Below are 72,089 nucleotides of genomic sequence, written 5' to 3'. Positions count from 1 at the left end.
ATGACGAGGGGTGGGGTGGGGGGAGCGAGCTGGTGGGGTGGGGGTGGGGAAGGGGTGGGGAGGGTGGTGGGGTGGGGAAGGGTTGGGGCTGGGGGAGGAGTGGCGGTGGGGAAGGGGTGTGGAGGGTTGTGGGGGTGGGGGAGGGGTGGGGCTGGGGGAGGTGTGGGGGTGGGGTGGGGGAGGAGTGTGGTTCTGATGGAGCCAGAGGAATGATGAAGTGATGCGCGATTGATTCACACGGGAGGCTAGGACGTACCCGGGAATAAAGGCTTTTATTCACAACAAGATTGGAGCACACTACTTAACAATACTATCCCAGACTAAGGGCTAATAGGAAGTAGCAGTGACCTTTATAATCCTGTAAGAAGGCGGAGCCGAACGGAGTGTACCACATAAACAATAATAACAGGTGGAACACCCAAACCCTAACCCCAACAGTAACAAGAGTAACATATGAACAAGGACCCATAGTGGTAACCATCTATGGTTCACCACATGAAGTATATTTTTATTGCGATGGTAGCAGTCTCATTGATAAAGCCTGCGATGTGATTGCTGACAGTTTATCTGCCTCACCGGACAGAATGACATTCACTAACATCTCAGTTACCTCCACCTGTCCATCCAGCCCTAATGTTCTACACGTTAAACTCTGCGCCATAGAACCATAGAACCATAGAAAATTACAGCTCAGAAACAGGCCTTTTGGCCCTTCTTGTCTGTGCCGAACCATTTTTTGCCTAGTCCCACTGACCTGCACTTGGACCATATCCCTCCACACCCCTCTCATCCATGAACCCGTCCAAGTTTTTCTTAAATGTTAAAAGTGACCCCGCATTTACCACTTTATCCGGCAGCTCATTCCACACTCCCACCACTCTCTGCATGAAGAAGCCTCCCCTAATATTCCCTTTAAACTTTTCTCCTTTCACCCTTAACCCATGCCCTCTGGTTTTTTTCTCCCCTAGCCTCAGCGGGAAAAGCCTGCTTGCATTCACTCTATCTATACCCATCAAAATCTTATATACCTCTATCAAATCTCCCCTCAATCTTCTACGCTCCAGGGAATAAAGTCCCAACCTATTCAATCTCTCTCTGTAACTCAGTTTCTCAAGTCCCGGCAACATCCTTGTGAACCTTCTCTGCACTCTTTCAATCTTATTTACATCCTTCCTGTAACTAGGTGACCAAAACTGTACACAATACTCCAAATTCGGCCTCACCAATGCCTTATATAACCTTACCATAACACTCCAACTTTTATACTCGATACTCCGATTTATAAAGGCCAATGTGCCAACATCTATGGACAAATCGACAACATTCACAAATGAATTGTCTTTGTAGCGAGAAGCTTTGGGACAGTGAGAATATCAGCAAGTTCCTCTCTGCACCCACTGAGACACTGGCAGTATAACTCTCCTGCTGCCTCTTTCCACAGATACACTCAGCATCCCCCACATTCCGGAGAGCAGGATCCAGGCCGATGTGTCTGAGATTCCCACTATCCCTGCTTTACTGATCGATTCAATTTGACTTGGCCTTGGCTCTGACCCTGAGCTGTTGTAATTCACCGTGTGGTTAAGTTCCCGTCACCACGATATGAGTCACTGACAACATGTCCCCAGTACAGAGTTCTCCCTGTGGATCCTCTGTATTTACTCAGCCCCGTTCATTGCCTCAATGACTCAAACTAGTAAATAGAACTTATAAAACATAACACCACAAGCTGAGCCAGAATCCATAAAGCTTTCTCTCTCCAAACAAGCACTGGCTTTGTTATATTCTTTTACAGGATGTTTGTATCACTGGTTAGACCACCATTTATTGCCCATCCCTAATTGTCCCTTGAGAAGGTGGTGTTGAGCTGCCTTCTTGAACCACTGCAGTCCCTGTAGGTACACCCACAGTGCTGTTAGGAAGGGAGTTCAAGGATTTCGACCCGGCGACAGTGACGGAACGGTGATATGTTTCCAAGTCACGATGGTGGTGTTCCCATGTATCTGCTGCCCTTGTCCTTCTAGATGGAAGTGGTCATGGGTTTGGAAGGTGCTGTCGAAGGATCTTTGGTGAGTTGCTGCAGTGCACCTTGTAGATAGTACACACTGCTGCTAGTGAGCGACGGTGGTGGAGGGAGTGAATGTTTGTGGATGGGGTGCCAATCAAGCGGGGCTGCTTTGTCCTGGATGGTGTTGAGCTTCTTGAGTGTTGTTGGAGCTGCACCCATCCAGGCAAGCGGGGAGCGTTCCATCACACTCCTGACTTGTGCCTTGCAGATTGTGGACAGGCTGTGGGGAGTCAGGAGGTGAGTTACTCACCGCAGGATTCCCAGCCTCTGACCTGCTCTTGTAGCCACTGTGTTTAATGGCTAATCCAGTTCAGTTTCTGATCAATGGTAACCCCCAGGATGTTGATAGTGGGGGATTCAGCGATGGTAACGCCATTGAACGTCAAGGGGCGATGATTAGATCCTCTCCTGTTGGAGATGGTCATTGTGTGGCGTGAATGTTATTTGCCACTTGTCAGCCCAAACCTGGATATTGTTCAGATCTTGCTGCATTTGAACATGGACTGCTTCAGTATCTGAGGAGTTGCAAATAGTGCAGAACATTGTGTAATCATCAGCGAACATCCCCTCTTCTGACCTTATGATGGAGGGAAGGTTATTGATGAAGTAGCTGAAGATGGTTGATTCCTAGAATCCAAGAATCCTTACTGTTCAGAAGGAGGCCATTCGGCCCATCAAGTCTGTACCGACCACAATCCCACCCAGACCCAATTCCTGTAACTCCACATATTTACCCCGATAATCCCCTCACACTAGGGGCAATTTAGCATAGCCAATCAACCTAACCCACACATCTTTGGACTGTGGGAGGAATCCGGAGCACCCGGAGGAAACCCACGCGGACACGGGGAGAACGTGCAAACTCCACACAGACAGTGACCCAAGCCGGGAATCGAACCCGGGTCCCTGGCGCTGTGAGGCAGCAGTGCTAACCACTGTGTCGCCGTGCCGCTCTAAGAGTCTTGGACACTACCCTGAGAGACTCCTGAAGAGATATTCTGGAGCTGAAGTGGTCGATTTTGAAATCAGATTTTAAATGTCTTTGAAGTGGTGAGTTACTCAGAATTGAATCCATCAGCGTCTCTTTGGTAATGCAGAATCTATTGGCACAATGGGATTATAAATGTTGACCTCCTGTCTCGGCTAATGGAGGCTACTTAAGGAAATATGCAATGTGCCATTGAGTGCTTTGCATTAAACTATTTTGTAATCACTGACTCATCATTTAGAAAGGCTTGAATTAATGGTCAGCATGGAGCTGTGAGGAGGACAGCACAGAACGGAATTCTTTGAGGAGAGATCAGGGAGGATTGTGCGATGGATTTTAGCAGGAATTTTGATGAGCTCTCATTTGGCAGATCGATGGGAAATGAAAAGCTGATGGAAGCAGAGACAGGAGGCAGCGTTCCTTTGGAACAGAGGGCGGCTGAGGGAAGATTTCAGCGATGAAGGACAGAGATAGAGTGGGTAGGGAGGACCTATTCCTATTGGCAAATAAATCAGTCCCCAGACAGGGCAAAGCTTTAAAGTTATTGATAGAAGGATTAACATGGAGTTGAGGAATAATTATTTCACCACGAGGATGCTGGGGGTCTCGATATCGCTGCCTGAAAGGATGTTGCAAACAAAAACCCTCATCGCATTGGCAAGCTATTTGAATATGCACTTGAAACTCTGCAAGAGACAGAGCTAGAGATCGGGAGTTGGACACTCAGATTATTCTGCCTTTCTCTTTTATGGGTCGTACAGACACAGTGGACTGAATTCCCTCTGAACCTTTCTGCTTCTAAGCATCTATCTCGGTCTTGGATTCACAACACGAGGATCACACAGCCCTGAAAATGAAAAGAAACAGATAGATGTGCAGATATAAATTATTTCATAGAATCCCTACAGTGCAGAAGGAGGCCATTCAGCCTGCCGCAAAAACAATCCCACCCAGGCCCTATCCCCATAACCCCATGTATTTACCCAGCTAATCCTCCTGACACTAAGGGACAATTTGGCATGGCCAATCCACCTAACCCACACATCTTTGGATTGTGGGAGGAAACTGGAGCACCCGGAGCAAACCCATGCAGACATGGGGAAAACGTGCAAACTCCACACAGACAGTGACCCAAGGCCAGAATTGAACCCGGGTCCCTGACGCTGTGAGGCAGCAGTGCTAACCACTGTGTCACCGTGCCACCCTAACCTTTCATAACCACATGATTACCCAAAGTCGTCGTCCTCATTCTGAAGCATAGTCACTGTTGTAATGTAGGAACATAGAATATAAATTGAGATTACACAAGCTAGACTTGTATTTCCTAGACTATTGCAGGCTTGCAGGCTAATGGGGGGATTGAAATGAGGTACTTTGCATTTAGCCGAGGAATCGTTAGCTTGCATATGGAGAAACACTTTGTCGCGATGCCAGAGGCTAGGACAGGGGAACTGAATTTAAAATCAGAATGAAGCCATTCAGGTGAGAGATGAGGATACACTTCTCCATACTAAACCATGGTGGAAAAACAGAACACTTTCATACAAAGCACAGCACAGCCCAATTAACTGAGAATATTAAACCTCAGATATACGTGCGTCAACTGCTCGATTCAAAGACAATTTCCTCTCAGGATTGAGAGTTCCTGCCAGGAGTTTTTATGGTGACTGAAGATGACGATTCCCAACCTTTGGAAATACAGGACAGGGTGCACCACAAAGTAGTGGGATCCGGGGGGCGGTGGGATCTCCGCGTCTTCTCTGCATCATCAATATGCTTTGACTCAGAACGTGACGCAAAGTGATGGAGAAATTGTCCCCGTGCTGAATGATTGGCAGCAATCTCCTCCTGGTCACTGACATCAATTCCACTGTGCAGGGGGACTTCCCACAATGCCTCAGTGTGTGTTTGAAACTATTCCCTTTGTCCTTTCCTGCAACAGTGGCCATTTGAGAGTTGAGAAAACGGAAGCTGGCCTGGGAGACACTTTCCAGATAGTTGATTTTACAGGTGTTGACCTGAATTCCTGCAAAACTATCTTAAAGAAGGACATTAGTGTCTGCTCAACCTATCGCATGATGTGGAGATGCCGGCGTTGGACTGGGGTGAACACAGTAAGAAGTCTCACAACACCAGGTTAAAGTCCAACAGGTTTATTTGGTAGCAAATGCCGTAAGCTTTCGGAGCACTGCTCCTTCGTCAGATGGAGTGGAAATCTGCTCTCAAACAGTGCAAACATACAGAATCAAGTTGCAGAATACTGATTCAATCCCACTTAACCTATCGCATCCAGAGGGTGTGGTGGAGACATTGCAACTGGAATTTCTCTCGTGTTCTTATGTGTTGCTAATACGTGTAGTAGAAGGATGTGGTATATTAAGGGTTAACCTGGGATTGAGTACAGCAGCCCCCCTGTTTTTCGTTATTCATTCCTGGGACATGGGCGTTGCTGGCTGGCCAGCATTTGGGAAGGTGGTGGTGAGCTGCTTTCTTGAATCGCTGCAGTCCATTTTCTGTGGGTTGACCCACAATGCCGTTAGGGAAGGAATTCCAGGATTTTGACCCAGCGACTGCGACGGAATGGCGATATATTTCCAAGTCAGGATGGTGAGTGGCTTGGAGGGGAACCTCCAGGTGGTGGTGTTCCCAGGTTTCTGCTGCCCTTGTCCTTCTAGATGGTCGTGGGTTTGAAAGGTGCTGTCTGAGGATCTTTGGTGAATTGCTGCAGTGCATCTTGTAGATAGTACACACTGCTGCTACTGAGCGTCGGTGGTGGAGGGATTGAGTGTTTGTGGATGGGGTGCCAATCGAGTGTGGCTGCTTTGTCCTGGATGGTGTGGAGTTTCTTGAGTGTTGTTGGAGCTGCACCCATCCAGGCAAGTGGGGAGTATTCCATCACACTCCTGACTTGTGCCTTGTAGATGGTGGATAGGCTCTGGGGAGTCAGAAGGTGAGTTACTTGTCGCAGTATTCCCAGCCTCTGACCTGCTCTTGTAGCCACTGTGTTTGTGTGTTGGGTCTAGTTGAGTTTCTGGTCAATGGTAGCTCCAAGGATGTTGTCAGTGGGGGATTCAGTGATGGTAACACCATTGAATGTCAAGGGACGATGGTTAGAGTGTCTCTTATTGGTGATGGTCATTGCCTGGCATTTGTGTGGTGTGAATGTTACTTGCCACTTGTCAGCCCGAGCCTGGATATTGTCCAGGTCTTGCTGCATTTGAACATGGACTGCTTCAGTATCTGAGGAGTCGCGAAAGGTGCTGAACATTGTGCAATCATCAGCGAACATCCCCACCTCTGACCTTATGATGGGAGGAAGGTCATTGGTGAAGCAGCTGAAGATGGTTGGGCCGAGGACACTCCCCTGAGGGACTCCTGCAGTGATGTCCTGGAGCTGAGATGATTGATCTTCAACCACCGCAACCATCTTCCTTTGACCAGGTATGACTCCAACCAGTGATGTAAAAGGCACCTGACCCAGATCTTAACTCAGCAGTGTAGAGCTTGGACCAACATGTAGGGACTTGTTATTGAGTTCTCTCCATATCTGTGCCCTCCACTGTGAGTATGTACATAGTTCAGTAAAATTGATAAAGACTTGGTAACTTCTCCTGCGTCATTGTATCTAAGCAACACAGACCACGGGAAGCAACAACCCAACAAACAAGACAGAGTCCGGGTCTCGCTGCAGCACAGGAATGTGGTGATAATAACTGAGATGTAGGAGTGAACATGGCCATTCGGCCCATCAAATCTGCTCTGCCATTCAATGAGATCATGACTGATCTGATGTGATAATCCTCAACTCCACTTTCCAGCCTTATCCCCATAACCCTCAATTCCTTGACTGATTAAAAACCTCTCTATCTCAGCCTTGAATATACTTAACCCAGCCTTAACCCAGCCTCTACAGCCCTCTGTGGGAAGGAATTCCACAGATTCACTCCCTTCTGAGAGAAGAAATTCCTCCTCATCTCTGTCTTAAGTGGGTGACCCCCTCACTCTGAGACTCTGCCCTCTGGTCCCAGACTCTCCCACAAGGGGAAACAACCTCTCAGCATCTACTCTGTCAACCCCCTGAGAATCCGATATGTCTCAATAAGATGGCCTCACATTCTTCTAAACTCCAGTGAGTACAGACTCAACCTCTCCTCAGAAGAAAATCCCTTCATACCCGGGATTAACCCAGTGAACTTCTCTGGACTGACTCCAATGCCAGTTTATCTTTCTTTAGAAAAGTTGACTGGAGGTTTTGTTGCCTTGAGGGAGGATTTGTTGTGTTTGGAGAAGTTGGGGCTGGATTGGCTGATCCACTGATTCACTCCCTTGTCAATCGAGGTCTGGAAGAAGGTGTAACTGGGGTGATCAGTAAGTTTGTAGACGACACGAAAATGGCTGGACTTGCAGATAGTGAGGAACATTGTCAGAGGCGACAGAAGGATATAGATAGGCTGGAAATTTGGGCAAAGAAATGGCAGATGGAGTTCAATCCAGATAAATGCGAAGTGATGCATTTTGGTAGAACGAACGTAGGGGGGAGCTATACGATAAATGGCAGAACCATAAAGGGTGTAGATACGCAGAGGGACCTGGGTGTGCAAGTCCACAGATCCTTGAAGGTGACGTCACAGGTGGAGAAGGTAGTAAATAAGGCATATGGCATGCTTGCCTTTATAGGACGGGGCATAGAGTAGAAAAGTTGGGGTCTGATGTTGCAGTTGTATAGAACGTTGGTTCGGCCGCATTTGGAATTCTGCGCCCAGTTCTGGTCGCCACACTACCAGAAGGATGTGGAGGCTTTAGAGAGAGTACAGAGGAGGTTTACCAGGATCTTGCCTGGTATGGAAGGGCTTAGTTATGAGGAGAGATTGGGTAAACTGGGGTTGTTCTCACTGGAAAGACGGAGGATGAGGGGTGACCTAATAGAGATGTATAAAATTATGAAAGGCATAAATAGGGTGAACGGTCGGAAGCTTTTCCCCGGGTCGGTGGTGACGTTCACGAGGGGTCATAGGTTCAAGGTGAGGGGGGGGAGGTTTAACACGGATATCAGAAGGACGTATTTTACACAGAGGGTGGTGGGGGCCTGGAATGTGCTGCCGGGCAAGGTGGTGGAGGCGGACACACTGGGAACGTTTAAGACTTATCTAGATAGCCATATGAACGGAGTGGGAATGGAGGGATACAAAAGAATGGTCTAGTTTGGTCCAGGGAGCGCGCAGGCTTGGAGGGCCGAAGGGCCTGTTCCTGTGCTGTATTGTTCTTTGTTCTTCTTTCGGAGAGGCGGTTGTCTTGTTACAGGAAGTGCTTAATGTGTTCCAGAGTCTGTCCTTGAACATATATTAGTGTTGGAATAGCTGACCAGGATGAGTTACTGTGGGCAACATCGTCCCAAAGGAAATGGCGTCTGGTTCTGGTGGGAAAACTGACGTGTTTCTCTCCAGATTTTATCACACTGTCCAAAAACCAGCTGGGTGAGTTTCACACCGTCATGTGGAGGGACGGGGCCTCAACACGCTGGTAATGTCCGGCTGCGCAGAGAGCAGGGTGCCATGTTAAACGGTGCCCCGATCAGAACACGAGTGATCCACCTCCCCACCCCCACTCTGATCAAAGTCAGACAGTCGGCACCTTGATCCCCACACCCCCAATCAGCACTTCTCCCCCCATCGCACTCGGCATTCAACACTCTCACCTCCCCCCCGCCCCCCACACTGATCGGGGTCGGCACCTCTCCTCCCCCACACCCCCAACTCCCCACCCACACAGTCAGTGCCAGCAAACCGCCCCTACCCCCGCAAACATTGGACACCATGCCCCCAACCCCCTACCCACAGAGTTAGTGACAGCAATCCTCCCCTCCCCCCCCGACATCAGAAGCCACCCACCCAACCCCCCCACCCACCCACACAACACCCCCCACTCACCCACACAGTCAATGCCAGGCTGGAAGGGCCGAATGGCCTATGTCTGCTCCTGGTTCATGTGTTTGCCTGTACTCTGTTGGAGGGTTAGGACTGAGAGACGGCTACACCACTGGACACATGAGATAGTAAAGTGATGCTGCATCTGGTGTCTTCTGCCACAGATCCATTGGAATTCTGAGAAACGAGAAGAAATTCTCTCCCGGTTTCCGAACATTTATCTCTTCAAGATTAACACTAATCAGAGCAGAGTAGACATCTGAGACTTTCTTTGTGTAAGATATCGATAACTGTGGAAAGGCCTTTCAAGAGGACTAATGGCAGTGAGAGGATGTGCGTGATTTCAGTGTGGTGTTAAGTGGGGATGAGAGCAATGTGAGTAACCTCAGCATCGAGTCTTTACACTCATGGAGAGAGCAAGGCACAGATAGAAAGAGATTTTAACAGGGTAATGGGAGCCACTTAGTGTTATCAATTCAGACAGTCCTGCCATTAGCCAAAATGAAGGAGATTGTCATCGACTTCAGGAAGCGTAAAGAACAAAGAACAGTACAGCACAGGAAACAGGCCCTTCGGCCCTCCAAGCCTGTGCTGCTCCTTGGTCCAACTAGACCAATCGTTTGTATCCCTCCATTCCCAGGCTGCTCATGTGACTATCCAGGTAAGTCTTAAACGATGTCAGCGTGCCTGCCTCCACCACCCTACTTGGCAGCGCATTCCAGGCCCCCACCACTCTCTGTGTAAAAAACATCCCTCTAATATCTGAGTTATACTTCGCCCCTCTCACCTTGAGCCCGTGACCCCTCGTGAACGTTACTTCTGATCTGGGAAAAACCTTCCCACCGTTCACCCTATCTATCCCCCTTCATAATCTTGTACACCTCTATTAGATCTCCCCTCATTCTCCGTCTTTCCAGGGAGAACAACCCCAGTTTACCCAATCTCTCCTCATAGCTAAGACCCTCCATACCAGGCAACATCCTGGTAAACCTTCTCTGCACTCTCTCTAAAGCCTCCACGTCCTTCTGGTAGTGCGGCGACCAGAACTGGACGCAGTACTCCAAATGTGGCCTAACCAGCGTTCTATACAGCTGCATCATCAGACTCCAGCTTTTATACTCTATACCCCGTCCTATAAAGGCAAGCATACCATATGCCTTCTTCACCACCTTCTCCACCTGTGTTGCCACCTTCAAGGATTTGTGGACTTGCACACCTAGGTCCCTCTGTGTTTCTATACTCCTGATGACTCTGCCATTTATTGTATAACTCCTCCCTACATTATTTCTTCCAAAATGCATCACCTCGCATTTATCCGGATTAAACTCCATCTGCCACCTCTCCGCCCAATTTTCCAGCCTATCTATATCCTGCTGTATTGCCCAACAATGCTCATCGCTATCCGCAAGTCCAGCCATCTTCGTGTCATCTGCAAACTTGCTGATTACACCAGTTGCACCTTCTTCCAAATCATTTTTATATATCACAAATAGCAGAGGTCCCAGTACAGAGCCCTGCGGAACACCACTGGTCACAGACCTCCAGCCGGAAAAAGACCCTTCGACCACTACCCTCTGTCTCCTATGGCCAAGCCAGTTCTCCACCCATCGAGCCACTTCTCCTTGTATCCCATGAGCCTTAACCTTCTTAACCAACCTGCCATGTGGGACTTTGTCAAATGCTTTACTGAAATCCATATAGACGACATCCACGGCCCTTCCTTCATCAACCGTTTTTGTCACTTCCTCAAAAATCTCCACCAAATTTGTAAGGCACGACCTCCCTCTTACAAAACCATGCTGTCTGTCACTAATGAGATTGTTCCGTTCTAAATGCACATACATCCTGTCTCTAAGAATCATCTCCAACAACTTCCCTACTACGGACGTCAAGCTCACGGGCCTATAATTTCCTGGGTTATCCCTGCTACCCTTCTTAAACAACGGGACCACATTCGCTATCCTCCAATCCTCAGGGACCTCACCCGTGTCCAAAGAAGCGACAAAGATTTCCGTCAGAGGCCCAGCAATTTCATCTCTCGTCTCCCTGAGCAGTCGAGGATAGATGCAATCAGGCCCTGGGGCTTTGTCAGTTTTAATGTTCCCTAAAAAACCTAACACTTCCTCTCTTGTAATGGAGATTTTCTCTAACAGGTCAACACCTCCCTCCGAGACACTCCCAGTTAACACGCCCCTCTCCTTCGTGAATACTGAAGCAAAGTATTCATTTAGGATCTCCCCTATTCCCTTGGGTTCTAAGCATAATTCCCCTCCTTTGTCCCTGAGAGGTCCGATTTTCTCCCTGACAACTCTTTTATTCCTAACGTATGAATAGAATGCCTTAGGATTCTCCTTAATCCTGCCTGCCAAGAACATCTCGTGACCTCTTTTTGCCCTTCTAACTCCCCGTTTGAGTTCTTTCCTACTCTCTCTGTATTCCTCCAGAGCTCCATCTGTTTTCAGTTGCCTGGACTTAACGTACGCCTCCCGTTTCATTTTAATCAGATCCTCAATTTCCCTGGTTATCCACGGCTCTCGAATCCTACCTTTCCTATCTTTCCTTTTTACAGGCACATGCCTATCCTGCAGCCTTATCAATAGTTCCTTAAAAGACTCCCACATGCCAGACGCGGACTTACCCTCGAACATCCTCTCCCAATCAACATCCACCAATTCCTGCCTAATCCGGCTATAGTTAGCCTTCCCCCAATTTAGCACCCTGCCCGTAGGACAGCACTCATCCTTGTCCATTACTATCTTAAAGTTAACAGAGTTGTGGTCACTATTTGCCACATGTTCCCCTACCGAAACTTTGACGACCTGACCGGGCTCATTTCCCAGAACTAGGTCCACTATAGCCCCCTCTCTAGTCGGGCTATCTACATACTGTTCCAAAGAACCTTCCAGTACGCATTTTACAAATTCCTCCCCGTCCGGACCCCCAGCTCTAAGCACTTTCCAGTCTGTGCCAGGGAAATTAAAGTCCCCCACTACAACAACCCTATTTTTTCTGCACCTATCCAGAATCTCCTGACATATCCTTCCCTCCACTTCCCGTGGGCTGTTGGGTGGTCTGTAGTACACCCCCAGCATAGTGACTGCACCCTTCCTGTTTCTGAGTTCCACCCACAGCGACTCAGTACATGACCCCTCTAGGTTGTCTACCCTCTGCACCGCGGTAATATGCTCCTTAACTAATATCGCTACTCCCCCACCTTTTTTAGCCCCTCCTCTGTCTCGCCTAAAACACTTATACCCCGGAATATTCAGCTGCCAGTCCTGTCCTTCTTTTAACCAAGTTTCCGTCACCGCAACCACATCCAAATTCCGCATAAGCATTAAGGCCCTCAGTTGGTCTGTTTTACCCATTACGCTCCTCGCATTGAAGCAGATGCACTCCAGACCTCCAGACCTAAAGGAGAACATGCCCCTGTCTACATCAATGGGGACGAAGTAGAAATGGTCGAGAGCTTCAAGTTTCTAGGTGTCCAGATCACCAACAACCTATCCTGGTCCCCCCCATGCCAACACTATAGTTAAGAAAGCTCACCAACGCCTCTAATTTCTCAGGAGACTAAGGAAATTTAGCCTGTCAGCTACGACTCTCACCAACTTTTACAGATGCACCATAGAAAGCATTCTTTCTGGTTGTATCACAGCTTGGAATGGCTCCTGCTCTGTCCAAGACCGCAAGAAACTACAAAAGGTCGTGAATGTAGCCCAATCCATCACGCAAACCAGCCTCCCATCCATTGACTCTGTCTACACTTCCCGCTCCCTCAGCAAAGCAGCCAGCATAATTAAGGACCCCACGCACCCCGGACATTCTCTCTTCCAGCTTCTTCCATCGGGAAAAAGACGCAAAAGTCTGAGGTCACCTACCAACCGACTCAAGAACAGCTTCTTCCCTGCTGCCGTCAGACTTTTGAATGGACTTACTTTGCATTAAGTTGATCTCTCTCTACACCCTAGCTATGACTGTAACACTACATTCTGCACTCTCTCATTTCCTTCTCTATGAACGGTATGCTTTGTCTGTATGGCGCTCAAGAAACAATACTTTTCACTGTATGTTAATACATGTGACAATAATAAATCAAATCAAATCAGAAAACAAGAACCAGGCTAACGAGAATCCAATCAGCGTGCAGATTAAGTGATAATCTATTTCCCACTGAATCCTTACTGGACACGGAAGCAGCAGAAGAAAAAGTGTCATAGATTTATAGAGGTTTACAGCATGGAAACAGGCCCTTCAGCCCAACTTATCCATGCCGCCCTTTTTTTAACCACGAAGCTAGTCCCAATTGCCCACATTTGGCCCATATCCCTCTATACCCATCTGACCCATGTAACTGTCTTTTAAAAGACAAAATTGTACCCGCCACTACTACTACCTCTGGCAGCTTGTTCCAGACACTCACCATCCTTTGAGTGAAAACATTGCCCCTCTGGACATTTTTCTATCTCTCCCCTCTCACCTTAAACCGATGCCCTCTAGTTTTAGACTCCTCTATCTTTGGAAAAAGATATTGACTATCTCGCTGATCCATGCCCCTCATTATTTTATGACCTCTATAAGATCACCCATAAGCCTCTTACGCTCCAGGGAAAAAAGTCCCAGTCTATCCAGCCTCTCCTTATAACTCAAACCATCAAGTCCGGGTAGCATCCTAGTAAATCTCTTCTGCACTCTTTCTAGTTTAATAATATCCTTTCTATAATGTGACCAGAACTGTACACAGTATTCCAAGTGTGGCCTTACCAATGTCTTGTACAACTTCAACAAGACGTCCCAACTCCTGTATTCAATGTTCTGACCAATGAAACCAAGCATGCCGAATGCCTTCTTCACCACTCTGTCCACCTGTGACTCCACTTTCAAGGAGCTATAAACATGTATCCCTTGATCTCTTTGTTCTGTAACACTCCCCAACGCCCTACCATTAACTGAGTAAGTCCTACCCTGGTTCAATCTACCAAAATGCATCACCTCGCATTTGTCTCAATTAAACTCCATCTGACATTCATCAGTCCACTGGTCCAATTGATCAAGATCCCACTGCAATCCGAGATACCTTTCGTCACTGTCCACCATGCCACCAATCTTGGTGTCATCTGCAAATTTACTAACGATGCCTCCTAAATTCTCATCCAAATCATTAATATAAATGACAAATAACAGTGAACCCAACACCAATCCCCGAGGCACACCACTGGTCACAGACCTCCAGTTTGAAAAAAAACCCTCTGCAACCACCCTCTGGCTCCTGTCATCAAGCCAATTTTGTTTCCATTTGGATATCACCTCACCCTGGATCCCGTGAGATTTAATCTCATGCAACAACATACCATGCGGTACCTTGTCAAAGGCCTCAATAAAGTCCATGTAGACAACATCAACTGCACTGCCCTCATCTACCTTCTTGGTTACCCCTTAAAAATACTCAATCAAATTTGTGAGACATGATTTTCCACTCACAAAGCCATGCTGACTGTCCCTGATCAGTCCTTGCCTCTCTCACTGCCTGTAGATCCTGTATCTCAAAATACCTTCCAACAACTTACCCACCACAGATTGTCATTTCCAAAAACAGGAGCAAGACACTGCCCCCATCAAACACTTCCAGGACAGGTACAGCACGGGGTTAGATACAGAGTAAGGCTCCCTCTACACTGTCCCATTCAAATACTCCCAGGACAGGTACAGCACGGGGTTAGATATAGAGTAAAGCTCCCTCTACACTGTCCCCATCAAACACTCCCAGGACAGGTACAGCACGGGGTTAGATATAGAGTAAAGTTCCCTCGACACTGCCCCCATCAAACACTCCCAGGACAGGTACAGCACGGGATTAGATACAGAGTAAAGTTCCCTCGACGCTGTCCCCATCAAACACTCCCAGGACAGGTACCGCACGGGGTTAGATACAGAGTAAAGCTCCCTCTACACTGTCCTCATCAAACACTCCCAGGACTGGTACCGCATGGGGTTAGATACAGAGTAAAGTTCCCTCTACTAGCTTTACTAACTTATAGAAAAAGTGAGAGGGCATGGGATCCAAGGGGCTGCTGCCCTGTGGATCCAGAACTGGCTTGCCCAAAGGAGGCAGAGAGTGTGTATAGATGGGTCTTTTTCTAAATGGAGGTCGGTCACCAGTGGTTTGCCCCAGGGATTTGTTCTGGGACCCTTGCTGTTTGTCATTTTCATAAATAACCTGGATGAGGAAGTGGAGGGATGGGTTGGTAAGTTTGCCAACGACACAAAGGTTGGTGGGGTTGTGGATAGTCTGGAGGGATGTCAGAAGTTACAGAGGGACATAGATAGAATGCAAGACTGGGCAGAGAAGTGGCAGATGGACTTCAACCCAGATAAATGCGTAGTGGTCCATTTTGGCAGGTCAAATGGGATGAAGGAGTACAATATGAAGGGAAAGACTCTTAGTACTGTAGAGGATCAGAAGGACCTTGGGGTCCGGGTCCATAGGACTCTGAAATCGGCCCCGCAGGTGGAGGAGGTGGTTAAGAAGGCGTATGGTGTGCTGGCCTTTATCAATCGAGGGATTGAGTTTAGGAGTCCGGGGATAATGATACAGCTATGTAAGATCCTTGTCAGACCCCACTTGGAGTACTGTGCTCAGTTCTGGTCGCCTCATTACAGGAAGGGTGTGGAAATGATTGAAAGGGTGCAGAGGAGATTTACAAGGATGTTGCCTGGATTGAGTGGCATGCCTTATGAGGATAGGCTGAGGGAGCTCGGTCTTTTCTCCTTGGAGAGACGTAGGATGAGAGGAGACCTAATAGAGGGATATAAGATGTTGAGAGGCATAGATCAGTTGGACACTCAGAGGCTTTTTCCAGGGTGGAAATGGCTGCTACGAGAGGACACAGGTGCTGGGGGGTAGGTACAGGGGAAATGTTAGGGGGAAGTTTTTCACACAGAGGGTGGTGGGCGAGTGGAATCGGCTGCCGTCAGTGGTGGTGGAGGCAAACTCAATAGGGTCTTTTAAGAGACTCCTGGGTGAGTACATGGGACCTAATAGGATGGAGGGTTCTAGCTAGGCCTAAAAGGTAGGGATATGTTCGGCACAACTTGTGGGGCCGAAGGGTCTGTTTTGTGCTGTAGTTTTTCTATGTTTCTACACTATCCCAATCAAACACTCCCAAGACAGGTACAGCACGGAGTTAGATACAGAGTAAAACTCCCTCTACACTGTCCCCATCAAACACCCTCAGGACAGGGACAGCACACGGTTAGACACAGAGTAAAGCTCCCTCTACACTGTCCCCATCTAACACTCCCAGGACAGGTACAGCACGGGGTTAGATACAGAGTAAATCTCCCTCTACACTGTCCCCATCAAACACTCCCAGGACAGGTACAGCATGGGGTTAGATACAGAGTAAAGCTGCCTCTCCACTGTCCCCATCAAACACTCCCAGGCCATGTACAGCATGGGGTTAGATACAGAGTAAAGCTCCCTCTACACTGCCCCCATCAAACACTCCCAGGACAGGCACAGCACGGGGTTAGATACAGAGTAAAGCTCCCTCTACACTGCCCCCATCAAACACTCCCAGGACAGGCACAGCACGGGGTTAGATACAGAGTAAAGCTCCCTCTACACTGCCCCCATCAAACACTCCCAGGACAGGTACAGCACGGGGTTAGATACAGAGTAAAGCTCACTCTATTCTGTCCCCATCAAACACTCCCAGGACAGGTAAGTATCATATCAGACAGAATGACCGTACAATCCGCACCCACTGCTTGCAAAAGAGATAACAAAGTGTCCAACATTAGATATGATTCCCCATTTGACAACATTTGCTGAATAATTGTCAGTGTGCTAAAATGTACAGTGTAACTCATTTAAGATTGTCAATCGGGCTTGCAGTGTAGCACATGTGTGTGTACTGGAAGCTACACTTATTAATGCACATGACAGGAAGAACATGTACACACATTGCCTGCAATTCAACTGAACAAAATAAGTGACGGCCATTTACTGGTTCATTCCTCATGGCAGTGCCTTGACCTTTGACCTTTGTTTTATGCATTCCCAGGATGTGTGCTGTCACTGGCCAGACCGGAATTTACTGCCCATCTCTAACTTCCCCTTGGGAGACTCCTGGGATGTGGATGATGCATTACCCATCCCTAAGTTGCCCTTGTGAAGGTGGTGGTGAGCTGCCTCTTGAGCCGCTGCAGTGCGTGTAGTGTAGGTACACCCACAGTGCTGTTAGGGAAAGAGTTCTAGGATTTTGACCCAGCGACAGTGAAGGAACGACGATATATTTCCGAGTCAGGATGATGAGTGGCTTGGAGGGGAATCTCTAGGTGGGGGTGTTCCCAGGTATCTGCTGCTCTTGTCCTTCTAGATGGAAGTGGTCGTGGGTTTGGAAGGTGCTGCCTAAGGAGCCTTGGTGAGTTGGTGCAGTGCATCTTGTAGATGGTACACACGGCTGCTACTGATTGTTGGTGGTGGAGGGAGTGAATGTTCAAGGTGTGTATCTTGTAAACCTACTTGATTAAACAAGGTCTTTGATCAGCAGGTGGGCTATGCCTACTTGCTGTCTGTTGGGTGCACTATGGAGTGCTAATCCTGCAGGGAGTCTGCACACACCTTTTGTAAACTCGTTCTATATTAATAAGAGTTACTAATGTTTACAGGGTTGGTGATAAGGGTGAGTCACAGATTTGTGACCTGAGCCATTGGACCAGATGTTGAATTCCCTGAGTTACATCACCAGCAGACACGGTGAGAGTATTGACTAATGCCCTGTCCTGGAGCCAACGCCAGGGTCTCAGCAACGATCCGTCCACAAGCTACTCCCGACAGCAGCACAACGTACATGTTGCAGCAGACAACCCAGCTCCCCTTCCCAGAGCAACAGCGCCTTGTATTTCCATCGTGCCTCAGAGCAGAGAAATATCCCCAGGCTGACTCACTGGAAAGACAGATGCCCACGTTCTCAACAATTCCGATTATAAAAGCTAAATTTAATTTACTCACTGTAATTGTCCTAATCCTCTCACTCTCCAAACATTGAGTTATCATTCCTGGGGGGGGTTGAGCTGAGAAACCATTGTAAGTTTTTTGGGCAACTCAGGCCTTTTTATGAGCTGGGAAAAGGACTTGAACCCTAAAGAACTGTGAAAGTGGCTACACTTGGCTGCAGGACTTGACCAAAAATTTCCCAGGGAGCTCAGCCAGCCTGTGTGTGTGTGTGTGTGTGAAGGGGCCCAGTCCAAAAATTGCAAGCAACCAGAAACCAGACGGACTGCTGATTAGGTTATCAGCAGCACAAAAAGGACCTGACGACATCACCAGACTAGGCCGGCAGCAAGACAATACACCTGGTCTGGACTCAATGCAGGTGATAATGGCCTTGTCCCAGAGCGAGGAGAAGCCCATTTCCATAATGAGAAAACAATTAAATGATCTCCGATGGAACAATAAAGGACAGCAAGAGACCTATCACCTGGGATGGGACCATCTGGTCTCTATGGACTGTAAGATCGCAGCTGCAGATAACACTAGCAAGCCTTTGTCTGTGGAACTGCCGGTTGGAAGGGGGCGGAGTTGGCAGGAAAAGAATTCAAGTTTTACAATATAAAAGGATGGTCAGGCCGGCCATTTCTTCCTCTCTTTCCTCTTCGGACCAGCATAGCAGCACTCTTCTCCTGGTTCCTGCCTCTCGTTCGTCTCCAGCACGCAGCCCGAAGCCCACTGAGCAATTTAAACTAGGATTGTGAGTATCCCCTGGTAATTCGCGAAGTTCCCGAGATCATCATAGTGGATGAGGCTTTGGGGAAAGGGGGGGCTTTTGCATGTACCTTTCATAGTTTAAGACACTGGTGAACTTGTATAAAACAAGCATTCCGTCGTGTCCGTTTTAGTATTCCTTCCATAGCTATAGTCTTATAGAGCATAAGGCATTGTGTGTTGTTTTCCTGGTGTTTGGTGACCTTTGACCTTGATGTTTTAATAAATATATATAGATATATATCTTTGACTTCCATTGGAGTCCGTTTTGATCTTTTCAATTTCTCACCAACGATCTCTGACTAAGTCACAATATGAAATATTCCTTACCACAATTCCAGAGTCTAGAACTGAGGGTACCCTGGGCGCTTCGAAACCGCCCACTCAGGAAAGGCTGCCAGGTAGTGGATAGGCAGCAGTTTCCTTTTCTCTCTCTTGGGAGCGCTACTCTAGTGAAGTAGATGCAAGGTGGCCGTTGTTCCATCGGCGAGAGAGAGAATCACTCGGGCATTGGTGGGGTTTGGGTGACGGAGAACCAAACCTAAAATAAGCCCACAAGTGGAGTTAAAAAGAGGGATCCCGCTACACCATTTGCATTTGTAAAAATTGGTGTCAGATCAGCAGGATACTGAGAAGAATCAGATTTACGATATGAGGAGAATGTAGCAGCCAATTCACTCACAGCAAGCTCTCACTCACAGAAATGTCCAAGGACTGGGAACATTTCTCATGGTGTTAAGAACTTGCTGTGTTTCGAGTCTGTCATTAATGTCACATATGTGGTTAGCGTGCCACGCCTGTAGTCAGTGTGTTACACCTCCAATTAAAGTCTTCGGTTAGTGTGTCGCGCTGTTGTTAATGAGCTGTCTTTATCGTCAGAAGGTCACAGCTCTGGTCAGTGTGTAGTTGTCCCGGAAATTGCTGCCGGGGCAGCATGGAGAATTTGGTGGGCAAATTAAATATCCATTGACCTCAGGCAGGAACTTCCAGTCCTGGCGGGGTGGACAGGTCTGGAAAATCCCCACCGCACTGTTGTGTTGCGGTTTGTTTGTCACATCTGTTGTCAGTGCGTCATTTCTCTGAGCTTTTTACCAGAGCGCACCCCCCCCCCGCTTCCCCCCCCCCGACGCCATTCACCCGCATCCCAATTCCCAGCCCCTAAACCCACCCAATATCCAGTCTCCAGAAGGTTTTGCAGTGCAGAGACACGAGCCAAGCTGCCCGATACGTGTGTCTGTTAACAATGAACTGTCTTTAGATTCAATCTAAGTGATTTTTTTACAAACTCCATCAGGGCGGCACGGTAGCACAGTGGTTAGCACTGCTGCTTCACAGCTCCAGGGTCCTGGGTTCGATTCTCGGCTCGGGTCACTGTCTGTGTGGAGTTTGCACATTCTCCTCGTGTCTGTGTGGGTTTCCTCCGGGTGCTCCGGTTTCCTCCCACAGTCCAAAGATGTGTGGGTTAGGTTGATTGGCCCAGGTTAAAAATTGCCCCTTAGAGTCCTGAGATGCGTAGGTTAGAGGGATTAGCGGGTAAATATGTGGGGGTAGGGCCTGGGTGGGATTGTGGTCGGTGCAGACTCGATGGGCCGAATGGCCTCCTTCTGCACTGTAGGGTTTCTATGATTTCTATGGGAGCTGATGGTAATGTCACTGGACCAGTAATCTAGAGCCCCAGGCTAACGCTCTGGGGACATGGGTTCAAATCCCAACATGGCAGGTGGTGTGATTTAACATTTATTACCCATCCCTAATTGCCCATGAACTGAGAGTCTCACTCGGCCATTTCAGAGGGCAGTTAAGAGTCAACCACATTGCTGTGGCTCTGGAGTCACCTGTAGGCTGAAGGATGAATTGAACTGAATTGATTGGGATACAGTGAAAAGTATTGTTTCTTGCGAGCTATATAGACAAAGCATACTGTTCACAGAGTACATAGGGGAGAAGGGAAAGGGACGGTGCAGAATATAGTGTTGCAGTTACAGATAGGGTGAGGAGAAAGATCAGCTTAATATAAGTTGGTCCATTCAAAGGTTTGACAGCAGCAGGGAAGAAGCTGTTCTTGAGTCGGTTGGTACGTGACCTCAGACTTTTGTATCTTTTTCCCGATGGAAGAAGGTGGAAGAGAGAATGTCCGGGGTGCGTGGGGTCCTTGATTATGCTGGCTGCTTTTCCCCGAGGCAGTGGGAAGTATAGACAGAGTCAATGGATGGGAGGCTGGTTTGCGTGATGGACTGGGCTACATTCACGACCTTTTGTAGTATCTTGCGGTCTTGGGCAGAGCAGGAGCCATACCAAGCTGTGATACAACCAGAAAGAATGCTTTCTATGGTGCATCTGTAAAAGTTGGTGAGTGTCGTAGCTGACATGCCAAATTTCCTTAGTCTTCTGAGAAAGTAGAGGCGTTGGTGGGGCTTTCTTAACTATAGTGTCGGTGTGGAGGGACAGATTCCCTTCCTGATATTAATGAGTCAGATACATCTTTAGAACAATTGATGATAGATTAACTCATTTTTCTACCTGTTTTTGGAGAGATTTTTTGTGGCTTGAATAGTCGACTTATACACCGGCACCTGCGGTGCCTATATCGATATATACCTTAAATATACATGGGCAATTCCTGGAATCTCTGTCCCCTGTCGAGTCTGTCTAATCTTTAACATACATTCCACAAATATTTCCGTCTACTTGTTCCCACAAAAAACATTTCTCTCTTAAGCTCCTGTGTGATTGAAGTTTCTTGATAACAGGAGATGATGCATGAGCTGATATAAGTCGGAACGCTCTCTCTGACATAACACTCGAGTTAAATATTGCTGAGGTTGCTGTTTCTTTTATCCTCCATTATAATTAGAGACTGAAAATAGATGACTGCTCTGATATAATGCAGCCCAAACATTAACTTTACAGAGTGTACAGCTTGCTTGTGCAGGGCTGCACGCCAGAAAGTCTGACTCTGTCTGCTCAGAATTGCTCTGATGGTAAAAGTCATAAGACAGATAGAACAATATAATCAGGAAAGTTAATGGAGTGTTGAGTTTTATTTCTAAGATGCTGGATTGCAAAAGGAGTGGAAGTGATGCTTTAGCCCTGACGAACTCTGGTTACATCACCTCTGGAGCCATCGGGTTCAGTTGCGGACACTGAGTCATGGTGGAGGAGGTCGAGAAGGTGGTCATGAAGGCATACGGCATGCTTGCCTTCATCAGCCGGGACACTGAGTTTAAAAATTGACAAGTCATGTTGCAGCTTTACAGAACCTTAGTTAGGCCGCACTTGAAATATAGTGTTTAATTCTGGTCGCCACACCACCAGAAACTATCTAGAAAGAGGTAGTGTTGAGCACGTTTAAAGGGGTTTAAAGGGGAGGAGATGCTCGCTATCTTGAGGCAAATCAGAGTGGATAAATCCCCAGGACCAGACAGGGTATTCCCACGGACCTTAAGGGAAGCTAGTGTTGAACTTGCAGGGGCCCTGGCAGACATATTTAAAATGTCGGTATTCACGGGGGAGGTGCCGGATGATTGGAGGGTGGCTCATGTTGTTCCGTTGTTTAAAAAAGGTTCCAAAAGAAATCCGGGAAATTATAGGCCAGTAAGTTTGACGTCGGTGGTGGGCAAGTTATTGGAAGGTGTGATAAGGGATAGGATCTACAAATATTTGGATAGACAGGGACTTATTAGGGAGAGTCAACATGGCTTTGTGCGTGGTAGGTCATGTTTGACCACTCTATTAGAGTTTTTCGAGGAGGTTACCAGGAAAGTGGATGAAGGGAAGGCGGTGGATGTTGTCTACCTGGATTTCAGCAAGGCCTTTGACAAGGTCCCTCATGGGAGGTTAGTTAGGAAGGTTCAGTCGCTGGGTATACATGGGGAGGTAGTAAATTGGATTAGACACTGGCTCAATGGAAGAAGCCAGAGAGTGGTTGTGGAGGATTGCTTCTCTGAGTGGAGGCCTGTGACTAGTGGTGTGCCGCAGGGATCGGTGTTGGGTCCATTGTTGTTTGTCATCTATATCAATGATCTGGATGATAATGTGGTAAATTGGATCAGCAAGTTTGCTGATGATACAAAGATTGGAGGTGTAGTGGACAGTGAGGAAGGTTTTCAAAGCTTGCAGAGGGATTTGGACCAACTCGAAAAATGGGCTGAAAAATGGCAAATGGAATTTAACGCAGACAAGTGTGAGATATTGCACATTGGAAGGACAAACCAAAGTAGAATGTACAGGGTAAATGGTAGGACTCTGAAGAGTGCAGTTGAACAGAGGGATCTGGGAATACAGGTACAGAATTCCCTAAAAGTGACATCACAGGTGGATAGGGTTGTAAAGAGTGCCTTTGGTACATTGGCCTTTATAAATCGGAGTATCGAGTATAAAAGTTGGAGTGTTATGGTAAGGTTATATAAGGCATTGGTGAGGCCGAATTTGGAGTATTGTGTACAGTTTTGGTCACCTAGTTACAGGAAGGATGTAAATAAGGTTGAAAGAGTGCAGAGAAGGTTTCTTCACACAGAGGGCTTCTTCACACAGAGAGTGGTGGGAGCGTGGAATGAGCTGCCGGATAAAGTGGTAAATGGGTCACTTTTAACATTTCGGAAAAACTTGGACGGATTCATGGATGAGAGGGGTGTGGAGGGATATGGTCCAAGTGCAGGTCAGTGGGACTAGGCAAAAAATGGTTCGGCACAGACAAGAAGGGCCAAAAGGCCTGTTTCTGAGCTGTAATTTTCTATGGTTCTATGGTTCTAAGTTAATGGGGCTAAAGGTAGACAAGGCTCCTTGTCCTGATGGAATGCATCCCAGGGTACTAAAAGAGATGGCGGGGGAAATAGCAAATGCACTAGTGGTAATTTACCAAAATTCGCTGGACTCTGGGGTGGTTCCCGCAGATTGGAAAACAGCAAATGTGACGCCACTGTTTAAAAAAGGAGGTAGACAAAAGGCAGGTAACTATAGGCCGGTTAGCTTAACTTCTGTAGTTGGGGAAATGCTTGAATCTATCATCAAGGAAGAAATAGCGAGATATCTGGATATAAATTGTCCCATTGGTAAGACTCAGCATGGGTTCATGAAGGGCAGGTCATGTTTGACTAATTTGGTGGAATTCTTTGAGAACATTACATGTGCAGTGGACAATGGGGAACCTGTGGATGTGGTGTATCTGGATTTCCAGAAGGCATTTGACAAGGTGCCGCACCAAAGGCTGCTACATAAGATAAAGGTGCACGGTGTTACGGGTAATGTATTAGCATGGATAGAGGATTGGTTAACTAACAGAAAGCAAAGAGTGGGGGTAAACGAGTGTTTTTCTGGTTGGCGATCAGTGACTAGTGGTGTGCCTCAGGGATCAGTGTTGGGACCGCAATTGTTTACGATTTACATAGATGATTTGGAGTTGGGGACCAAGTGTAGTGTGTCAAAATTCGCAGATGACACTAAGATGGGTGGAAGAGCAAAATGCGCAGAGGACGCTGAAAGTCTGCAAAGGGATATAGATAATCTAAGTGAGTGGGCGAGGGTCTGGCAGATGGAGTACAATGTTGGTAAATGTGAGGTCATCCATTTTGGTAGGAATAACAGCAAAATGGACTATTATTTAAATAGTAAAAAATTGCAGCATGCTGCTGTGCAGAGGGACCTGGGTGTCCTTGTGCAGGAATCTCAAGGAGTTGGTTTGCGGGTGCAGCAGGTAATTAAGAAGGCAAATGGAATTTTGTCCTTCATTGCTAGAGGGATGGAGTTTAAAAACAGCAAGATTATGTTGCAGCTATATAAGGTGCTGGTGAGGCCACACCTGGAGTACTGTGTACAGTTTTGGTCTCCTTACTTGAGAAAGGATATACTGGCACTGGAGGGGGTGCAGAGGAGATTCACTAGGTTAATTCCGGAGTTGAGAGGGTTGGCTTATGAGGAGAGACTGAGTAGACTGGGGTTATACTCATTGGAATTCAGAAGAATGAGGGGAGATCTTATAGAAACATATAAGATTATGAAGGGAATAGGTAAGATAGAAGCAGGAAAGTTGTTTCCACTGGCGGGTGAAACTAGAACTAGGGGCATAGCCTCAAAATAAGGGGGAGCAGATTTAGGACTGAGTTGAGGAAGAACTTCTTCACACAAAGGGCTGTGAATCTGTGGAAATCCCTGCCCAGTGAAGCAGTTAAGGCTACCTCATTGAATGTTTTTAAGGCAAGGATAGATACATTTTTGAACAGTAAAGGAATTAAGGGTTATGGTGAGCGGGCGGGTAAGTGGAGCTGAGTTCACAAAAAGATCAGCCATGTTCTTATTGAATGGCGGAGCAGGCTCAAGGAGCCAAATGGCCTACTCCTGGGTGGGAGGGTGAACTGTGACGAGGATGCAGAGATCCTTCAGAATAATCTGGACAGGTTGGGTGAGTGGATTAATCAATGGCAGATGCAGTATAATTTGGATAAATGTGAGGTTATTCACTTTGGAAGCAAAAACAAGAAGGCAGATTACTACCTGAATGGCTGTAAATTGGGAGAGGGGAGTGTGCAGCGGGACCTGGGTGTCCTTGTGCACCAGTCACTGAAGGTAAGCATGCAGGTGCAGCAGGCGGTAAAGAAGGCAAATGGTATGTTGTCCTTCATTGCGAGAGGTTTCGAGTACAGGAGCAGGGATGTGTTGTTGCAATTGTACAGGGCCTTGGTGAGGCCACAGCTAGAGTATTGTGTGCAGTTTTGGCCTCCTTTTCTGAGGAAGGATGTTCTTGCTCTCGAGGGAGTGCAGCGAAGGTTTACCAGGCTGATTCAGGGGATGGTGGGACTGATGTATGAGGAGAGATTGACTAGGTTAGGATTGTTTTCACTGGAGTTCAGATGAATGAGGGGGAATCTCATAGAGACTTATAAAATTCTAACAGGACGAAACAGGGAGGTGCAGGGAGGATATTCCCGATGGTGGGGGGAGTCCAGAACCAGGGGTCACAGTCTGAGGATTCGGGGTAGACCATTTAGGACGGAGATGAGGAGACATTTCTTCACCCAAAGAGCGGTGAGCCTGTGGAATTCATTACCACAGGAAGTAGTTGATGCCAAAACATTGAATGTATTCAAGAGGCGGCTGGATATAGCACTTGGGGCGAATGGGATCAAAGGTTATGGGGAGAAAGCAGGATTAGGCTATTGAGTTGGATGATCAGCCATGATCGTGATGAATGGCGGAGCAGGCTCAAAGGGCCGAATGGCCTCCTCCTGCTCCTATCTTCTATGTTTCTATGTTTGTAACCAGCACATCTTTTGGACTGCTGGAGGAAACCGGAGCACCCAGAAGAAACCCACGCAGACACGGGGAGAATGTGCAGACTCCACACAGACAGTGACCCTGGCCGGGAATCGAACCCGGGTCCCTGGCACTGTGAGGCAGCAGTGCTAACCACTGTGCCACCGTGCCGCCCCCATAGGTGGATATGTGGAGCGAGGTCACAGGTGAACAGGAGAATCGGGGCTGAAAGAGCAGCAACTTCCACCTCCCCACAGCCCGAGAAACCTGCAACAGATGCAGCCCTCCCCGGGAGGGACAGCTGAGAGGGTGGACAACGTGAGGAGCTGGATCTCAAGGGGACCCGGACCTCCAGGTTCACTGTTCGCCACACAGAGTGGTCAGATTGTGTCAATGCCAAGGCCAGAAATGATTTTGAAGCATGCTCGACAGTTGTTGGAATATTAGGGGCGATTGGAGGAGTGAGCAGAAGAGGAAGAATGGAGAAGAATTCCCGCCCATGGGGATTTGATGGGCCGAATGGCCTTTTCTGGAATGTAGCTGGAACAGAGGGAAGTGAAAGGGAATAATTTGGAGACTGTGGGGTTGATGGCGCCACTGTGCAAAGCAGTAATGATGGGAGATATTTTTAAAACCTGCTTGTAGCAGATTCAGAACAGACAGCGAATTAGCTTCCGTCCTGTTCCCACAAAGTCTCAATCTGAACGTTTCAGTCTGGATTTTATCGGTGGGAATTTGGGCGCGATGGGAACATGGATTATGGAGTTTGATTTCATTTCAGACACTGAATCCAGTGGCTGAACCAAATCCCAGAACATTTATCAAGATCAGAGACACAAATAAACATGTAAGTTCTTTGGGTTTTTGGCCAATCTGAAGGAATTATTAAGTGGACCCTCTGAGAGGCAGATTCCTTGCTTTAGAATTGGCAGAGGACAAGGTCAAGCTAAAATTAATCGTCAGTTGTTTTTCCAGGAATATATCAAAATAAACATTTAATTGGGATTATGTTTAATCGGTGTCTGACTTGCATGTGCAGGATTTTTCAGAGGATGTTGGTAATTAACGGTAACTAATTTCATTATCGTTAAAAAACAAGAACTGACTGATCCAGAGAGGGTAAAGGATGGGGAGGGGGGCGGGGGGGGTAGTTAAACAAGCTCGCAGTGAGTTAGTATCATAACTGAGTGAGAGACGCAACGTCAGAGGGTCAGTACAAAGGGAGTGCCGCACTATCAGAGGGTCAGGACTGAGGGAGTGCCACACTGTAAAGGGGTCAGGACTGAGGGAGTGCCGCACTGTTTAAAGTTCAGTGCTGAGGGAGTGCCGCTCTGTCAGAGGGTCAGGACTGAGGGAGTGCCGCACTGTCTAAGGGTCAGTACTGAAGGAGTGCCGCACTGTCAGAGGGTCAGTGCTGAGGGAGTGCCGCACTGTCAGAGGGTCAGTGCTGAGGGAGTGCTGCACTGTCAGAGGGTCAGTATTGAGGGAGTGCCGCACTGTCAGAGGGTCAGTACTGAGGGAGTGCCACACTGTCAGAGGGTCAGTACTGAGGGAGTGCCGCACTGTCAGAGGGTCAGTGCTGAGGGAGTGCCGCACTGTCAGAGGGTCAGTGCTGAGGGAGTGCCGCACTGTCAGAGGGTCAGTGCTCAGGGAGTGCCGCACTGTCAGAGGGTCAGTACTGAGGGAGTGCCGCACTGTCAGAGGGTCAGGACTGAGGGAGTGCCGCACTGTCAGAGGGTCAGTACTGAGGGAGTGCCGCACTGTCAGAGGATCAGGACTGAGGGAGTGCCGCACTGTCTAAGGGTCAGTACTGAGGGAGTGCTGCACTGTCAGAGGGTCAGTACTGAGGGAGTGCCACACTGTAAAGGGGTCAGGACTGAGGGAGTGCCGCACTGTTTAAAGTTCAGTGCTGAGGGAGTGCCGCTCTGTCAGAGGGTCAGGACTGAGGGAGTGCCGCACTGTCTAAGGGTCAGTACTGAAGGAGTGCTGCACTGTCATAGGGTCAGTACTGAGGGAGTGCTGCACTGTCAGAGGGTCAGTACTGAGGGAGTGCCGCACTGCCTAAGGGTCAGTACTGAAGGAGTGCCGCACTGTCAGAGGGTCAGTGCTGAGGGAGTGCCGCACTGTCAGAGGGTCAGTACTGAGGGAGTGCCGCACTGTCAGAGGGTCAGTACTGAGGGAGTGCCGCACTGTCAGAGGATCAGTACTGAGGGAGTGCCGCACTGTCACAGGATCTTTCAGGGAAGGAAATCTGCCGTCCTTACCTGATCTGGCCTGCATGTGACCTCAGAGCCACAGCAATGTGGTTGACTCCTAACTGCGCTCTGAAATGGCCGAGTGGGACACTCCGTTCAGGGGGTAATTAGCGATGGTGTGGTGATTGTCCCTTAAGGGTCAATCTGCAGAGTGAGGGTCACATAAGCCAGGGATCCAATCGGGCAGCAGGGTGGGGTTTCAGGATACCCTTGATGCTGGGTTTCCCTGCCCCCTCTCAGCCCGTCACACCTCCCCCCCCCCAACCCCCCACCTCCCGCACCCCCCCCCCCAACCTCCCGCACCCCCCCCCCCAACCTCCCGCACCCCCCCCCCCCAACCTCCCGCACCCCCCCCCCCCCAACCTCCCGCACCCCCCCCCCCTCCCGCCCCGGCGCCACAGGCGTCTGTGTCCTGTCCAACTCTGGCATGGAATCGGCCAATGAGGATGAGCTTGTTGCCTGTTGGGACTGGGACCAAGGATTGTCCGAGGCTGGAGTAATATCCATCTTTGGACTTGGCTGCAGGTTCCAGTGTTGGGGAATCCACACTGAGGATGGACTAGGGTGAGACACAGGGTCAATAACTGTTAATTTACCCTGTAAGAGGTGTCTCTGAATCAGCCGTCTGGTTTGTTTCTGATAGTGCAGCATCCCTCTGGAGATGGTGATCTTCTGGTTGACCTTTCCAGCAGATGATGTGACCATCACCTGGCCTTCCCTGCTCACCAGGTGTCGATTCAGGCAGCGATGTCAATGTCGAAAAACCTGCGCTCCCGGGCAATGGTACATTGTTCTGGGCTATCGCTGTGGTGGTTGTCCATGAAGGTCCAGATGTTCCAGGAATAGTGACCATAATTCCATACGTTTTTGGATACTAATAGACAAGGACCAGAGAGGTCCTTGGATGAAGAGTTAATTTGGGGGAATGACAACTATAACCAAATTAGGCAAGAATTGGAGAGTGTGGATTTGGGGCGGCTGTTTGAGGTTAAATCAACATCTGGCATGTAGGAGTCTTTTTAGGAGCAGTTGATCGGAGTGCAGGACAGGCATGTTCCTGTGAAAAGGAAGGACAGGAAAGGCAGGATTCGGGAACCTCGGATGATGGGGGAAATTGTCAGCTTTGTCACAAATAAAGAAAGCGTACGTAAGGTCTGCGCGCTAAAAACAGACAAAGGCCTTGAAGAACATAGAGAAAGTAGGAAGGAGCTCAAACGGGGAGTTCAGAGGGCTAAAAGGGACCACAAAATGTCTTTGGCCAGCAGGGCTCAGGACAATCCCAAGGTATTTTATACATATATTCGGAGAGTAGCTAGGGAAAGAGTAGGCCCGCTCAAGGATAAAGGAGCGAAGCGACGGATGAGCCAGAGGCAGTAGGGGAGTTTGTATCGGTATTCACCAAGGAGAAGACATGAGGGATGTTGAGCTTAGGAAAGGGTGTGTGAATACTCTCGGGCAGGTCAATATGAAGAAGGAAGTGCTGGGTGTCTTGGAATGCATTAAGGTTGATAATAGAAGAGGCGATGGCCTAGTGGTATTATCGCTCGACTATTCATCCAGAAAGTCAGCTAATGTTCTGGGACCTGGGTTCAAATCTCACCACAGCAGATGGTGGAATTTGAATTCAATAAAAAACATCTGGAATTAAGAATCTACTGATGACCATGAAACCATTATCGGAAAAACCCATCTGGTTCACTAATAACAAAGAACAAAGAACAATACAGCACAGGAACAGGCCCTTCGGCCCTCCAAGCCCGCGCCGCTCCCCGGTCCAGGATTGAATCCTGAATCCAGGATCCCCGCCCAATTTTCCAGCCTATCTACATACCAATATCCTATCCACCGAGCTGTCCCTCACAGCTACGATGCTTTGTTCATTACAACCTATTAACTTACCCCCACCCCCCCATTCCAGACCATGTGATCTCCAGGGAGAGGCGAAAACCCAGAGTGAAAAACCCCAGGGCCAATATGGGGAAAAAAAATCTGGGAAATTCCTCTCCGACCCCCTGAGGCGATCAAAACGAGTCCAGGAGATCACAATGGCCCCGATCGGAAAATGCTTCCCAACCCTAGTCATTTCCACTTCCACGAACACCATATGAATTCCCTGCCCCCGAGACAGGTTCCCAACTATCCGCAGTCTCACTCTGTACTGGCACCAGCAAGATGATCATAGAATGAAGCCTTGAAACGAGAAACCAGGAACAATTAGCCCGCGCCGCTCCCTGGTCCAAACTAGACCATTCTTTTGTATCCCTCCATTCCCACTCCGTTCATATAGCTGTCTAGATAAGTCTTAAACGTTCCCAGTGTGTCCGCCTCCACCACCTTGCCCGGCAACACATTCCAGGCCCCCACGACCCTCTGTGTGAAATATGTCCTTCTGATATCTGTGTTAAACCTCCCCCCCTTCACCTTGAACCTATGACCCCTCGTGAACGTCACCACCGACCCGGGGAAAAGCTTCCCACCGTTCACCCTATCTATGCCTTTCATAATTTTATACACCTCTATTAAGTCTCCCCTCATCCTCCGTCTTTCCAAGGAGAACAACCCCAGTTTCCCCAATCTCTCCTCATAACCAAGCCCCTCCATACCAGGCAACATCCTGGTAAACCTCCTCTGTACTCTCTCCAAAGCCTCCACGTCCTTCTGGTCGTGTGGCGACCAGAACTGGACGCAGTATTCCAAATGCGGCCGAACCAACGTTCTATACATCTGCAACATCAGACCCCAACTTTTATACTCTATGCCCCGTCCTATAAAGGCAAGCATGCCATATGCCTTCTTCACCACCTTCTCCATCTGTGACGTCACCTTCAAAGATCTGTGGACTTGCACACCCAGGTCCCTCTGCGTCTCTACACCCTTTATGGTTCTTCCATTTATCGTGTAGCTCCTCCCTACATTATTCCCACCAAAATGCATCACTTCGCATTTATCAGGATTGAACTCCATCTGCCATTTCCTTGCCCAAATTTCCAGCCTATCTATATCCTTCTGTAGCCTCTGACAATGTTCCTCACTATCTGCAAGTCCTGCCAGTTTTGTGTCGTCCGCAAACTTACTGATCACCCCAGTTACTCCTTCTTCCAGATCATTTATATAAATCACAAACAGCAGAGGTCCCAATACAGAGCCCTGCGGTACACCACTAGTCACAGGCCTCCAGCCGGAAAAAGACCCTTCCACTACCACCCTCTGTCTTCTATGACCAAGCCAGTTCTCCACCCATCTAGCCACCTCCCCCTTTATCCCATGGGATCCAACCTTTTTCACTAGCCTACCATGAGGGACTTTGTCAAATGCTTTACTAAAGTCCATATAGACAACATCCACGGCCCTTCCTTCGTCAACCATTTTGGTCACTTCTTCAAAAAACACCACCAGGTTCGTGAGGCATGACCTCCCTCTCACAAAACCATGTTGACTATCGTTAATGAGTTTATTCCTTTCTAAATGCGCATACATCCTATCTCTAAGAATCTTCTCCAACAACTTCCCCACCACGGACGTCAAGCTCACAATCTCAAGGAATCAGTGCTGGGACCTCTGTTGTTTGTACTATATATAAATGATCTGGAGAAAAATGAGAGGGGTCTAATTAGTAGGTTTGCGGATGACATGAAGATTGGTGGAGTTGCTGATAGTGCCAGGAATTGTCAGAGGATACAACAAGGTAGAGATAGATTGGAGACTTGGACACAGAAATGGCAGATGGAATTTAAAATGCAAGGCAATGCATTTTGGATGATTCAAAGTAAGGTGTGAATTATACTGTAAATGGCAGAACCCTCTCTCTCTGTGAATGTCCCCATTGCCCCTCTCTCTCTGTGAATGTCCCCATTGCCCCTCTCTCACTGTGAATGGCCCCATAGCTCCTCTCTCTCACTGTGAATGGCCCCATTGCTCCTCTCTCTCTGTGAATGTCCCCATTGCTCCTCTCTCACTGTGAATGTCCCCATTGCCCCTCTCTCGCTGTGAATGTCCCCATTGCTCCTCTCTCGCTGTGAATGTCCCCATTGCCCCTCTCTCTCTGTGAATGTCCCCATTGCTCCTCTCTCGCTGTGAATGTCCCCATTGCCCCTCTCTCTCTGTGAATGTCCCCATTGCTCCTCTCTCGCAGTGAATGTCCCCATTGCTCCTCTCTCTCGCTGTGAATGTCCCCATTGCTCCTCTCTCTCTCTCACTGTGAATATCCCCAATGCTCCTCTCTCACTGTCAATGACCCCTTTGCTCCTCTCTCTCTGTGAATGTCCCCATTGCTCCTCTCTCGCTGTGAATGTCCCCATTGCCCCTCTCTCACTGTCAATGACCCCTTTGCTCCTCTCTCTCTGTGAATATCCCCATTGCTCCTCTCTCTCTCACTGTGAATCTCCCCATTGCTCCTCTCTCTCTCTGTGTGAATGTCCCCATTGCTCCTCTCTCACTGTGAATGTCCCCATTGCTCCTCTCTCACTGTGAATGTCCCCATTGCTCCTCTCTCACTGTGAATGTCCCCATTGCTCCTCTCTCACTGTGAATGTCCCCATTGCTCCTCTCTCACTGTGAATGTTCCCATTGCCCCTCTCTCTCTGTGAATGTCCCCATTGCTCCTCTCTCGCTGTGAATGTCCCCATTGCCCCTCTCTCTCTGTGAATGTCCCCATTGCTCCTCTCTCTCGCTGTGAATGTCCCCATTGCTCCTCTCTCTCGCTGTGAATGTCCCCATTGCTCCTCTCTCTCTCTCACTGTGAATATCCCCAATGCTCCTCTCTCACTGTCAATGACCCCTTTGCTCCTCTCTCTCTGTGAATGTCCCCATTGCCCCTCTCTCACTGTCAATGACCCCTTTGCTCCTCTCTCTCTGTGAATATCCCCATTGCTCCTCTCTCTCTCACTGTGAATCTCCCCATTGCTCCTCTCTCTCTCTGTGTGAATGTCCCCATTGCTCCTCTCTCACTGTGAATGTCCCCATTGCTCCTCTCTCACTGTGAATGTCCCCATTGCTCCTCTCTCACTGTGAATGTCCCCATTGCTCCTCTCTCACTGTGAATGTCCCCATTGCTCCTCTCTCACTGTGAATGTTCCCATTGCTCCTCTCTCACTGTGAATGTTCCCATTGCTCCTCTCTCACTGTGAATGTCCCCATTGCTCCTCTCTCACTGTGAATGTTCCCATTGCTCCTCTCTCTCTCTCTGTGAATGTCCCCATTGCTCCTCTCTCACTGTGAATGTTCCCATTGCTCCTCTCTCTCTCTCTGTGAATGTCCCCATTGCTCCTCTCTCTCTGTGAATGGCCCCATTGCTCCTCTCTCACTGTGAGTGGCCCCATTGCTCCTCTCTCACTGTGAATGATCCCATTGCTCCTCTCTCTCTCTCTGTGAATGTCCCCATTGCTCCTCTCTCACTGTGAATGTTCCCATTGCTCCTCTCTCTCTCACTGTGAATGTCCCCATTGCCCCTCTCTCACTGTGAATGTCCCCATTGCTCCTCTCTCACTGTGAATGTCCCCATTGCTCTTCTCTCTCTGTGAATGTTCCCATTGCTCCTCTCTCTCACTGTGAATGTCCCCATTGCCCCTCTCTCTCTGTGAATATCCCCATTGCTCCTCTCTCTCTGTGAATATCCCCATTGCCCCTCTCTCACTGTGAATGTCCCCATTGCTCCTCTCTCTCTGTGAATATCCCCATTGCTCCTCTCTCTCTGTGAATATCCCCATTGCTCCTCTCTCTCTCACTGTGAATATCCCCATTGCTCCCCTCTCTCACTGTGAATGGCCCCATTGCTCCCCTCTCTCACTGTGAATGTCCCCATTGCTCCTCTCTCTCTGTGAATGTCCCCATTGCTCCTCTCTCTCTGTGAATGGCCCCATTGCTCCCCTCTCTCACTGTGAATGTCCCCATTGCTCCTCTCTCACTGTGAATGTCCCCATTGCTCCTCTCTCTCTGTGAATGTCCCCATTGCTCCTCTCTCTCTGTGAATGTCCCCATTGCTCCTCTCTCACTGTGAATGTCCCCATTGCTCCTCTCTCTCTGTGAATGTCCCCATTGCTCCTCTCTCTCTGTGAATGTCCCCATTGCTCCTCTCTCTCACTGTGAATATCCCCATTGTCCCTCTCTCACTGTGAATGACCACACAAGTGCCAGGCAATCACCATCTCCAACAAGAGTGAATCCAACCATTTCCCCATGACATTCCATGTCGTTATCATTGCTGAATCCCCCACTGCCAACACCCTGGGGATTCGCATTGACCAGAAACTGAACTGGACTCACCATTAAACACAGTGGCTCCAAGAGCTAATCAGAGACTGGGAATCCTGCGGAGAGTAACTCACCTCCTGACTCCCCAAAGCCTGTCCACCATCTACAAGGCACAAGTCAGGAGTGTGATGGAACACTCCCCACTTGCCTGGATGGGTGCGGCTCCAACAACACTCAAGAAGCTCAACACCATCCAGGACAAAGCAGCCCCGCCTGATTGCTACCCCTCCCACAAACATTCACTCCCTCCATCACCGACGCACAGTGGCAGCCGTGTGCACCATCTACACCCAGTCATGCAACAGTCATTGAACATGAAGTTACAAGCTGTAAATCTGGATTTATGAAGTATAAACCCAAAATGGACGCTTTCCTGCATAATGAAGTGGAGTTGAGAGGTCAGGGTGAGATTTTCCTGCCTGCCGATACACATGAAGAACTCAGTGTTAAACTTCAATCCAGCACAAGTGTTGACGCAGACATTATATGAAAAAGACTTTTCGGGGCATATCTTTGCAAAATCATGATCTATTCTCGTGGTTAGTGGCTGCAACTTCCCCAATGAGCTAAGTAGGTTGGTTTCACAATCCTCTTGCAGCCTCTGTGACTCCATCTCTCCCGCTCTCTTGCCCCTGCAGGGAAGAGTAATCTGTGGCTGGTAGTGTACCAGTGATGGTGTATCCCTTTACAGGCCCAGCTTGGTCCTTCTCCAGTGTCTCCTCTTGGACTTGTACTGATCTTGTAGCCGGTTTTCATGCGGATCCACTTTGGAATCAGCCGGTTCTGCTTCATCTTCTTAGCGAGGAATCGCTTCACCCTGAAGGTTTTGTGGGATGGCATGGCCGCACGTCCACTCCGGCAGGAGGGATCGGCCGCAGACTGGTAGCGGAACCCCCCCTCCCCCGCCCCCCACCAACCAGAGGATGATCTGGGTCCCACCCCCCTTCCTCTTCCCCCCCCCGCTCCCCCCCACCCCCTACCCCCGCCGCCCCGACCAGAGGATGATCGTCAGAGAGCCGCTCTCTCCGCTTTCTGCCTTTTTTTTCTTTCACGCCCCGGCACGCTGTCAGTTTTTTTTTAACTGTGCATGCGCAGTTCAGAATCTTAGAATCTTAGAAACCCTACAGCACAGAAAGAGGCCATTTGGCCCATCGAGTCTGCACCGACCACAATCCCACCCAGGCCCTACCCCCACATATTTACCCGCTAATCCCTCTAACCTACACATCCCAGGACTCTAAGGGGCAATTTTTAACCTGGCCAATCAACCTAACCCGCACATCTTTGGACTGTGGGAGGAAACCGGAGCACCCGGAGGAAACCCATGCAGACACGAGGAGAATGTGCAAACTCCACACAGACAGTGACCCGAGCCGGGAATCGAACCCAGGTCCCTGGAGCTGTGAAGCAGCCGTGCTAACCACTGTGCTACCGTGCCGCCCTTCAGCGCTCTGATCGGTCCGCCAGAGCTAAGCCCCGCCCACAGCGCGAATCGGACTGGAACCGGCAAAACGCGTATTGGCGCGCTGGAAAGAGGATTCCAGGCGCAGATCTATTTGACGCCCGGATTCGGCACTTAGACTCAAAATGGTAAAATCACGCCCAATACCTTGCCCAAACAGAACATTCTACCACAGGGTTCTGCTATTGCACGTTGTCTGGAACAAGACAAGGTCTTCCTCAGAGAACAGAAACCAACAGCGGGTCCATCTCAAACTCCCATTGAACAACAATGGGGTTACAGGAATGCTCCAGTTACCAATCCACGGATTAGCATGCCAGCCCCTTTACGGAGCTCCTCCCTCCTCCCCCTGCATCATTGTGCATGCTCCGCCCCCTCATAATTTCCCCGCGATAGAAATCCTAAATAGAAACACATTCTACATTTCTATGACAATCTTTATACATAAACAAAGAGAACAAAGAACAAAGAAAATTACAGCACAGGAACAGGCCCTTCGGCCCTCCAAGCCTGCACCGACCATGTTGCCCAACTGAACTAAAACCCCCTACCCTTCCGGGGACCATATCCCTCCATTCCCATCCTATTCATGTACTTGTCAAAACGCCCCTTAAAAGTCACTACCATATCCGCTTCCACTTCCTCCCACGGCAACGAGTTCCAGGCACCCACTACTCTCTGTGTAAAAAATCTGCCTCGTACATCTCCTTTAAACCTTGCCCCTCGCACCTTAAACCTGTGCCCCCTAGTAATTGACTCTTCCACCCTGGGAGAAAACTTCTGACAATCCACTCTGTCCATGCCTCTCATAATCTTGTAGACTTCTATCAGGTCTCCCCTCAACCTCCGTCGCTCCAGTGAGAACAAACAAAGTTTCTCCAACCTCTCCTCATAGCTAATGCCCTCCATACCAGGCAACATCCTGGTAAATCTTTTCTGTACCCTCTCCAAAGCCTCCACATCCTTCTGGTAGTGTGGCGACCAGAATTGAACACTATATTCCAAGTGCGACCTAACTAAGGTTCTATAAAGCTGAAATTTTTAAACTCAGTACCCCAGCCGATGGAGGCAAGCATGCCGTATGCCTTCTTGACTACCTTCTCCACCTGCATTGCCACTTTCAGTGACCTGTGTACCTGTACACCCAGATCCCTTTGCCTATCAATACTCTTAAGGGTTCTGCCATTTACTGTGTATTTCCTATCTGTATTAGACCTTCCAAAATGCATTCCCTCACATTTGTCCGGATTAAACTCCATCTGCCATCTCTCCGCCCAAGTCTCCAACTGATCTATATCCTGCTGTATCCTCTGATGGTCCTCATCGCTATCCGCAAATCCACCAACCTTTGTGTCGTCCGCAAACTTACTAATCAACCCAGTTACATTTTCCTCCAAATCATTTATATATATTACAAACATGAATAGGATGGGAATAGAGGGACATGGTCTCCGGAAGGGTCGGGGGTTTTAGTTCAGTCGGGCAGCACGGTCGGTGCAGGCTTGGAGGGCCGAAGGGCCTGGTTCTTTGCTGCAATTTTCTTTGCCCTTTATTTTTTGTTCTTTAATCTATAAATATAGGTAAATAGGAAGCGGGTGCCTAAGGTAAATGTGGGACCTCGATTGAACGAGGCGGGTGAATTGATAACAGCAACAAAGAAAAGGTGGATATGCTGAATAAATTTTTGTATAAGTCTTCACTGTGGAAGACATTGCAAATATCCTTCAGTTATCAGATGAGCTGATTTCAAATAACATGGTAGGACTTACAGTAATCCCAAACACAAGGGATAGAGTGTTAGAGAAACTCAAGGGGCTAAAGGCAGACAAGTTGCCAGGACTCGATGAACTGCGCACTAGGGTTTTGGAGCTAAAGTAGGGGCCGGGGACACTGTGGAGCATCCGTGAGTCAGAGAGCATCGTGGATAGCACGGATAGAGAGATGGTCACACCACAGGCTCAGACTCCGCAGGCAGGAAGTGAATGGGTGATCACCAGGCAGAGCAAGGGAGCTAGGCAGGTAGTGCAGGAATCTTCTGTGGCTATTCCTCTGCAAAACAGATAAACCGTTTTGGATACTGTTGAGGGGAACGGCCTTTCAAGGGAAAACAGCAACGGCCAAATCTGTTGCACCACGGTTGGTTCTGCTGCAGAGGGGAGGATAAGTGTGGGAATGCAATAGTTACAGGGGATTCAATTGTAAGGGGAATAGACAGGTGTTTCTGTGGCTGCAAACGAGACTCCAGGATAGTATGTTGCCTCCCCGGTGCTCGGTATGTCTCGGAGCGGCTACAGGACATTGTGAAGGGGGAGGGTGAACAGTCAGTGTCGTGGTACACATTGGTATTAATGACATAGGTAAAAAAAAGATGAGGTCCTAGAAGTAGAATATAGAGAGCTAGGAAGCAAGCTGAAAAGTAGGACCTCAAAGGTCGTGATCACAGGGTTACTGCCAGTGCCACATACTAGTCAGAGTAGAAATAGCAGAATATATAAAATGAAGAGATGGTGTGAGGGGGAGGGTTTCGGATTCCTGGGGCATTGGAACTGGTTCTGGGAGGTGGGACCTGTACAAACTGGACGGGTTACACCTGGGCAGGACCGGGAATGATGTCCGAGAGGGAATATTTGCTAGAGTGATTGGGGAGGGTTTAAGTTAGAATGGCAGGGGGATGGGAAACTTTGCAAGGAGTCAGAGGAAGGGGAAATCAAGGACAAAAAACAAAGACAGAAAGGGGAATAAGAAAAGTGATTGGCACATAAACAAAGGGCAGAATCAAACAGGACTACAGTGACAAATAGTGGGAACGGGACCAGTAATGTTAAAAAGACAAACTTTAAGGCCTTCTGCCGTAATGCGCAGAGCATTCACAATAAAGTGGATGAATTATTTGTGCAAATGGATGTAAAGGGGTATGATATAGTCAGACATGGCTGCAAGGTGACCAGGGATGGGAATTAAACATTGAGTATTTAGGAAGGTTAGACAAAAACGTAAAGGCAGTGGAGTTGCATTGCGGGTTAAAGAGGAAATTAACACCACACTGAGGAAAGATATTAGCTCCGACAGTGTGGAATCTATGGATAGAGCTAAGAAACACCAAGGGGAAAAAGCATTAGTGGGAGTTGTATATAGACGCCCAAACTGTACTGGTGATCTTGGGAATGACATTAACCAGGAAATTAGAGGCACATGCAATGATGGAGCATCTGTAATTGTGAGTGACTTTAATCTGCATAAGGATTGGGCAAATCAAATTAGTCACAAACCCATCAAAGAGGAATTCCTGCAGTGTCTACGAGATGGTTTTCTGGACAAATACAATCAGAGCCAGAAGAGGCCATCGTAGGCTGGGTATTGTTTAATGAGGAAAGAATCACTGGCAGTCTAGTTGCGCGAGAGCCCCTGGGGATGAGTGAGCATAATGATAGAATACTTCATCATGATGGGGAGTGACCTCATTGATTCTGAGACTGGGGTCCTGAATCTTAATAAAGAAAAAGCTGCTCAGGGAGACGAGAGATGAAATCGCTGGGCCTCTGACGCAAATCTTTGTCTCGTCACTGGACACAGGTGAGGTCCCAGAGGATTGGAGGATAGCTAATGTGGTCCCGTTATTTAAGAAGGGTAGGAAGGATAACCCGGGAAATTATAGGCCGGTGAGCTTGACGTCCGTGGTGGGGAAGTTGTTGGAGAAGATTCTTAGAGATAGGATGTATGCGCATTTAGAAAGGAATAAACTCATTAACGATAGTCAGCATGGTTTTGTGAGAGGGAGGTCATGCCTCACTAACCTGGTGGAGTTTTTTGAAGAAGTGACCAAAATGGAAAACCCCAAGGCTTTTTACTCTTATGTGAGGAATAAAAGAATGACCAGGGTGAGGTTAGGGCCGGTCAAGGACAGTAGTGGGAACTTGTGTATGGAGTCAGTAGAGATAGGCGAGGTGATGAATGAATACTTTTCTTCAGTGTTCACCAAGGAGAGGGGCCATGTTTTTGAGGAAGAGAAGGTGTTACAGGCTAATAGGCTGGAGGAAATAGATGTTCGGAGGGAGGATGTCTTGGCAGTTTTGAATAAACTGAAGGTCGATAAGTCCCCTGGGCCTGATGAAATGTATCCTAGGATTCTTTGGGAGGCAAGGGATGAGATTGCAGAGCCTTTGGCGTTGATCTTTGGGTCCTCGCTGTCCACGGGGATGGTGCCAGAGGACTGGAGAATGGCGAATGTTGTTCCTCTGTTTAAGAAAGGGAATAGAAATGACCCTGGTAATTATAGACCGGTTAGTCTTACTTCGGTGGTTGGTAAATTGATGGAAAGGGTCCTTAGGGATGGGATTTACGACCATTTAGAAAGATGCGGATTAATCCGAGATAGTCAGCACGGATTCGTGAAGGGCAAGTCGTGCCTCACAAATTTGATAGAATTTTTTGAGGAGGTAACTAAGTGTGTTGATGAAGGTAGGGCAGTTGATGTCATATACATGGATTTTAGTAAGGCGTTTGATAAGGTCCCCCATGGTCGGCTTATGATGAAAGTGAGGAGGTGTGGGATAGAGGGAAAGTTGGCCGATTGGATAGGTAACTGGCTGTCTGACCGAAGACAGAGGGTGGTGGTCGATGGAAAATTTTCGGATTGGAGGCAGGTTGCTAGCGGTGTGCCGCAGGGATCAGTGCTTGGTCCTCTGCTCTTTGTGATTTTTATTAATGACTTAGAGGAGGGGGCTGAAGGGTGGATCAGTAAATTTGCTGATGACACCAAGATTGGTGGAGTAGTGGATGAGGTGGAGGGCTGTTGTAGGCTGCAAAGAGACATAGATAGGATGCAAAGCTGGGCTGAAAAATGGCAAATGGAGTTTAACCCTGATAAATGTGAGGTGATTCATTTTGGTAGGACAAATTTAAATGTGGATTACAGGGTCAAAGGTAGGGTTCTGAAGACTGTGGAGGAACAGAGAGATCTTGGGGTCCATATCCACAGATCTCTAAAGGTTGCCAGTCAAGTGGATAGAGCTGTGAAGAAGGCCTATAGTGTGTTAGCTTTTATTAACAGGGGGTTGGAGTTTAAGAGCCGTGGGGTTATGCTGCAACTGTACAGGACCTTGGTGAGACCACATTTGGAATATTGTGTGCAGTTCTGGTCACCTCACTATAGGAAGGATGTGGAAGCGCTGGAAGGAGTGCAGAGGAGATTTACCAGGATGCTGCCTGGTTTGGAGGGTAGGTCATATGAGGAAAGGTTGAGGGAGCTAGGGCTGTTCTCTCTGGAGCGGAGGAGGCTGAGGGGAGACTTAATAGAGGTGTATAAAATGATGAAGGGGATAGATAGAGTGAACGTTCAAAGACTATTTCCTCGGGTGGATGGAGCTATTACAAGGGGGCATAACTATAGGGTTCGTGGTGGGAGATACAGGACGGATATCAGAGGTAGGTTCTTTACGCAGAGAGTGGTTGGGGTGTGGAATGGACTGCCTGCAGTGATAGTGGAGTCAGACACTTTAGAAACATTTAAGCGGTTATTGGATAGGCACATGGAGCACACCAGGATGATAGGGAGTGGGATAGCTTGATCTTGGTTTCAGATAAAGCTCGGCACAACATCGTGGGCCGAAGGGCCTGTTCTGTGCTGTACTGTTCTATGTTCTATGTTCTATGGTTGACGAGGGAAGGGCCGTGGATGTCGTCCATATGGACTTTAGTAAAGCGTTTGACAAAGTCCCTCATGGCAGGCTGGTGAAAAAGGTTGGATCTCATGGGATAAGGGGGAGGTGGCTAAATGGGTGGAGAACTGGCTTGGTCACAGAAGACAGAGGGTGGTAGTGGAAGGGTCTTTTTCCGGCTGGAGGCCTGTGACTAGTGGTGTTCCGCAGGGCTCTGTATTGGGACCTCTGCTGTTTGTGATTTATATAAACGATCTGGAAGAAGGTGTAACTGGGGTGATCAGTAAGTTTGCGGACGACACAAAATTGGCAGGACTTGCACATAGTGAGGAGCATTGTCAGAAGCTACAGAAGGATATAGATAGGCTGGAAATTTGGGCAAAGAAATGGCAGATGGAGTTCAATCCTGATAAATGCGAAGTGATGCATTTTGGTAGAAATAATATAGGGAGGAGCTATACGATAAATGGCAGAACCATAAAGGGTGTAGATATGCAGAGGGACCTGGGTGTGCAAGTCCACAGATCTTTGAAGGTGACATCACAGGTGGAGAAGGTGGTGAAGAAGGCATATGGCATGCTTGCCTTTATAGGACGGGGCATAGAGTATAAAAGTTGGGGTCTGATATTGCAGATGTATAGAACGTTGGTTCGGCCGCATTTGGAATACTGCGTCCAGTTCTGGTCGCCACACTACCAGAAGGACGTGGAGGCTTTGGAGAGAGTACAGAGGAGGTTTACCAGGATGTTGCCTGGTATGGAGGGGCTTAGTTATGAGGAGAGATTGGGTAAACTGGGGTTGTTCTCCCTGGAAAGACGGAGGATGAGGGGAGACTTAATAGAGGTGTATAAAATTATGAAAGGCATAGATAGGGTGAACGGTGGGAAGCTTTTCCCCAGGTCGGTGGTGACGTTCATGAGGGGTCATAGGTTCAAGGTGAAGGGGGGGAGGTTTAACACAGATATCAGAAGGACATATTTTACACAGAGGGTGGTGGGGGCCTGGAATGCGCTGCCAGGCAAGGTGGTGGAGGCGGACACACTGGGAACGTTTAAGACTTATCTAGATAGCCATATGAACGGAGTGGGGATGGAGGGATACAAAAGAATGGTCTAGTTTGGACCAGGGAGTGGCACGGGCTTGGAGGGCCGAAGGGCCTGTTCCTGTGCTGTATTGTTCTTTGTTAAAACTACGATGATATGAGGCATGAGTTGGCTATGATAGATTGGGAAACGTTACTTAATGGAATGACAATAGATAAACAATGGCAAACATTCAAAGAGCGCTTGGATGAACTGCAACAATTATTTATTCCTGTCTGGCGCAAAAATAAAACTGGAAAGGTGCCCAAACCATGGCCCACGGGGTAATTAGAGATAGTATTCAATCCAAGGGAGAGGCAGACAAATTGGCCAAAACAACCACAGGCCTGAGGATTGGGAGCAGTTTAGAATTCAGCAAAGGAGGACCGAGGGACTGATCAAGAAGGGGAAACAGAGTATGAGAGTAAGCTAGTGGGGAACATAAAAACTGACTGTAAAACTTTCTATAGGTATGTGAGGAGAAAAAGCTTGGTGAAGAAAAGTGTAGGTCCCTTACAGTCAGAAACAGGAGAATTATAATGAGGAACAAAGAAATGGCTGACCAACTGAATACAAACTTTGGTTCTATCTTCACAAATGAGGACACAAATAACATGCCAGAAATGTAGGAAAACACAGGGTTGGGTGAGAGGGAGGAACTGAAGGAGATCAGTATTAGTAGAGAAATGGTGTTGGGGAAATTAGACCATAAGACATGGAGCAGAATTAGGCCACTCGGCCCATCGAGTCTGCTTCGCCATTCAATCATGGCTGATATTTTTCTCATCCCCATTCTCCTGTCTTTTCCCTATAACCCCTGATCCCCTTATTAATCAAGAACCTATCTATCTCTGTCTTAAAGACACTCAATGACCTGGCCTCCACAGCCTTCTGCGGCAAAGAGTTCCACAGATTCACCACTCTCTGGCTGAAGAAATTCCTCCTCATCTCTGTTTTAAACGATCGTCCCTTCAGCCTGAGGTTGTGGCCTCTGGTTCTAGTTTTTCCTACTAGTGGAAACATCCTCTCCATGTCCACTCTATCCAGGCCTCGCAGTATCCTGTAAGTTTCAATAAGATCCCCCTCATCCTTCTAAACTCCGAGAACAGACCCAGAGTCCTCAACCCTTCCTCATACAACAAGCTATTAATTCCAGGGATCATTCTTGTGAACCTTCTCTGGACCCTTTCCAAGGCCAGCACATCCTTCCTTAGATATGGGGTCCAAAACTGCTCACAATACTCCAATTGCGATCTGATCAGAGCCTTATACAGCCTCAGAAGTACATCCCTGCTCTTGTATTCTAGTCCTCTCGACATGAATGCTAACATTGCATTTGCCTTCCTAACTGCCGACTGAACCTGCACGTTAACCTTAAGAAAATCGTGAACAACGACTCCCAAGTCTCTTTGTGTTTCTCATTTCCTAAGCATTTCCCCATTTAGAAAATAGTCTCTGCCTCCATTCCTCCTTCCAAAGTGCATAACCTCACACTTTTCCACATTGTATTCCATCTGCCACTTCTTTGCCCATTCTCCTAACCTGTCCAAGTCCCTCTGCAGCCCCCCTGCTTCCTCAATACTACCTGTCCCTCTGCTGATGGGATTGAAGGTCGATAAGTCCCAGATCGATAAGTCCCCAGGGCCGAATAATCTACATCCCAAAGGATTTAAGAAGTGGCCTGAGAAATAATGGACGCATTGGTGGTCATCATCCAAGATTCTATGGACTCGAGAAGAGTTGCTACAGATTGGAGAGTAGCTAATGTAACCCCACTATTTAAAAAGGGATGTAGAGAGAAAACAGGGAATTATAAAGCAGTCAGCCTGACTTCGGAAGTGGGGAAAATTCTAGAAACCATATCAAAGATTTTACATCAGAGCACTTGGAAAGCAGTGGCAGGATTGGACAGCATCAGCATGGATTAATGAAAGGGGAATCATGCTTGACCAATCTACTGCCGGGGCACTGCCAAGGGGGTGGGGCCAGGGGGGGGCCTGAGAGAGGGTGGGGCTGTGGTAAACCACTGTTAACTCATTGCCTGTGTGTGTGTGTGTGTGACATGCCTGGACACGCCCCTGCCGGCCCTGCCTGAGACTCCTCCTCCCTGGTCCAGGTATAAAGGTGACTGCTCCCCATCCCCCTGCCTCAGTCTCTGGACCAGTTCATCGGCATGGGTGCGCTCCAAGTCTTTTGCGAATAAAAGCCTATTTGTTCTTGCATACAAACTAGTCTTTGCTTGATTGATAGTGCATCAGGGGCCTATGATGGTGAGGCGATGACGGGGGAGGGGGGGGGGGCGCAATGGTGAGGGGGCTTGGCAGTGGAGGCTATGTTGGGAGATTGTGCGGGGGTGGAGTATGAAAGGGGGCACTATAGGGGGGCATGGTGGGGATCAGGCAGTGGGGCCCATCGGAGACCCCTGATGTGTGGTGACCCATACCGAGGGGGAGGGGGGGGGGGAGAGCATGCCGCCAATAGGTGGGGGCCCGTGGGAGGAGGGAGGGGCCCCACAGCCCCCAGAATCAGTGCATAACTCACACTCTCCCGAACACTGGCTGAGTGTGGGAGGATCTCAGCGCGGAACGCACCTGAGAGGCAGACACAGATCAATCCAGCGCTCTCGCCACTTTCACACAATCAGTTCCTCCCAACGAGGCGTGGGGAGATTAAAGGGAGTAATTCCAATTATCGCTCCTGTGGCCGCAACACAAATTGCAGAACGCATTTGGAAAGCTTTTGTCCTCAGTTCCCACACTTACTCAACACAGTGATTGTTTCTCCAGGTCTCAGCTCCGCAGAGAGGACCGATTATCTGTAAAGAACACAGCCCCAGGCAGCGAGCAGCTCCGAGCACAAACACACACACCTGAAATCAGCTTGCTGCAACAAGCAGAGGCTGCACTGGCCGAGAGCGAGCATGTGTCACTGTCAGAATTCTCTATGTCTGATTGCTGGGCACCCTCTGCAGGACTGAGGGAGTGCTGCACTGTCAGAGAGTCAGTGCTGAGAGGGTGCCGCACTGTCAGAGAGTCAGTGCTGAGGGAGTGCCGCACTGTCAGAGGGTCAGTACTGAGGGAGTGCTGCACTGTCAGAGGGTCAGTGGTGAGGGAGTGCCGCACTGTCAGAGGGTCAGTACTGAGAGGGTGCTGCACGGTCAGAGGGTCAGTGCTGAGAGAGTGCCGCACTGTCAGGGGGTCAGTACTGAGGGAGTGCCGCACTGTCAGAGGGTCCGTATTGAGGGAGTACCGCACTGTCAGAGGGTCAGTACTGAGGGAGTGCTGCACGGTCAGAGGGTCAGTGCTGAGGGAGTGCTGCACGGTCAGAGGGTCAGTACTGAGGGAGTGCTGCACGGTCAGAGGGTCAGTACTGAGGGAGTGCTGCACGGTCAGAGGGTCAGTACTGAGGGAGTGCTGCACTGTCAGAGGGTCAGTACTGAGGGAGTGCCGCACTGTCCAAGGGTCATCACTGAGGGAGTGCCGCACTGTCAGAGGGTCAGTACTGAGGGAGTGCCGCACTGTCAGAGGGTCAGTGCTGAGGGAGTGCCGCACTGTCAGAGGGTCAGTACTGAGGGAGTGCCGCACTGTCCAAGGGTCATCACTGAGGGAGTGCCGCACTGTCAGAGGGTCAGTACTGAGGGAGTGCCGCACTGTCAGAGGGTCAGTACTGAAGGAGTGCCGCACTGTCAGAGGGTCAGTACTGAGGGAGTGCCGCACTGTCAGAGGGTCAGTACTGAGGGAGTGCCGCACTGTCAGAGGGTCAGTACTGAGGGAGTGCCACACTGTCAGAGGGTCAGTACTGAGGGAGTGCCGCACTGTCAGAGGGTCAGTACTGAGGGAGTGCCGCACTGTCAGAGGGTCAGTGCTGAGGGAGTGCCGCACTGTCAGAGGGTCAGTACTGAGGGAGTGCCGCACTGCCAGAGGGTTTTAGTCAGTATTTATTCCATGGCCAACATTGTAAATTATTGCTAAATTTCTGCAGATGCTCAAAACCTGAAATAAAAGCAGGAAATGCTTGAAAATTTTAAGCAAGTCTGGCAGAATCTCTGGAGACAGAAATGGTGTTAACACTGGGTGGAATTTTCCTGTCCCGCCCACCACGGGATAGGCCAAGGTCCATTGACCTCAGGCGGGATATTCCTGTCTGGGAGCGAGTATGGCTGGAAAGTCCCGCTCTGTGAGTTAATGTGACCCTTTATCAGTGAATCTTCTCAGACGCTGCCAGAGCTACAGAGCTTTTCCATCATGTTCTCTTTTATTATCAATAAAATATTGAAGTAATAGTTCTTTGAGACTTCCTGAGTTTCTGAAATATTGAGCTGGAATACCAGCTTTCTCACTGTGCGGACTCAGAGAACAGTTTTTGACAGTGTCAGGGAGGTGATGATATAACACACTCGAGTTCCTCATTTCGGCCAGTTCCTGCAGTCACCCAGAGTGCATTTACCGTAAACTGCTTCCTTCAAGGAAGAAGGTCTTACACAATGAGTTCTTTATTTAGTAATATCCCCAAGGCATTTTGATTAAAAATTAATCCCAGTCCACTGTGAACCATTAAACAATGAATCCCATTTGGTGCACTGCATTCCTCTCCGCTCCCACTCCTCCCCTGGGTGAACAGTAGTGGTGCATTTTGGCAGGTCAAATGGGATGAAGGAGTATAATATCAAGGGTAAGACTCTTAGCAGTGTCGAGGATCAGAAGGACCTTGGGGTCCGGGTCCATAGGACTCTTAAATCGGCCTCGCAGGTGGAGGAGGTGGTTAAGAAGGCGTATGGTGTGCTGGCCTTTATCAATCGTGGGATTGAGTTTAGGAGTCCGGGGATAATGATGCAGCTATATAAGACCCTCGTCAGACCCCACTTGGAGTACTGTGCTCCGTTCTGGTCACCTCATTACAGGAAGGATGTGGAAAAGATTGAAAGGGTGCAGAGGAGATTTACAAGGATGTTGCCTGGATTGGGTGGCATGCCTTATGAGGATAGGTTGAGGGAGCTCGGTCTTTTCTCCTTGGAGAGACAAAGGATGAGAGGTGACCTGATAGAGATTTACAAGATGTTGAGAGGTATAGATTGGGTGGATTCTCAGAGGCTTTTTCCCAGGGCTGAAATGGCTGCTACGAGAGGACACGGGTTTAAGGTGCTGGGGAGTAGGTACAGAGGAGATGTCAGGGGTAAGTTTTTCACACAGAGGGTGGTGGGTGAGCGGAGTCAGCTGCCGTCAGTGGTGGTGGAGGCAAACTCGATAGGGTCTTTTAAGAGACTTCTGGATGAGTACATGGGACTTAATAGGATTGAGGGTTATAGGTAAGCCTATATATAAGCCTAGGTAGGTAGGGACATGACCGGCGCAACTTGTGGGCCGAAGGGCCTGTTTATGCTGTAGTTTTTCTATGTTCTATGCTCTATTCCATTATCCTTCAGAGATTAAAGTTGTGGGAAACATTGGGAAGGATGTCTCACAATTTACAATTTATCTCACCTTAATCTATGTCCCTCTGAAGCTTTGCTGCATTTGCGCTGAGATTCAGTTCTGTCCTTTCTCAGTCAGTGAATCGATTGGGGGGACACGGTGGCACAGTGGTTAGCGCTGCTGCCCCACAGTGCCAGGGACCCGGGTTCGATTCCAGCCTCGGGTCACTGTCTGTGTGCAGTTAGCACATCCTCCTCGTGTCTGCGTGGGTTTCCTTTGGGTGCTCCAGTTTCCCCCACTCTCCAAAGGTGTGTTACGTGGATTATCGCCAGACTATTATTCCAGAAACTCAGCTAATGTTCTGGGGACCCTGGTTCGAATCCACCATGGCAGATGTTGAAATTTGAATTCAATGAAAATCTGAAATTAAAAGTTGAATGATGCCATGAAACCATTGTCGATTATCGGGAAAACCCATCTGGCTCACTCACGTCCTTTAAGGAAGGAAATCGTCTGTTCTTACCTGGTCTGGGCCTACAGAGCCACAGCAAAGCGCTTGACTCTCAATTGCCCTCCAAGAACAACAAGGGATGGGCAATAAATGCTAGCCAGCCAACATCCTACGTCAACACTACAGGACACTGTATCAATACAAGGTCCTAATCAATACAGGATCAATACAGGACCCAGTGTCAATACAAGATCAATAGAAGATCCTATATGAGTGTAAGCTCCAGGATTATCACAGAGCTGTGATCTTTGTGCGCCGGGAGATTTGGACTCACTCCAGCCAGCCCCTCACAGCACTGGAGCCAACCAAAACCCACTGAACTGGACTGGCAGCAAGTCCTCCTCAATCCTAAAGGTTTGTCCAAAAAGGAGATAAATGTAAGCTGTGGATCACGACTTTGTTACAGCGTCTCGTCTGTTATGTCTACTTTAATGTCAGCATCAATTCCAAAGGAATTCCTATTGGCTGCGACTCCAAATGTCTCCAGTATAGTTGTCTCTTAACTCTCTCTGAAATGGCCAAGCGTGGCGCTCTGTCCAAGGAGTTAAGGACGGGCAGTAAATGCTGACCCTGCCAGTGATGCCCGTATCCTAGCTAACTGAAAAAATGTTCATACAGCTCACAGGATTGGCCCTGTGCTGGCATGTTATGGCCTCTCATTGGTACACAGGAGAGGTGGGTGGGTCCTTCTCTATCACATCATCTGCTGTGAGCTAACACACTCCGGAGAATTTTCATGGTTACATTCTGCTCTCTTATCACAGCTGATTTTTTATGCTAATAGAAGCCTTGCCAACTCACATATATATCGTGTGACAATGAACTTCTTTATCTGTGGCCTGGATTATTGCTCAACTTTGGACTCAATGAAGTATTGCAATTTGGAGGTAAGTCAGTGCTACTGCCTGAGCAAGCTGAAACTGCGAGCTGTTGATGACACTGAATGAATGCCTAACTCTGTAAATTACTCACACACAGAAGGTAAGCATCGCTGGCTCGGACAACATTTATTGTCCATCCCTAATTGCCCTTAAGCGGTGCTGAGCTGCCTTCTACATTCACTCAATTCCATGGCCTGCATTTTCAGGATAGTGAGTGATTGGTGCACGCAATCTTGGTGTGGCTGGGTAGGCCAATGGGAAGAGGATAACCAGGGAAAGAGTAGGGCCCATTCGGGACCAAGGGGGCAATCTGTGGGCGGAGCCAGAGGACATTGGAGTGTTGAATGAATACTTCACATCCGTCTTCACCCAAGAGAATGAGGACAATGGTATAGAATTCAGGGAGAGAGACTGTGAGGTTCTTCAGCGAATTGATACAGGGAAGAACAAGGTATTGGAGGTGTTGGCAGCTTTAAAAGTGGATAAACCTCCAGGTCCAGGTGAATTGTGCCCTAGGCTGCTGTGGGAGGCAAAGGAGGAGATTGCAGGGGCTCTGACACAAATTTTCAATTCCTCTCTGGACACTGAGAAGGTAAACACAGTAAGAAGTTTAACAACGCCAGGTTAAAGTCCAACAGGTTTATTTGGTAGCAAATGCCACTAACTTTCGGAGCGCTGCCCCTTCGTCAGGTGGAGTGGAGAAGTGCTCACAAACAGGGCATACAGAGACACAAACTCAATTTACAAGATAATGATTGGAATGCAGTCTTTACAGATAATCAAGTCTTAAAGGTACAGACAATGTGAGTGGAGAGAGGGTTAAGCACAGGTTAAAGAGATGTGTATTGTCTCCAGACAGGACAGTTAGTGAGATTTTGCAAGCCCAGGTAAGTCGTGGGGGTTACAGATAGTGTGACATGAACCCAAGATCCCGGTTGAGGCCGTCCTCATGTGTGCGGAACTTGGCTATCAGTTTCTGCTCAGCGACTCTGCGCCGTCGTGTGTCGTGAAGGCCGCCTTGGAAAACGCTTACCCGAAGATCAGAGGTCGAATGCCCGAATGCCCAAGGGGAAATAGGTTCAAGGTGAGGGGCAAGAGGCTTAGGAGGAAATGTGAGGAAAATCGTTTTTACCCAGAGGGTGGTGATGGTCTGGAATGCGCTGCCTGGTAGGGTGGTGGAGGTGGGATGCCTCACATCCTTTAAGAAGTATCTGGATGAGCACTTGGGACATCGTAACATTCAGGGCTATGGGCCAAGTGCTGGTAAATGGGATTAGGTGGGAATTCATGTGTTTCTAATGTGTCAGTGCAGACTCGTTCGGCTGGAGGGCTCTTCTGCACGATCTGATTCTATGATTCTGAGAGAGTGGGGGAGAGCTCCCAGGTTCTGGACTGGTCTTCATATTGAGGCACTCCTCCAACCCCTTCCTGCCTGAGACTGTTCACTTTTTCTATTTGGCACCAATTGGTGCTACTGATAAACAGTGCGGCCTTTCCAGGCGGGAGAAGAGCCTTCGGTTTGGTTGACGTTTTCTGATCCATGTTGTCTTTTTTTATTAGGAATTCCAGATTTTGACCCAGCAACAGTGAAGGATCATGGAATACCTACAGTGTAGAAGGAGGCCATTCAGCCCATTGAATCTGCACCAACTCTCCGACAAAATGTCTTACTGAGGCCCTCTCCTCATAATCCATGGCTAATCTAGCTAATCTACACATCCTTGGGCAATAAGGGGCAATTTATCATGGTCTAACCCGCACATCTTTGGAGTATAGGAGGAAACCCACGCAGACACAGGGAGAACATGCAATCTCCACACAGATAATGACTCAAGCTGGGAATCGAAACCGGGTCCCTGCCAAGGGGCGATGGTTAGGTTCTCTCCTGTTGGAGATGGTCATTACCTGGTACTTGTGTGGCGCGGATGTTACTTGCCACTTGTCAGCCCGAGCCTGGATATTGTCCAGGTCTTGATGCATTTGGACATGGACTGCTCCAGTATCTGAGAAGCTGGGAATGGAACCGGGCATTGTGGAGACGCCCTGGGAATATTTGGCAACGACACTCATTTCCTGCACTGAAATGTTTGTGCTTTCTCTGAACTGATGTCTCTTGCTCTCATCAACAAAACAAGAGATGAGATGGGCTGTTACTCATGTCATTCCACCTTGCCAGTCTTTGAGCAAGTGGTTCAGATCTGGAATGCACTGTCTGTGCATTCCAGGGGGGGAGGTTTAACACAGATATCAGAAGGACATATTTCACACAGAGGGTCGTGGGGGCCTGGAATGTGTTGCCGGGCAAGGTGGTGGAGGCGGACACACTGGGAACGTTTAAGACTTATCTAGACAGCTATATGAATGGAGTGGGAATGGAGGGATACAAAAGAGTGGTCTAGTTTGGACCAGGGAGCGGCGCGGGCTAATTGTTCCTTGTTTCTCGTTTCAAGGCTTCATTCTATGATCATCTTGCTGGTGCCAGTACAGTGCGAGACTGCGGATAGTTGGGAACCTGTCTCGGGGGCAGGGAATTCATATGGTGTTCGTGGAAGTGGAAATGACTAGGGTTGGGAAGCATTTTGTGATCAGGGCCATTGTGATCTCCTGGACTCGTTTCGATCGCCTCAGGGGGTCGGAGAGGAATTTCCCAGATTTTTTTTTTCCCCATATTGGCCCTGGGGTTTTTCACTCTGGGTTTTCACCTCTCCCTGGAGATCACATGGTCTGGAATGGGGGGGTGGGGGTGAGTTAATAGGTTGTAATGAACAAAGCATCGTAGCTGTGAGGGACAGCTCGGTGGATAGGATATTGGTATGTAGATAGGCTGGAAAATTGGGCGGGGATTCTGGATTCAGGATTCAATCCTGGACCGGGGAGCGGTGCGGGCTTGGAGGGCCGAAGGGCCTGTTCCTGTGCTGTATTGTTCTTTGTTGTTCTTTGTCTGAGAGTGTGGTGGAGACAGATTCACACAGTGAGTGGTTAGGATCTGGAATGCACTGTCTGAGGGTGTGGTGGAGACAGATTCACACAGCGAGTGGTTAGGATCTGGAATGCACTGTCTGAGGGTGTGGTGGAGACAGATTCACACAGCGAGTGGTTAGGATCTGGAATGCACTGTCTGAGAGTGTGGTGGAGACAGATTCACACAGTGAGTGGTTAGGATCTGGGATGCACTGTCTGAGGGTGTGGTGGAGACAGATTCACACAGTGAGTGGTTAGGATCTGGGATGCACTGTCTGAGAGTGTGGTGGAGACAGATTCACACAGTGAGTGGTTCGGATCTGGAATGTACTGTCTGAGAGTGTGGTGGAGACAGATTCACACAGCGAGTGGTTAGGATCTGGAATGCACTGTCTGAGAGTGTGGTGGAGACAGATTCACACAGCAAGTGGTTAGGATCGGGAATGCACTGTCTGAGAGTGTGGTGGAGACAGATCCACACAGCGAGTGGTTAGGATCTGGGATGTTCTGGCTGAATAACAGGCCCCGTGTCAGTGGGTAGGAGCCGGAAATGGGTGGCATTCCAACCCCCCACCAGCCATCAAACAACGCCATACATCCAGCAATTAGCCAATCGCGGGCATGGGGCTGGGCGTCTTTCTCACGTTTGCTGAATTAGTGTTGGAGGGCGGGATCTCCACCATGTACAGCCATTGGCTGTGATCCAGGGGAGGTCCCAGCCACTCGGGTAAGAGGTCACCTGGCATGGGCCAGCGTCAGGGTGATCCAGCAAATGTATCCGTTATATTGTGGATTTTGGCCTTGGCTGTAGTTCCAACAGTGAGTGTGGATGCTTCTTAAATGCTACTGAAATGTTTGTAGCCTCAGTTGTTCCTGCCAACATGAACATGAACATGTTTCATGGTCTTCACATCGAGGAGCTGTGTCCATATTATATCCATCCCATAGAGGCACCAAAATAATCCCAGGGCCCGTGTCCCTTCACCAGATTCCCTCTATTTACAAACTCCTAAGAATGCTTCAGGTACAAAGATAGAATCCAGAGCCCTGACATTCGTCAATATACATAGGTGAGACTCCCTGATTGGGCAGGCAATCATTACCTCAATCAGGGAACTCATACTCCAATCATTCCCTCAATCAGGGAACTCATACTCCAATCATTCCCTCAATTAGGGAGCTCATACTCCAATCATTACCTCAATCAGGGAGCTCATACTCCAATCATTCCCTCAATCAGGGAACTCATACTCCAATCATTACCTCAATTAGGGAGCTCATACTCTGAAAGATCCGCCTCATGAGCTTTGTTGAGGTCATTACAGGAATAGTGTCTTTCTGCTGAACATGGAGCTGATCATGTATTTTTCCGTGACCTTGGTAACTGGTGAATATTAATTCATCTAAAAGTATTAGCTATTGCAATGTTACACCTACTCCCAGGAAAGATGTGGCCACAATGCCAGGGAGAGAAGCAGGACTGGAGATGGCATTCCAGATCTGACAATCAGATGTACTCCGAAGGCTCAGGGAGCCTCTCAGCCGTGTAGACTGCCTCGATCAGCAAGGAATAAATAATCATTTTAGTGGATGGAGCTGAAGTGATTTAAAAGTTTTATAAGTTTATTAATTAGTGTCACAAGTAGGCTGACATTAACACTGCAATGAAGTTACTGTGAAAATCCCCTAGTCGCCACACTCTGGCGCCTGTACACTGAGAGAGAATTTAGCACGGTCAATGCACCTAACCAGCACGTCTTTCGGACTCTGGAAGGAAAGCGGAGCACCCGGAGGAAACCCACGCAGGCACGGGGAGAACACGCAGACTCCTCACAGACAGTGAGGAGTCTGCAAGCCAAGAATCGAACCCAGGTCCCTGGCCACTGTGAGGTAGCAGTGCTAACCACGGTGCCATTGTGCCACCCAATTTCAGAGTACCTCGGGCTCACTGCGATCGTCAGAGTCTGAGGCAATGAGGCTGTGATCTATAGAATCATAGAAACCCTACCGTGCAGAAAGAGGCCATCTGGCCCATCGAGTCTGCACCGACCACAATCCCACCCAGGCCCTACCCCCATATCCCTACACATTTACCCGCTAATCCCTCTAACCTACGCATCTCAGGACACTAAGGGGTAATTTTAGCATGGCCAATCAACCTAACTCACACATCTTTAGACTGTGGGAGGAAACCGGAGCATCCGGAGAAACCCACGCAGACACAGGAAGAATGTGCAAACTCCACACAGACAGTGACCCAAGCCGGGAATCGAACCCAGGTCCCTGGAGCTGTGAAGCAGCAGTGCTAACCACTGTGCTACCGTGCCGCCTCGGTTGCTGGACAGGCTAACTACCCCCTCACAATTTCAGCCCCCCTCCTCCCCGCCCAAGCAAGCTGGCCTGCATGAGGTCCATTTTCTCTGCTGTTCCTTCCCCAGTCCGACCTTGCTCACACTTGGTGTGTGCCAGCGTGGCTTGTACGAAGGCGAAGAAAAGGTATGTGATGAGAAAGATGGAGCACTGGTTGGTGTGTGTCCTCTGTGTCACAGAGAGGACAGAGGTTGGGGTTCGATCAACGAGACAGACAGGATGGGGGTGTTGTAAAAGTCTTGTTGAGAGAGTGAGTGTTGATATGTATCTCCTGCTAATGGATGTGTGAGATCCAGGAAGAGAGCCACCACTAAAGTACATGATGCCATATTGAGAGTTTGATAGTGGAGGGAGCTCACAGAGGACTTGCCCTGGCAGAGTGGGTGAGATCATTCATTCACTTCCTACACTGGATGGCACTTTGTGGGTTGCTAACAGCCACACTGACCTCCTGGGCAATGGCCTCCCAGACTGGTGAGGTGAAGTTGATGTGCTTCCTCGAGCCATCTATAGGATAGAGGGCAGGTCCGTGCCACCAGGCTCCCCGGATCATATCATCGAGGCCCTGGGCACTGCCTTCTTCTCGAGGCTGTTGTCTTTTCCCTCTGCATTGCCGACATCCTGCACAGTCTGGTGGAGACAGGTGGGCTGAAGAGAGTGTGTCGGAATGGCATTTAAAGATGGCGGACAGGCCTTCAAACCCACGAGCTGGCAGAGACCGGTCAAATCAGCTCCCAACCCACCGGGTGATTGGAGGAAATACTCGCTCATGCATAATTAATGAGGCTCCAAGTATGGAATCAGGTGTGAGGTCACACCATTCCAGCCAACGGGAGCAGAATCCCCAGAAGGGCGGCACGGTGGCACAGTGGTTAGCACTGCTGACTCACAGCACCAGGGACCTGGGTTCGATTCCCGGCTTGGGTCACTGTCTGTGTGGAGTTTGCACATTCTCCCCGTGTCTGCGTGGGTTTCCTCCGCGTGCTCCGGTTTCTTCCCACAGTCCGAAAGACGTGCTGGTTAGGGTGCATTGGCCGTGCTAAAATTCTCCCTCAGTGTTACCCGAGCAGGTGCCAGAGTGCGGCGACTAGGGGATTTTCACAGTAACTTTATTGCAGTGTTAATGACTCTAATAAAAAAACACTAAAAACTAGAACTGGCCAGCATGGCACTTAGCAAAACAAATGGGGAACTTTGCTCGCTACTTCAAACTCCTTCTGTTACTGATCATAAAAGGGAAGAGAAGCTGGTGTAATATTTTTAACTCATTTTCAGGATGTGGGCAGCATTGGCAAGGCTGTAAATTTGACTCCATCACTTCAATGCCTTGAGAATATTTAATACAGGAGTTTGCCTTGTGAGCCCACTTCTCAGCATTGTTGAGAGGCAGATATTGATCCAAGACTGGAGTTACATATAGACCAGTCTCAGTTCATTCTCTACTCTCCGAAGGACAAGGAACCAGTCACATTTTTACCATGTGATCACCGCACCAACTTCTTAATTCTGTCGTATGAGGAACGGTTGAGGACTCTGTGTCTGTATTCGTTGGAGTTTAGAAGGATGTGGAGGGGGGATCTTATTGAAACATACAGGATACTGCGAGGCCTGGATAGAGTGGATGTGGAGAGGATGTTTCCACTAGTAGGAAAAACTAGAACCAGAGGGCACAACCTCAGGCTGAAGGGACGATCCTTTAAAACAGAGATGAGGAGGAGTTTCTTCAGCCAGAGAGTGGTGAATCTGTGGAACTCTTTGCCGCAGAAGGCTGTGGAGGCCGGGTCATTGAGTGTCTTTAAGACAGAGATAGATAGGTTCTTGATTAATAAGGGGATCAGGGGTTATGAGGAAAAGGCTGGAGAATGGGGATGAGAAAAATATCAGCCATGATTGAATGGCGGAGCAGACTCAATGGGCTGAGTGGCCTAATTCTGCTCCTATGTCTTATGGTCTTATGGTCTCAATTCCAGATCGATATTTTGACCTGGTTTCAATTTTTCAGTGTTCCACCGGGGCAGTTGGGGGATGGGGGGAGGGTGGGGATGGGATTTGAACTTCCACACTCTGGATTATGGGACCTGTCATCCGTCAAGCAGACGCAGCATGGATTCAGGAAGGGAAAGTCATGTTTGACTAATTTACTGGAGTTTTTTGAGGAGGTGACAAGTGCGGTTGACAGGGGGGAACCAGTGGATGTGGTGTATTTGGATTTCCAGAAGGCTTTCGATAAGGTGCCTCACAAAAGGTTACTGCAAAAGATAAAGGTGCGCGGAGTTGGGGGTAAAGTGTTAGCGTGGATTGAGGATTGGCTATCTAACAGAAAAGAGAGAGGAGGTATAAATGGGTGTTTTTCTGGTTGGCAGTTGGTGACTAGTGGCGTGCCGCAGAGATCGGTGCTGGTGCCTCGACTATTTACCATACACATAGACGATCTGGAGGAGGGGACCGAGTGTAGGGTAACAAAGTTTGTGGATGACACAAAGATGAGTGGGAAAGCAAATTGCGTGGAGGACACAGAGTCTGCAGAGCGATTTGGATAGGCTAAGTGAGTGGGCGAGGATCTGGCAGATGGAGTATAACGTTGGTAAGTGTGAGGTTATCCACTTTGGAAGGAACAATAGGAAAAGGGACTATTGTTTAAACGGTGAAAAATTACAACATGCTACTGTGCAGAGGGACCTGGGGGTCCTTGTGCATGAATCACAAAAACTCAGTTTGCAGGTGCAGCAGGTGATCAAGAAGGCAAATGGAATGTTGGCCTTTATCGTGAGAGGGATGGAGTATAAAAGCAGGGAGGTCATGCTGCAACTGTACAGGGTACTGGTGAGGCCGCACCTAGAATACTATGTACAGTTTTGGTCCCCTTATTTAAGAAAGGATGTACTGGCATTGGAAGGGGTGCAGAGAAGGTTCACTAGGTTGATTCCGGAGATGAGGGGGTTAGCTTATGAGGAGAGATTGAGCAGACTGGGCCTGTATTCTTTGGAGTTTAGAAGGCTGAGGGGAGATCTTATAGAGACATATAAGATAATGAAGGGGCGAGACAGGGTAGAAATATCGAGATTGTTTCCACTTACAATGGAAACAAGAACTAGGGGGCATAGCCTCAAAATACGCGGGAGTCAATTTAGAACAGAGTGGAGGAGGAACTTCTTCTCCCAGAGGGTAGTGAATCTTTGGAATTCTCTGCCCAATGAAGCGGTAGAGGCTACCTCGTTAAATGTGTTTAAGTCACAGATAGATAGATTTTTAACCATTAAGGGAATTAAGGGTTATGGTGAGCGGGCGGGTAAGTGGAACTGAACCCACTATCAGATCAGCCATGATCTTATTGAATGGTGGAGCAGGCTTGAGGGGCCAGATGGCCTACTCCTGCTCCTAGTTCTTATGTTGTTATAACCTAGAGTTACAGAATAAGGGGTCAGCCATTTAGGACTGAGATGAGGAGGAATGCCTTCACTGTGAATCTTTGAAGCTCTTTACCCCGGGGGAGTTGCAGATATTCAACCAGTGCTGTCTATATTCACGGTTTAGACCAAGAGAGTTTTGGTCGTGAGGTGGGAGATGGTGGCCTAGAGGTATTGTCACTGCACTATTAATCTAGAAATTCAGCTAATGTTCTGGGGACCCAGGTTCGAATCCTACCACAGCTGATAATGGGTGGGGTGTCTTGGAGTCTGCAGTGTGTACAGGTAGCGAGGGAGATAGAGCGAGCTGGTGAGATTCTGGCCATGTTAGGTTGCTGAGGAGGACAAGCTGAATAGCACACTCTCCAACCAGATCTGACTGGTGCCAGTACCTAGTGGTAATATCACAAGACTATTCATCCAGAAACTCAGATAATGTTCTGGGAACCTGGGTTCGAATCCCGTCACTGCAGATTCAATAAAAAATATCTGGAATTAAGGATCTACTGATGACCATGAAACCATTGTCGATTGTCGGAAAAACCCATCTGGATCACTAATGTCCTTTAGGGAAGGAAATCTGCCGTCCTTACCCGGTCTGGCCTACATGTGACTCCAGAGCCACAGCAATGTGGTTGACTCTTAACTGCCCTCCAAGGGCAACTCAGGATGGGCAATAAATGCTGCCCAGCCAGAGACGCCCATGTCCCACGAATGAATAAAGAAACAATCAAAGGATTTGGGAATGAAGCAGGAAAGTGGATCTGAGGTTAAAGATTATGTTCTTATGTTCTTATTAGCTTGTGTTCAATAGCAGAGCAGGTTCGGAATGGTCCTTTGTAGAAAGAGAGAGAGTCAGAAAAAGAAAGTGAGTTGTTTCAGCAGGAGAATAATTCACACAAATAATTACAAAGAAAACGCTTTCAACAGCCCAGCAACTTCTCATTTAACAAAGGCTTCTCTTTCAAGAGATTCGATGGGCCGAGTGGCCTAATTCTGCTCACAATGCCACTCCACTCAGCTATAATGATTCCATTGAAATTCGAGTTTGGAAATATACAGGAGTTTGTGCAAAGTTTCCCGTCTCTGTATACGGGGAACAAACAAGGTCCGAAGCCTCCCTTCCCTTTAATTGCTTGACATTGTATCGTCATCGGTCTCAGTGTGTAAGGTTAACGATGTTCAGTACTTAACCTCAAGAATGACCTTCCTCTTTAAGTGCCTAACAATTCCCAGTCATAAACCTCAAACTGACCTCCCTGTTTTCAGCGATTAACAGCACAGATGAAATTTGCATCAGCATAACTTTCAAATATAATGACCAGCTCAAATGTAGCACAGGGTGAGACTCTTTGTGAGATGGAACCCTGAAGTAGCACCACACAGAAGGAGGCCATTCGGCCCTTAGCACCTGTGCCAGCTCTTTGGAAGATCAGTCCTGTCTCACTCTCTCACCATCTTCCTGCTTTTCAAGTATTGGTGATTCCTTTTGGAGAGCTCAGTGCACGTTCCAGAATCTCATCACCCCGTGCACGAAAAATTCAGTAAGTTCCCCATTTATCTCCAACAAAAAAAATGCTTGAAGTTTACTTTGTTCATCCTGAAGATGTGGGCGTCGCTGGCTAGCCCACCATTTATTGCCCACCCCTAATTGCTCTTCAGAAGGTGGTGGTGAGCTGCCTTCTGGAACCCACTGCAGTCCCTGTAGTTCAGGCACACCCACGCCCAGCAACACTGAAGGAACGTCAATATATCTCCGAGTAAGGATGCTCCTCCTTATCTCTCAATATTCTTGCCTAACGAAAACCCCGTACACTTCTGGAAGTTTCCGTTATCTCGTAGGAGAGAGAACTCCAAATGTCTCCAGTCCTCTGGGGGAGCGTTTCCTGATTTCACCCCTGAGTGGCCCAGATCTAATTTTAGGATTAATTTTGAACTCATGCCAGACATAAGGTTAAAACAAAAGCACTGGAGGAGGTCACCGTGCCTCTGCTGCTTCTGTGGAACAGAGACTCACTTGTATGCCCCAGCTAATTTCCCAATAACCCCACAAATACTCCCAATTCCACGATTGATCCAATTCCATTTTGAATGTTGATATTGATTCAGCTCTCACATTCGAGATCAGAACAACTGACACTTTATAAAAATGCATCTTGTCTCTCCATCTGCTTTTCCTATTAATGCTGTGAAAACCCCTCTGGGATTTTTGAAAGAATTGCACGTATCAAAAATGCATCTTGTCATTTCAAAAATGAAATGTCATTTCAGGTGAGCTCTGGCTGCTTTGGTGTGTCACATAAACAGAACCAAGGTCCACAATTTCAACCACACCTTCAACCCGCTTTGACTCTTCTGTTGCCCAATGTTGGCACACAAGCCTGGTTCTGCCAAATAGCTGGGCAGATAGGGAGTGCGGGTATCTCAGACTCTGCAGTGTGTACAGATAGTGAGGGAGATAGAGAGAGCTGGTGAGATGCTGGCCATGGCAGGTTGCTGAGGAGGACAGGCTGAATAGCACACTCGCTAACCAGATGGTGCAAGTACTCAGTGGTATTATCGTTAGACTATTCATCCAGAAACTCAGCGAATGTTCTGGGGACCTGGGTTCACCACGGCAGCTGGTGGAATTTGAATTCAATAAAAATATCTGAAATTAAGAATCTACTGATGACCATTGTCGATTGTCGGAAAAACCCAGCTGGTTCACTAATGCTCTTTAGGGAAGGAAATCTGCCGTCCTTACCCGGTCTGGCCGACATGTGACTCCAGAGACACAGCAATGTGGTTGGCTCTCAACTGCCCTCTGAAATGGCCTCACAAGCTACTCAGTTCAAGGGCAACTAGGGTTGAGCAATAAATACTGGCCAGACAGTGACGCCCATGTCCCACGAATGAATTAAAAAAAACCTTACTCCCCTCACTCTTCATCTCTGAGAGCTGCACCCACAATCCTCCCCCTCCCTTCCCGAACCCTCCCCTCCCTCTCCCCCTCCCCCTCCCTTCCCCTCCCCGCCCCTACCCGAACCGCCCCTCCCCTCCCCACCCCTCCCCTCCCCACCCCTCACCTCCTCTCCCAACCCTCCCCTCCCCTCCCCACCCTCACCTCCTTTCCCCTCCCCTCGCCTCCCCTCCCCTCCCCTCCTCACCCCACCCTCCCCTCCCCTCCCCACTGTCTCAGCAAGCACATTCCCAATTGTAACAGGACAGCAATAGGGACAGCAATATTATTCTCACTCACCCTCTGACTCTGTTGCGAATTACTGTGTCAGTTAATAAAGAACTCAGGCCGTTGAAGAGAGATCACCTTCTGACACGGAGCTTGGTGTAAGTTGGAACTCCCTCTTACAAGAAGCAGTATCGCAGAATCCCTGCAGTGCTGGGAGGTGCCATTCACCCCATCGGGTCTGCACTGACTCTTACCCAGACCTTCACACCCACCCTATCCCTGTAACCTCACACAGTAAGAAGTCTCACAACACCAGGTTAAAGTCCAACAGGTTTATTTGGTAGCAAATACCATAAGCTTTCGGAGCGCTGCTCCTTCGTCAGATGGAGTGGATATCTGCTCTCAAACAGTGCACAGACACAGAAATCAAGTTACAGAATGCTAATTAGAATGCGAATCTCTACAGCCAGCCAGGTCTTAAATGTACAGACAATGTGGGTGGAGGGAACATTAAACACAGGTTAAAGAGATGTATATTGTCTCCAGATAGAACAACTAGCTGTTCTGTCTGGAGACAATCCCTGCTGCTATGAGGCAGCAGTGCGAACCATTGTACCACAGTGCTGCCCTCTGTAGGTGCAAGCACAATTGATCATTTTAAACTTGTTAGCATTTCTGTGAATCGAGGATATTGTGGAGCTACGGTGAGTGGATACAGTCAGGAGAAAGATCAACCCTGATCTCATTGAATGTTGGGCCAAGCCTGAGGGGCTGAATGGCCTCCTCCTGTCCCTGTCTCTTGCTGAGTCACTTTTAAGACTTGTTCTTTGGTTGCTGGTTCTATAGCTGGAGCTGAGGTTCCTGCCTCTGGTTACTGGTCAGCAACTCACCCTTATCCACAACCCCACCTCCCCCACCAATACCCCTCCAACAAACCCACAAAACACAACGTGTGACTTGTGCCTTTAACATCGGTAAACCTCAGCAAGGTTCTTCACAAGAATGTTATCAAACGACATTTGACACTGAGCTACATTACGCAATAATGGGCCTGATTTTACCATCAAGTTGCGGCTGTTTTCAGGCACGAAAACTTGGTAAAGTCGGACGTGAGGCAAGTAGCGCGATCTGCACCTGCCTCCGCGCCAGTTTCCCCTTTACCAAGGTCCGAAAATGGCCGTAATCAGGCCTGCACCCGAAACGGGTGTGACGGCCATTTATATGCATTTGCATGCATTTAAATTGACTTAATGGGCCCAACCTTACCGGCACTTGCCCCTTTACCACCGTGTTTGCCTATCCAGAATCGGCGCAAAACAGACATGCTCCACAAAAGTCCGATTCGGGCGCTCCAGTTAGTGAGGAGGTAAGTGCCAAGTGTCCGATGGCTCTCTGCTTGAGATCGGTGGGGGGGAGCGCGGGAAGGGAAGGGATGTCCACTGCCACTCTGCTTGAGATCAGTGGGGGTGAAGGAGGGAGGGACCCATGATTGGTCTGGGTGGCTGGGGGGGTGGGGGGAATAACGGGATGGGGAAATGTCTGTGGGGGCCAGGGGGAGGCATTATTCGGCCCGGGAGGGATGTGGCCGGGGAGCGGCATTCGATCATTCTTTTCTGCACATGCGCAGTTGGAGGCGCCGATTGGAGCTGCAGGATTTCGGGCGCGTTAAGCCCCGCCCACCATCTTGTGCAGCGCGATTCGGAATCACTGATATTTTTTCAGGCAGAGTGCGTATGGGGGTGCCTGAGAACGGGTCTAAAAGTCGAATCTGAAACATTCCCAGTTTCAAGTCCACCCAGCACTGAGAATCAAAATGGTAAAATAGGGCCCAATAGGTCAGGTGCCAAAAAGGTTGGCTTTAAGGAGTGTCTTAAAGTGGGGAAAGTGAAGTCATCGAGTTTTACAGCACGGAATGAGGCCCTTTGGCCCATTGTGTCTGCGGTCATCGGTACCTATCCATTCTAATCCCGTTTTCCAGCACTTGCGAGACAGAGAGGATATTCCAGATTCTCAAGAGGCCGAGACGAGTGCAAAGCAGAAATCCCGGAGGGTTCAGGGTTTGAGAGGAGAGGGAGGGGTGAGGCCAGGCTTCGAAAACAAGGATGAGAATTTTCAAATTGAGGCGCTGTTGAACTGGGAATTAATGTGGGCGAATTCTCCCCCAAAGAGCAATGTAATAATGATCAGGTGTTGGTTAAAGGACAAATATTGGACACAACACGGGGTAGAGTAGCCTGCTGCTCATCAAAATATCCCATAGGATCCCCCTGAGGGGCAAGAACAGACTCAGCTCAATAACTCATCTGAAATCAGCATCCCTGACACTCCCTCGGCAATACGCTGAGTGTTTGCCCAAAGTCTCTGCAGTGGCTTTGAACCCACAGCCTCTTGACTCAGAGGTTAAAGTGCTGCTCTCTAAACCAGGTCTTGTCATCACACTGAAACAGGCCATTCGGCCCAACTAGACTCACCCTCCATGTGAGCAGCGAGTTCAAATCCATTCTGATCCCATAACTCATCAATCCCTCATTCAGCTGCGTGGATGTAGCTGGCATTTCTCCGTCGATATCAGTCCTGTGTCTTCCAGAAAAGAACAGAGGAAACTGAGCAAGAACAGATACGTAGTGTCATAATTTCACTCATAGCACAGGAGGAGGCCATTTGATTTGATTTATTATTGTCACATGTATTAACATACAGTGAAAAGTATTTTTTCTTGCGCACTATACAGACAAAACATACCGTTCATAGAGAAGGAAAGGAGAGAGTGCAGAATGTTACAGTCATAGCCAAAGTTAAAGTTTATTTATCTATTAGTCACAAGTAAGGCTTACATTAACACTGCAATGAAGTTACTGTGAAATTCCCGTAATCGCCTCAGTCCGGCACTTGTTCGGGTCAATGCACCCTAACCAGCAGGTCTTTCAGACTGTGGGAGGAAACCGGAGCACCCGGAGGAAACCCACGCAGACACGGGGAGAACGTGCAGACTCCGCACAGACAGTGACCCAAGCCGGGAATTGAACCCGGGTCCCTGGCGCTGAGAGGCAGCAGTGCTAACCACTGTGTTACCGTGCCCGGGTCCCTGGCGCTGTGAGGCAGCAGTGCTAACCACTGTGTTACCGTGCCCGGGTCCCTGGCGCTGAGAGGCAGCAGTGCTAACCACTGTGCCACCGTGCCACCACCATGTGCCACCGTGCTGCCACTGAATAGAGAAAGATCAACTTAATGCAAGGTAGGTCCATTCAAAAGTCCAATGGTAGCAGGGAAGAAGCTGTTCTTGAGTCGGTCGGTATGTGTCCTCAGACTTTTGTATCCTTTTCCCGATGGAAGAAAGTGGAAGAGAGAATGTCCGGGGTGTGTGGGGGTCCTTAATTATGCTGGCTGCTTTGCCGAGGCAGCGGGAGGTGTAGACAGAGTCAATGGATGGGAGGCTGGTTTGTGTGATGGACTGGGCTTCATTCATGACCCTATTGAGGGTAGTGGTGGACATGCTGAATTTCCTTAGTCTTCTGAGAAGGTAGAGACGTTGGTGGACTTTCTTAACTATAGTATCAGCATGGGGGGATCCAGGACAGGTTGTTGGTGATCTGGACACATCTAGCTGATGCCACCTTTCGGTGAAGCAATCCCGTCAGTTCCATTCCCCATAGTCCTGCGGGTTCCAATTTCTTTTCCAAATCATCCCTCATCCACTTCTATTGGGCAGAAAGTTCCAGATTGTTACCACTCACAGCATAAATTTAAAAAAATATATATATATATACCTGATCATTGTTCTACACAATCTGCAGGGTTTCAGGGCGATGGCAGGGGAACGGCGCAAAGTGAATTGCTCATTCGGAGCAGGATGGGCTGAATGGCCTCCTCCTATGCTGAAACAATTCTGTGAAGTCCCATTGGTGTGTGACAAATAAGGATATTGGCTGTGTTTACCATGGTTGATTTGGGTATTAATTCTGATTTCTCAGAGACTGAAATATCAGCAAGTTCCTGGTAAAACTGCCAGCTCAAGTTGTGTGCATATTTGGAAGTTTAGTCATCTGACCTCCTGCCTCGAATGACCTCACCCAGTCCACTGCAACTTGTGCATCTTCAGTGTTTATATAAGAAAAACAATCAAACAAAATAACAACTAACAAATAGAATTGATTTTCATGTACTTTCCATCCAGGTTTTGTTCGAGATTCATTCTGAGGATGTGTCCAAGGCCAGCCTTTGTTGCCCATCCCTAATTGCCCTCATGAAGTAAATTATATTCTTAAAGGGCTACAGTTCCTGTGCGTGGCACGGTGACACAGTGGTTGGCACTGCTGCCTCACAACACCGGGGACCCGAGTTCGATTCCCGGCTCGGGTCACTGTCTGTATGGAGTCTGCACGTTCTCCCCGTGTCTGCGTGGGCTTTCTCCAGTTTCAAAGAACAAAGAACAAGAACAAAGAAAGGTACAGCACAGGAACAGGCCCTTCGGCCCTCCAAGCCTGCGCCGATCATGATGTCTGCCTAAACTAAAACCGTATGCACTTACAGAGTCCGTATCCTTCCATTCCCATCCTATTCGTGTATTAGTCTAGATGCCCCTTAAATGCCGCGATCGTACCTGCTCCCACCACCTCCCCGGGCAGCACGTTCCAGACATTCACCACCCTCTGTGTAAAAAACTTGCCTCGCACATCTCCTCTAAACGTTTCCCTGCGCACCTTAAACCTGTGTCCCCTAGTACTTGGCTTTTCTACCCTAGGAAAGAATATCCAACGATCCACTTTGTCCACGCCCCTCATAATCTTGCAGACTTCTATCAGGTCGCCCCTCAACTTCCATTGTTCTAGTGAGAACAAACTGAGTTTATCCAACTTAGCTGTTTTCCTCCCAGATGTTCAGATTAGGTTGATTGGCCATGGTGAATTGTCCCTCAGTGTCCAAAGCTGTGTAGGTTCGGCAGATTAACCATGATAAATGCATGGGGTTATGGGGATAGGGAGGGGGGAGAGGGCCTGGATAAGATGCTCTGTCAGAGTATCTTGCTGTTCAACATTTCAACATTTCAGATGGGCAGTTAAAAGACAACCAAATTGCTGTGGATCTGGAGTCACATGTAGGCCAGACTGGGTAAGGATGGTAGATTTCCTCCCCGAAAGGGAGACGAGAGGTGAAATTGCTGGGCCTCTGACGGAAATCTTTGTCGCTTCTTTGGACACGGGTGAGGTCCCTGAGGATTGGAGGATAGCGAATGTGGTCCCGTTGTTTAAGAAGGGTAGCAGGGATAACCCAGGAAATTATAGGCCCGTGAGCTTGACGTCCGTGGTAGGGAAGTTGTTGGAGAGGATTCTTAGAGACAGGATGTATGCGCATTTAGAACGGAACAATCTCATTAGTGACAGACAGCATGGTTTTGTAAGAGGGAGGTCGTGCCTTACAAATTTGGTGGAGTTTTTTGAGGAAGTGACAAAAACGGTTGATGAAGGAAGGGCCGTGGATGTCGTCTATATGGATTTCAGTAAGGCATTTGACAAAGTCCCACATGGCAGGTTGGTTAAGAAGGTTAAGGCTCATGGGATACAAGGAGAAGTGGCTCGATGGGTGGAGAACTGGCTTGGCCATAGGAGACAGAGGGTAGTGGTCGAAGAGTCTTTTTCCGGCTGGAGGTCTGTGACCAGTGGTGTTCTGCAGGGCTCTGTACTAGGACCTCTGCTATTTGTGATATATATAAATGATTTGGAAGAAGGTGTAACTGGTGTAATCAGCAAGTTTGCGGATGACACGAAGATGGCTGGAATTGCGGATAGCGAAGAGCATTGTTGGGCAATACAGCAGGATATAGATAGGCTGGAAAATTGGGCGGAGAGGTGGCAGATGGAATTTAATCCGGATAAATGCGAAGTGATGCATTTTGGAAGGAATAATGTAGGGAGGAGTTATACAATAAATGGCAGAGTCATCAGGAGTATAGAAACACAGAGGGACCTAGGTGTGCAAGTCCACAAATCCTTGAAGGTGGCAACACAGGTGGAGAAGGTGGTGAAGAAGGCATATGGTATACTTGCCTTTATAGGACGGGGTATAGAGTATAAAAGCTGGAGTCTGATGATGTAGCTGTATAGAACGCTGGTTAGGCCACATTTGGAGTACTGCGTCCAGTTCTGGTCGCCGCACTACCAGAAGGATGTGGAGGCATTGGAGAGAGTGCAGAGAAGGTTTACCAGGATGTTGCCTGGTATGGAGGGTCTTAGCTATGAGGAGAGATTGGGTAGACTGGGGTTGTTCTCCTTGGAAAGACGGAGAATGAGGGGAGATCTAATAGAGGTATACAAGATTATGAAGGGTATAGATAGGGTGAACAGTGGGAAGCTTTTTCCCAGGTCGGAGGTGACGATCACGAGGGGTCACGGGCTCAAGCTGAGAGGGGCGAAGTATAACTCAGACATCAGAGGGACGTTTTTTACACAGAGGGTGGTGGGGGCCTGGAATGCGCTGCCAAGTAGGGTGGTGGAGGCAGCCACGCTGACATCGTTTAAGACTTACCTGGATAGTCACATGAGCAGCCTGGGAATGGAGGGATACAAACGATTGGTCTAGTTGGACCAAGGAGCGGCACAGGCTTGGAGGGCCGAAGGGCCTGTTTCCTGTGCTGTACTGTTCTTTGTTCTTTGTTCTTTGTTCTTAGTGACCCAGATGGGTTTTTACAACAATCGACAATCATGGTCAACATTAGACTTTTACTAGGATGCTACCGGGACTTTATGGTTTGAGTTATAAGGAGAGGCTGGATAGACTGGGAGTTTTTTCTCTGGCGCGTAGGAGGCTGAGGGGTGACCTTATAGAGGTCTATAAAATAATGAGGGGCACAGATCAGATAGACCAGCTAGATAGTCAATATCTTTTCCCAAAGGTAGGGGAGTCTAAAACTAGAGGGCATAGGTTTAAGGTGAGAGGGGAGAGATACAAAAGGTTCCAGAGGGGCAATTTTTTCACACAGAGGGTGGTGAGTGTCTGGAACAAGCTGCCAGAGGTAGTAGTAGAGGCGGGTACAATTTTATCTTTTAAAAAGCATTTAGACAGTTACATGGGTACGATGGGTACAGAGGGATATGGGCCAAATGCAGGCAATTGGGATTAGCTTAGGAGTTTTAAAAAAAAGGGCGGCATGGATAAGTTGGGCTGAAGGGCCTGTTTCCATGCTGTAAACCTCTATGACTCTATGACACTCTTAATTCCAGATTTTTATTCACTTCAAATTTCACCATCTGCCGTGGTGGGATTCGAACCCGGGTCCTCAGAACATTACCTGTGTCTCTGGATTACTAACTCAGTGACAATACCACTATGCCACCAGCTCCAAAATGACTGAGCATCAACTGCCTTCTAATTTTTTCCTTCATGAGATGTGGGGGTAACATCTTTAAAATTAATCATTGATTTTTATTTTATTTATTTATATTGCTCATCCCAAGTTGCCCTTTGCAATGCGTGGCTCGCTCAGCCACTTCAGAGGGTAGTTGAGAGTCAACCACATTGCTATTTGCAGAGGAAAGTTCCGAATGGAAAGGTCTGTCAGCCTTTGCGTGTGAAAGCGTTTCCACATTTCACTCCAGAAAGGTCCGTCTCTGAGTTTTGGACAATGTCCCCGGGACTCCCAACCAGCAGAAAGGATTTCTCTGCACTAACTCTGCCCAGCCCCCTGCAAACCTTGAAAACTTTGTACAAGCCACCCTTCAACCTTTGAAATTCCATCAACTACCACCGCGGGCATTCCCACAGTGCAGTTTGCTCACAGGAGCCTTCTGGGAATTGAATCTTGGATAGTCGCAGAGAGAAGCTATCAGTGCTCCCTTGCCCTGAGCTCTGCTGATTTATATCAGGGACTTCTGGTTATTTGCGATTCTAAGATGCAAGTTGCACTTTGATTGCTTTCTGTGGAAATTACTGAACTCCAATAGCACACAAATGAGAAGACTCAATTTTCTTGAAACTCAGTTTCAGCTTTAAAATGATTTGCTGAGTTTATTGAAGCCAGGTGTCACTGGAAAGGAGATTACGTCAATTGCCTGTACAACAGCCTGGGCTCCCATCGCCCAACAGCCCAGGTGCCTGGAGCTAGACTGCCCCACCCTGGCCACACATTGGAACTGTCCCAACAACAGACAAGGCCTAAAGGTGCAGACACATGCCCGCTTGCTGAGGGCACAGCCAGGCCAGTGACTCTTCACATAACTGAGCTCTTGATTGTAGTCATAACTCCTGTGAGCAGTTAGATACCTGGAGCCAGTCACATCCCTCCAGAGTGTGAAATAGAGACAGGGCAAGTCTGCAGTAGTATGGGACTTTCACAAATTTAGGATGTCCCAGATTGACAATGGAACACTTTTCAACTGGCTGGACTCTAAACTCTGGACTTCCTTCCTTAAACCTCTCTTCCTCACTACAACCTCTCCTCCTTTAAGATGTTTCCTAAAGCCTACCTCTTTGCCTCAGTGTTTGATCTCCTGTCCCAATATCTCCTCGTCTGGCTCGGTGTCTGACTTTGATAATCCTGCGGAACACTTTGGAATGTTCTATTATATTAACATGCAGAGGGATCTGGGTGTACAGTTCCACAGTTCCCTGAAAGTGGCAACACAAGTGGATCAGGTGGTCAAGAAGGCATATGGCATGCTTGCCTTCATCAGACGGGTCAAAGTGTGACGTTAGTGTACCTTTAAGAGTTTTTTTCTTAAATCATGTTCTCTGCAGCTCACAGCCTTAGCTGATATCATTGTTGCCGGGCTGTCTATGAGGAATCCTTTATTGCTCCTTCAGTGGTTTAAATGGGGTTGTTTATGTTTACTCTGGGGTTAGTTTTATGGCCCTGCGTTGTTAGGAGGAAGGTCATGGGTTCTGGACAGGTTTTCTTTCCTTCTTGGGAGTTTTTCTGCTTGACTACAGTTTGAGTTTTAGTTTTAGAAGGGGCAGCAAGCTGAAAAGAAGTGTTTCTCTCTCTCCCTGTTTTATTTGGAAATTCTGCTGGTTATCTGAAAACAAGGCCTTGCCTTCCTGGAGTAGAAAATCTGCTGTTGGTGGCTTGACCAGAGTCTACCTGGGGTTCTGGGAAACTGTTCTGACTTCAAACTGTTCTGGCTGTGTCAAGAGAACGACTAGAACTTACAAGACTGAGAGTTTACAATTCTCCAACCAAAGGACACGATTCCAGTATCACGTGAGCATTAATCTTTGCTGTGTTGAACTTGTTTGAAGGGTTTTGTCTGGGGAAAGTTTTGGTTTAATTAGAACATTTGAGACATATTTGTTCAGAGTTATACATTATTGTGGGTGTTTTGATTTTGTTTGTAATTGATAAAAGTTATTGCTAATTTGCTTTCCATACATGTTCACAAAGAAGAAGAACAAAGAACAGTACAGCACAGGAACAGTCCCTTCGGCCCTCCAAGCCTGTGCCAATCATGATGCACTAACTAAACTAAAATAAAATCTTTTGCCCTTACTCAGTCTGTATCCCTCTATTCCCTCCCTATTCATGGACCATCCAGATGCCTCTTAAATGTTGCTAATGTGCCTGTTTCCACCACCTCCTCTGGCAGCGCGTTCCAGGCACCCACCACTCTCTGTGTGAAAAACTTCCCCCGCACATCTCCCTTAAACTTCCCCCTCCCACCTTGAACCTGTGCCCCCATCGTAATTGACACTTCCACCCTGGGGAAAAGCCTCTGACTCTCCACCCTGTCTGTGCCTCTCATCATTTTAGCTCTCTCTCTGGTCTCCCCTCAGCCTCCGTCTTTCCAGTGAAAACAATCCTAGTTTATTCAATCTAGCCAATCATAGCCAACACCCTCGAGGCCAGGCAACATCTTGATGATTCTTCTTTGCTCCCTCTCCAAACACATTGACGAAGGAAGAGCGGTGGATGTGGTCTATATGGACTTCAGCAAGGCGTTCGATAAGGTCCCCCATGCAAGACTTCTTGAGAAAGTGAGAGGGCATGGGATCCAAGGGGCTGTTGCCTTGTGGATCCAGAACTGGCTTGCCTGCAGAAGGCAGAGAGTGGCTGTGGAGGGGTCTTTCTCTGCATGGAGGTCAGTGACCAGTGGAGTGCCCCAGGGATCTGTTCTGGGACCCTTGCTGTTTGTCATTTTCATAAATGACCTGGATGAGGAAGTGGAGGGATGGGTTGGTAAGTTTGCTGACGACACCAAGGTAGGTGGTGTTGTGGATAGTTTGGAGGGATGTCAGAAGTTGCAGCGAGACATAGATAGAATGCAAGACTGGGCGGAGAAGTGGCAGATGGACTTCAACCCGGATAAGTGTGTGGTGATCCATTTTGGCAGATCCAATGGGATGAAGCAGCAGTATAATATGAAGGGTACCATTCTTAGCAGTGTAGAGGATCAGAAGGACCTTGGGGTCCGGGTCCATAGGACTCTTAAATCGGCCTCGCAGGTGGAGGATGCGGTCAAGAAGGCGTACGGCGTACTGGCCTTCATTAATCGAGGGATTGAGTTTAGGAGTCGGGAGATAATGCTGCAGCTTTATAGGACCCTGATTAGACCCCACTTGGAGTACTGCGCGCAGTTCTGGTCACCTCATTACAGGAAAGATGTTGAAGCCATTGAAAGGGTGCAGAGGAGATTTACAAGGATGTTGCCTGGATTGGGGGGCATGCCTTATGAGGATAGGTTGAGGGAG

Source organism: Mustelus asterias, chromosome 6 (assembly GCF_964213995.1).
Source record: "Mustelus asterias chromosome 6, sMusAst1.hap1.1, whole genome shotgun sequence".
Lineage (NCBI taxonomy): Eukaryota > Metazoa > Chordata > Chondrichthyes > Carcharhiniformes > Triakidae > Mustelus > Mustelus asterias.
Note: the sequence above shows the minus strand (reverse complement) of the source record.